Genomic DNA, 70,314 nt, shown 5'->3' with positions numbered 1-70,314 from the left:
TTCTTTTTCTTTTCTCTTTTTTTGAGACAGCGTCTCACTCTGTCACTCAGACTGGAGTGCAGCAGCACAATTTTGGTTCAGTGCGACCTCCATCTCCCAGGATCTAATGATCCTCTCACCTCAGCTTCCCAAGGAGCTGGGACTACAGGCATATACCACCACAACAAGCTAATTTTTTAAAATTTTTGGTAGAGATGGAGTTCCATCATGTTGCCCAGCCAGGGTGGTCTTGAACTCCTGAGCTCAAGCAATCCATCCACCTCAGCCTCCCACAGTGCTGGGATTACAGGCATGAGTCACCACGCCCTGCCAGGGCTTCTTTTTCTTGATTTGAGGGTTTGTCTAGGTGGGGGTGAGGTTGCAACTGGAGCCTGGAGCTGGGAGCCTCATTCTGAGATGACTTGTGGGGAGAAAGGAAACAACAAAAGGGAGGGTGTAGGGTTGAGGTGAGGTTTAAGATGCATCCAGAATGTAGTTCTGCCCAGGTCGGGCACGGTGGCTCATGCCTGTATTTCCAGCACTTTGGGAGGCCAAGGCAGGCAGATTGCTTTGAGCTCAGGAGTTTGAGACCAGACTGGGCAACTTGGTGAAACCCTATCTCTACAAAAAAAAAAAAAAAGAATTGCCAGGTGTTGGTGGCTCGTGCCTGTAGTCCCAGCTACTCAGGAGGCTGAGGCTGGAGAATTGCTTGAGCCCAAGAGGCAGAGGTTGCAGTGAGCCACTGCACTCCAACCTGTGTGACAGAGTGAGACCCTGTCTCAAAAACAAAAACAAAACAAACAGAAAGAATGTAGTTCTGCCCAGTGCTGCCTTTGCATTTTCCTAAAGAGGCTGCAACTTGACTGCTGATGGGTTTGAGGTTCATGAAAATGTTTTGGAATTAGTGGTGAAGGTTGCACAACTTTTTCAATATACTGGAAGCTACTGAATTGTGCACTTTGAAATGGTGATTTTTTTATGGTGTGCAAATTATATTTCAATTTTTTTTTTTAGACAGAGTTTCACTCTTGTCACCCAGGCTGGAGTGCAATGGAGCAATCTTGGCTCACTGCAACCTCAGCCTCCCAGATTCAAGTGATTCTCCTGCCTCAGCCTCCCCAGTAGCTGGGACTACAGGCATGTGTCACTATGCCTGGCTCATTTTTTTGTATTTTTAGTAGAGAAAGGGTTTCACCATGTTGGCCAGGCTGGTCTCAAACTCCTGACCTCAGGTGATCTACCCGCCTCAGCCTCCCAAAATGCTGGGATTACTGTGTAAGGCACCACGCCTGGCCTCAATTTTTTAAAAAGAGAAAAAGCAGCAGCCCAGCCACCTGCCTCCTACAGTCTCCCCTCTGCCCTTCATTCTCAGGTGTCTAGGAGCCATTCTCAGGCTCCCTGAGTGTGTTTCAGGGATGGAGGGGCACAGCCCCACCAGCCATGCCACACAGGAGCACTTCCTAAAGTCTCTGCTGGGAGGGGCTGGTGGAAGCCTTGCCTGGGGACACTGGGACTCACTCTTTCACCTGAGGGGATGGTTATCTCCTAAGGCCTGGTCCTCACTGGCCAAATAGCCTCAGGTTGGGGTGGGAGTAGGGGGTGGGGGCAAAGTGATGCTGTGGTGGGGTGGGGGGAGCATGAGTTCTGTGATCAGAAAGAACAAGTTCACATCCTGGCTCCCCGCTGCTGAGCTGTGACTTTGGGAAAGTTATCTAGATCTCTCTGTGGCCGTTTCTTATCTGGCAAATGGGTATACTAATTCCACCCTTGGCAGGGTTAAATGGCATAGTTTACCCAAAAAGCTCAGGGCATCTAGTAGATAACACAGGCTGACTTCCTAAGACCTGTTATTATCATGAGACCAAACATAATGGCAGAATCCCAACCAGGCTGTCTTAGTGATTGAGGGCTGTTGGTGACGAGATGTTCCCAGCTCTCTTGCTTTTCTCAGACTGCCCAAAAGCCTTCCTCCCCTCATCCTCATCACCCACCCCTACCTTGGCCTACCATAGCCTCCCCACCCCCACACCCAGCCTTTTGCTATGCACATCAGCAGGTGTGGTAATGTGGGAAATCATATTTCCTTTCTTTATTTTGAGATGAGGTCTCGCTCTGTCGCCCAGGCTACAGTTCAATGGGACAAACACGGCTTACTGCAGCCTCGACCTCCCGGGCTCAAGCAATCCTCCCACTTCAGCCTCCTGAGTGGCTGAGACCACAGACATGCACCACCGCACCTGCCTAACTTTTTATTATTTTTAGAGATGGTGTCTTCTTCCTACACTGTCCAGGCTGATCTCCAACTCTTGGGCTCAGGAGATCCTCCCCTCTCAAAGGGCTGGGATTACAGGCATGAGCCACCACACCTGGCCAGAAATCATATTTCTGAATCCCAAATCAGAGTACATGGCATAACCAAAATATTTATTCTTTTACTTTATTTTCTTTTTTCTCCAGAATTTAAGAAAATCTGAAATGAAAATCTGAAATGTAGTTTGGTCAAAGGTTGGACTTTTGGGAGCATTTTGATGGCTAGTGGTGACACTTCTCACGGCTAGAGAGGGCCACGGGTGTTCTAGAAGGTGAGGCATGGGTTAAACCACTTTGAATCACACATGGAGAAAGCTCATTTATTCACACCCCCGTTCCATTCTCCTTCACTCCTTCTGAGTATCCTCAAAGAAAAAGTCTGGTTGGTCCTAATACGACTTCAGCACCTCTCCAACACTTGCTAAGATCCTTTTCTAATAAAGAGAGAAAGTCACACATTCAGAGCCTTTGCAGGGCCATAGTGTCTGGTTAGAATGAAACCTCATTGTTGAAAATGAGTAAATCTAAAGTCTTCTTTTCAGTTGACGTTATTAAGAACAATGCAAATCAATGTAAAGAAAAGTGTTCAAAAAATAGCAGAACAGGTACGCATGCAGCTATAGAGTGGGGGTAGCATGGAAATGCCTGGAGTCTGGAAAACACCGGAACATGGGACAACAGAGCTGAGGGCTTGCAGTCAGGGTGCGCTGTAAGTGCCTGACCATACAGTCTGTGTGGTCAGGGCATCTTGGTTGGCCAGAGACCCTGTGGGTGAGCGAGGCTAGAGCTGGCAGAACCCCAGAATTGCACCCGGAAGCCACCTGGCTATGAGCTGAGATTACCCCCAGCATCTGCTCTGCCTCAAGGTACCAGATAGGTGATCTGGGGTGGCCCATCCAGCCTTAAGAGTGGGTTGGATGACAGAGGAGGCCAGCACTAGGCCCCTGTGACTCGGATACTCACGTTGGAGGGAGAGGTGGAGGACGAAGCGTAACTGTCTTCCAGTTGTCCAGAAAGGCTGGGCAAGGTCCTGGGTCACCTTCTCTGTTCTAGGCCCATCAGAGGCTTTCTTCAGGGTCTAGGAGAAGAGGGGGAGGGCCCCAGAGTGGCGGGGTCAGGTTCAGACACCCCTGAGCACTGCTCTGGAGGCAGGCAGGTCAGGCCCAAAAGGTGCGTGGGCCTCAGGGAGCCACTTGTTCCCCTCCGGGTCCCCTCCAGTGAAGAGCCACAGAGGAGGGGACTGGGAAACCAGGGTTCCAGCTTCAGCTTTCTCCTGACTGGCTGTGTGTCCCCGGACAAGGCACTCACCCCCTCTGGGCCTCAGTGTCCCTGCAGGTTGAAACTGCCAAATGAAGAGTTCTTTGGGTCCTGTATGCATTGAGTGGATGCTCTGCTTCCCGGTGATCCCTGAGGCCAACACCCTTTGTGTTCCTGTGCCCTTTCAGGGCAGACCAGGACACTGTGCCAGAGTGGCTGCAGGCCTCTGGCTAGAGCTACCCCAGCCTTCAGCAGAGGCTTGTCCTCCTAGGTGAAGGGTTGTCCATGCCCAGCCTCGTGAGGCCTGCGTGGTTTTGGGTAGTGCCCAGTGGCACTATTGGCAGGCTCCAGGCACTAAAGGAAGAGACCGAGACCCTGAAAGGTGGGGGAGGAAGACAGAGAAGGAAGAGGTGCCTGCAGAGGGGGTGCTGGTGGCTGCCCCTCACAAACGTGCCAAAGGTTGCCAACTTGAGTTTAAGCCTTGGTTCCAGAACACAAAGCCCCCTCTCTGGGGGCCTTGACCCCTCGGAGCCCCCACCCCTGGGCCGGCTGAGCTGCCCGGAGGGAACTAGCCCCAGAAGGGCCCGGTTGTTGGCTGCGAAGTGGCTGGGAGGGAAGTTTTAATGATACACAACACAAGACACAGGGGGGAAAAGAGAGAGGGGGGTGGTGGAGGAGAGAAGGGAGGTTGGGGGGAGAAAGAAAGACCTCCTGCCAGGCCTGTTGCCAGGAAACGGCCAGGCAGCCAGAATCAGCCCTGCTCTTTTCACAGTTGGCTTTAAGCACCGAGAGAAAGCCCGGGCCATAAAGGGGGACATGTGTTGCTGGGTGTGTAAGGCTAGCCTCTGCAGTTAGGGGAGCCCCTGCCCCCGCCCCTGCCACTGCACCGAGAGCCCCTTGAGCCCCCAGCCCTGCCTCCACGCCTGGGGATTATGGATGAACGATCGAGCTGCCAAGCAATGGAAAAGGCAGGGGTGGCCCTGGCCTTCCAATGTCGCAGCCACTTTGGGGGTGAAACTCACCAGTTGGGGCCCCCAGGAAGCTGGCAGGGGCTGGCAGGGCAGGGAGGTCTGGAATTCCAACATGGCACGTCCACAGAAAAGTATTCCTATTGGCTCTGCGTGGTCCATCCAGGTTGGGGGGGTGAGGTGTCTGGACTTCTAGGAATCCTCAACAGGGCACTCAGAGGGAGCTGACAAGTCCCAGAAACCTGCATTCTGGCTCCTGGTTCTTGTCATGGATGCCATGGTGGGAACAGGCCCCTTTAGGCTGTGCCTTGGCACTTGGGGACTGTCCCTGCAGCGCAGTGACTGCTGTGTCCCTGAAGAGTCCACCACACAGCCAGGAAAGAGCAAAAAGAGGGGGAGGGTTGTTGACAAAACAACAGCTCATGGCCCTGGCTGCCAATCCAGAGTGATGTCAGCTGAGGAGTGACATGGTGCTGAAGCACAGAGGACGTCAGCAAACCGGGAAGCAGCATGTGCATGGAAGCTGGGCCTGAGCCCTGACGCTTCAGCTGAGCTCCCTGGGTGATGGCTCCTTCCACAAGTTCTAACGTCCCACTGAAAGCAAGCTGCAATTTCTGTTGCTTCTTGTATCAATTGCATGAAAGGACGGGCAGTTTCTTTTGATTCTCTGGCATGCCAAGGCCTGAATGCCAGTCCTGGGAGCCTTACCAGCCCTCTAAGAAGAATCAGAAGGCGAGTGTTAGGGAGGAAGGGACGGCCAACCCACCCCGACTCCCCATCTGGTCACCTCACTGCCTGACTTCTCTCTGAGCTTTCCGAGACACTGCTGGAGGCCGACCTGAGCTCAAACTCAAACCCCAGTCTCCTGCTCAGTGTGGTGGGCAGCCCTGCTTCCCTGGCTCATGGAGTGAGTGAGGGTGTGTGTGAGTCAGTTCTAACAAAATCAAGAAATCACTGTATCTTCCAAGAAAGCTTTGACTCTGTGCATGTGTGCACTGAGCTGTTTCCCACGTGAGTGAGCGTCCTGGAAAACAGGCCTGCCCGGGGAAGAAGTGAGCCAGTCTGCCTGCTAGAAACTGCTGGGGGCTCCTGATCGGGAGGCTTGCTTTTCCTTCAACTTCCTTCGCCTCTTTTTCTGGCTGGAGTGTGTGGTTCTGCTAGTTCTGGAGTCTTTCCTGTCCCCATTCTGGACCATGTCCCATCCCAGGTATCAAGAATGGCTCATACCTGTAATCCCAGCATCTTGGGAGGCTGAGGCAGGAGGATCACTTGAGGCCAAGAGTTTGAGACCAACCTGGGCAACATAGTGAGACCCTGTCTCTGCAAAAATTTAAAACTAAGTCAGGTGTGGTGGCATGTGTTTGCAGTCTCAGCTACTCGGGAGGCTGAGGGGAGAGGATTGCTTGAGCCCAGGCATTTGAGGTTGCAGTGAGCTAGGATGGCACCACTACACTCCAGCCTGGTCGATGGAGTGAGACCCTGTTTCAAAAAATAAAAAAAGAAAATGTCTTACTTCCAGAGGGGCCGAATCTCCATGAGGTGGTAACCAAAACGACAGATTTGCCAACTCTCAGGGGGAAGTGGTGTCCTGGGCAGTGGCTGGAGAAGCAGGTGGTGCCTGGGTCTGATCGCAGGAGGGAGGCCTTCTGGGTTCTGCCTCTGGGAGAGGGCAGGCTGCTGGGGAGGGCGCGCATTAGGAGATGGAGAGTTAGGCCACCAAGGAGCCCACTAGGGCACCTGGCAAGTTCTGCTAGGCCTGCCGAGGCATGGCTGGGCTTTACAACAGGGGGTACGGAGCTCCTTGAGTGGAAAGCTCCTCTCGCTGGCTTGCCCCTGATTTCATCTCAAGAACGGTCAACTCTAGCAAGCAAATATACCTCCTGGGCTGTAGGTAGGGGCTCAGCCCTGTCCCTGAGGCTGGGCACAGGCTTGGTCCTTCTCGCCTGCCTCCTCCCCTTCCCTGTCCTCTGTCACACCCCTCCCCCATGCAGAGGAGCCAGTTTTAACCTGGAAGGTTCCCTCTGCCCTCTCACAACTCAGCACCCCTGTTATTCCTTCAGAACCCCTGGCCAGCTCCTCAAGGGCTTCCCCCACGCTAATATACTCTTAGAGTCTGTGGCTTCTGTTTCTCTAGCTTGTTCAGGGAAGAGTATCTGGAGGCCCACCTTACCCCCAGAAGCATTCCAAAAAATGGCCATTGAGCTCACCTGTCGGTGTTCCTCCCCCAGGCAGCATCAAACTCCCTAGATTGGCCCTCAGTCTCTCTTCTTCTTCTCCTTCTCCTTCTCCTTATTCTTCTTTCTGGAGACAGGATCTCGCTCTGTTGTCCAGGTTGCAGTGCAGTAGTGCGATCAGCGCTCACTGTAGCCTCCATCTCCTGGGGTCAAGTGATCCTCCCACCTCAGCCTCCTGAGTAGCTGGCACTACAGGAACACACCACCACACCTGGCTAATTTTTTTTTTATTTTTAGTAGACAGATGAGGTCTTGCCATGTTGTCCCTTATTCTTTTTTTTTTTTTTTTTGAGACAGAGTCTCACTCTGTTGCCTAGGTTTCAGTGCAGTGGCACAATCCTGGCTCACTGCAAACTCCGCCTCCCGGGTTCACGCCATTCTCCTGCCTCAGCCTCCCGAGTAGCTGGGACTACAGGTACCCGCCACCACGCCCAGCTAATTTTTAATATTTTTATTAGAGACAGGGTTTCACCGTGTTAGCCAGGATGGTATCGATCTCCTGACCTCGTGATCCACCCACCTCGGCCTCTCAAAGTGCTGGGATTACAGGCATGAGCCACCACGCCCAGCCCAGTCTCCCTTATTCTTAATGAGGGGACCATGAGTTAATCTCTTAGGTCCACCCTCACCTCCTCCAGGAAGCCTCCCTGACTTACCCCTCCTCCTTTGTGCCTTCTAGCTTCTCATCAGTGTAGTCATTCCTGACCTACAGTGGCCCTCAGCAGTTGCCAAGATTTGTCCCCAAAGCTCAGGGCTGGTGGTCAGGTGGGTTAGGGATGAGTTGTTAAGGGTTGGGAGAATACACCTCCTAATGCAATGAGGAACAGATCCAGCTGGGTTGGAGGGAAGGGAGGAGGGCCTGCGCCCCCTCAGCCCCCTTCACTCCCCATCTCTGCACCACTGCCTAGCTTCTTAACCAGGAAGTTGAGCTACCTTCACTAAAGAAGAGTGGAGACAGGAGATGGGGCCCTTCTCTCTGGGACAGGACTCTCCTGGTGGGGCTCCTCAGAGGTGAGATCCTGCCTCTGGGCCCCTGGGAGACCCTGGACCTTAAAGGTATTGTGCCCACACATTCTGGGGCCTGCGAGGATGGTCAGGGTCATAGTGCCACCTGCTGGGGCTCCCAGGAACAGCAGCTGGAGAGACGCTGACATACGTGTGTGTGTGTGTGTGTGTGTGTGTGTGTGTGTGTGTGTGTGTGTGTGTGTCTCGGTTGTGGTGGTGGCGGGGCAATTAATAACACCTCACCACAGATCTTAAAATTCTCCTGATATTGAACCCTTACCCCCTTTCCAAGGAAGCAGCCAAAAGAGTGCGGAGGAAGTGATATTGGAATTCATCTGGGGCTCCCAGGGAAATCCAGGGCTGCAGGGACATGATTGCATTCCTTGGAACTGCTGTTTTTTGAACTTCATTCATGAAGCCTGGTTTCTAGGGATGCTTTCTCTTTTCATGGACCCAGAAGGAAAGTGGAGATGGTTCTTCATGCTTCTATGTGAAATGGGGTTTCAAGGGCAAAAAAGAAGTAAGCACTTTGAATATCTTTGTGTTTTTTTACACTGATAAGAGGAAGAAAAGTATGTTACATTGTAAATGTCGATGATTAGAAACAGTCCAAGGTGATCATTGTAATGTCAATTTCTGAAGCAGTTGGGAGAAATAAGTAGGATAATGAAATGAATCAGCACAGTGCCTCTCACTTGCTAAATATGCCGCATGTTGGGAAATTCATTGATAAAATGAAACCCACTGTGGAGAAAGTGACTGGCCTTCCTGGCAAGCCAGGCTGGAGGTGAGCAGGGTTGGCCAGGGTCATGGGGTGATGTCTTGGTTGGAAGCCACCAGGTGATCTGTGTCCTGTTGACACACAAGTATGCTGCTTAGTAACTCCCTGGAATTATTTTTAAAAAGCTAGATGTGTGAATAAAGAATTTGGGGGATTACAATTTTGGTTTGTAAATGAACCCTTTGCTTTAGGAAGAACTCAGCATAGGACCCTTGCAAGTATTTCTTTTTCTTTTTTTCTTTTTTTTGAGACAGAGTCTCGCTCTGTCGCCCAGGCTGTAGTGCAGTGGCGCGATCTCGGCTCACTGCAACCTCCACCTCCCAGGTTCAAGCAATTCTCCTGCCTCAGCCTCCCAAGTAGCTAGGACTACAGGCACTCGCCACCATGCTAGGCTAATTTTTGTATTTTTAGTAGAGATGGGGTTTCACCATGTTGGCCAGGCTGGTCTTGATCTCTTGACCTCGTGATCTGCCCGCCGCGGCCTCCCAAAGTGCTGGGATTACAGGCGTGAGCCACCGTGCCTGGCTGAACCTTGCAAGTATTTCACATGATATTTGTTTTGCCCCCTTCATCCCTTTACTTATGTAACCAAACTCCACCTGCAGTGACAAGGCTGGCCTGATAACCTACTCATGGAGCCAAATGCAGATGCTTCTTAGGCAGAATTTGGAGTATAAATGGGAGAATATTTGGGGGATTGGAGGGTGGGACTGATGTTGGGGAATCAGCAAGCACCAGGCCACCATCTTGCTGTATGACATTTGTTTCCCCATCGAATCCTCACTAGAACCCCATGCAAGAGCTGCCGCTGCCACCCTCATTTTACAAATAAGGGACTTGTGGCCCAGGGAGGCTGTGTGACCTGTCTGAGGTCATAGTCCTAATAAACGCTAGAGGTGGGATGTGAACCCAGAGAGTCTGGGGTGACTCCAAAGGGCTGAGGCTGGGAACACAGGAAGGTGGTGATGCCCCTGCTGGGAATGTGCCTGGGGGAAGGTTTGGAGGGATGGCTCATGGTCAGTGGGATTTAGTTTCCCACTCACCAGGCAGAGGACTGACCTGGTATATGCCTTCAGGGCTGATATGCACAATTGTGCATGTTGTGCACTGCAAAAGGTTACACCACATATGAGGACACTGTGCACATCACAGCCATATTTGCAGTGATTGTTTTCTGACAGTTGGAAAAAAAGTGCCTGGAGGAGGAGGGACCTCTTTCTAAATCACTCAGAGGGGCTTCATGGGTGGGTGGCGTTTTCCACGTGTACATCACCATCTTTCTCCACCCAAGGGAGTGAGCAGGTACTGGGACAACTTTAGGCCATTGCTGCAACCCCTGTGTTGAGGGGGTGGAGGAACCTTTTGCATTTTCTGCCCCCTCTTCACTTCTCCCAGAAGTCATGGCAGGGGCAACAGACAGCAAAAGCCTTCTCTGTGTCACTGGCCCTACTGTTTTCTCTCTGAGACATCTGGCTGAAAATTCAGGCTCTTGCCATCCCCGTGGAAACAGGATCACATAATTGGTGGTAAGGTGGGGAGGGAAGGAAGGAGAAGTGAGGAACAGCCGAGTGGGTCAGTGGATCAGAAGAGATAGAACGGGGCCTGCCTTAAAAAAAAAAAAAAATCACAGGCCAGGTGTGGTGGCTTATGCTTGTAATCCCAACTCTTTGGAAGGCCAAGGCAGGAGGATCACCTGAACCCAGGAGTTCAAGACCAGCCTGGGAAACATACTGAGACCCCATTTCTACAAAAAATGAAAAAATTAGCTGGGCATGGTGGTGTTCGCCCATAATCCTAGCTTCTCAGGAGGCTAAGGCAGGAGGATCGCTTGAGCCTGGGAGGTCAAGGCTGCAGTGAGCCATGATGGCACCACTGCACTCCAGCCTGGGCGACAGAGCGAGACCCTGTCTCAAAATAAATTAATTAATTTTAAAAATTAAAAATAAAATTTAAAAAGTACATATACACACACATCCACATATATGTAAAATGTCATAGATAATTTGGGTTGTTTTAACAAGCATATATCAGCCTTCAAGCAGATGCAGTCCATAAAAATCCGGGTTTACAAAAACAGATAATTTGGCATAGAGGCCTGTGCACAGAGAGGGGATTACTCACCATATAAAATGGTTTCCAGGGGCTTGTTTTCTTTTCTAAAGAATTTTGTTTTGTTTTCTGAGACGGAGTCGCACTCTGTCGCCCAGGCTGGAGTGAAGTGGAGTGATCTTGGCTCACTGCAACCTCTTCCTCCCGGGTTCAAGCCATTCTCCTGCCTCAGCCTCCTGAATAGCTGGGATTACAGGCGCCCGCCACCATGCCCAGCTAATTTTTGTATTTTTAGTAGAGACAGCCTTTCACCATGTTGGCCAAGCTGGTCTCGAACTCCTGACCTCAGGAGTTCCGCCTGCCTCGGCCTCCCAAAGTACTGGGATTACAGGCATGAGCCACCGCACCTGGCCTCTAAAGAATTTTAAGTGAATTTCCAAGAGTTTCAAAGATGATTGTTATGTTTATGGAATGCTTATTCTATTAGCTCTGAACTCATGCTAATATGTTTGTGGCCATGCGACCCAGCATACACTCTGTCCTTGTGGCCACTGCCAATGGGACCAGCTGTGGGTACCTGACCCTTGGCACTCTTAGCCCCTGGCGGGTCCAGGCAGCACTGGCGTGGTGTCCACTTTTTTCTCAGACACTTGCATCAGGATGTATGGTAGCTGCCACTGGGCCCCAAAGCTGTATGGCTGTGGCACAACGCAGGCGTCGAGGCAGCCATGACTGCCATGCACAGGCTGTAAATTCTTTATATATATATATATATATTTTTTTTTTTTATTATACTTTAAGTTCTAGGGTACATGTGCACAATGTGCAGGTTTGTTACATAGGTATACATGTGCCATGTTGATGTGCTGCACCCATCAACTCATCATTTACACTAGGCATTTCTCCCAATGCTCTCCCTCCCCCAGTCCCCCCCGCCAAGAGGCCCCAGTGTGTGATGTTCCCTGCCCTGTGTCCATGTGTTCTGATTGTTCAGTTCCCACCTATGAGAACATGCAGTGTTTGGTTTTCTATCCTTGCGATAGTTTGCTGAGAATGATGGTTTCCAGCTTCATCCGTGTCCCTGCAAAGGACATGAACTCATCCTTTTTCATGGCTGCATAGTAGTCCATGGTGTATATGTGCCACATTTTCTCTTTTCTTTCTTTTTTTCTTTCTTTCTTTCTTTCTTTCTTTCTTTCTTTCTTTCTTTCTTTCTTTCTCTCTCTTTCCTTTCTTTCCTTCCTTCCTTCCTTTTTTCTTTCTTTCTTTTTGAGACGGAGTCTCACTCTGTCTTTCAGGCTGGAGTGCAGTGGCGTGATCTCGGCTCACTGCAAGCTCCGCCTCCTGGATTCATGCCATTCTCCTGCCTTAGCCTCCCGAGTAGCTGGTACTACAGGTGCCCGACACCACGCCCAGCTAATTTTTTATATTTTTAGTAGAGACGGGGTTTCACCGTGTTAGCCAGGATGGTCTCGATCTCCTGACCTCATGATCCACCCGCCTCGGCCTCCCAAAGTGCTGGGATTATAGGCGCAAGCCACGGTGCCCAGCCCATTTTCTTAATCCAGTCTATCATTGATGGACATCTGGGTTGGTTCCAAGTCTTTGCTATTGTGAATAGCACCACAATAAACATATGTGTGCATGTGTCTTTATAGTAGCATGATTTATAATCCTTTGTGTACATACCCAGTAATGGGATCCCTGGGTCAAATGATATTGCTAGTTCTAGATCCTTGAGGAATCGCCATACTGTCTTCCACAGTGTGGAATTGAACTAATTTACACTCCCACCAACAGTGTAAAAGTGTTCCTGTTTCTCCACATCCTTTCCTGCATCTGTTGTTTCCTGACTTTTTAATGGTTGCCATTCTAACTGGCGTGAGATGGTATCTCATTGTGGTTTTGATTTGCATTTCTCTGATGACCAGTGATGATGAGCATTTTTTCATGTGTCTGTTGGCTGCATAAATGTCTTCTTTTGAGAAGTGTCTGTTCATATCCTTTGCCCATTTTTTGATGGGGTTGTTTTTTCTTGTAAATTTGTTTAAGTTCTTTGTAGATTCTGGATATTAGCCCTTTGCAGGCTGTAAATTCTAAGCAGCAGGAAGTAGGTGTGAGTAGAAGTGGAGGCAGAAAGCAGCCGGTTCTGTTTCCAACTGCATTCTCCTTTCCTGTGCCCCTGTGTCATCACCATGGAACGCCTTTCCCGATGCTACTTCCAACAGGAGGCAGAGGGTGGGAGAATTCAGGTTGGAAGGCTTATCCCTAGGAAAGAGGGTGCCGACAGACAAGGCTCCTTGGAAGCCTGACAAATCAAATTTACCATTTATTGAGCACCTACTACGTGACAGGAACATGACACGCATGATTTCATTTAATCTTCACAACCAGCCCAAAGAGCAGCTTTCTCCCTATTTACAGTCGGAGAAACGGAGGCTCTGAGAGATTGTAAGGGACTTGCCCACGGTCACCCAGCTAGGAAGGAAAGCCAGAAGGCCAGCCTAGGTATCCTGGCGGTCCAGGATCAGAGACACTGCTGTGAGGCTTCCCGGTGGGAAGAAGGAAAGTCATGCATCAATATTCATCACCGAGTGAGAGTGAGAGTTCAGCCCTGTCCCAGGCACCTCTGGGCGGGAGGGTGGAGAATCCGAAAGAAAGAGGCCCGTCCCTGGTCCTCAAGGTCGTGCGAACAGGCCAACTAAGCCATGTCCCAAATTGAGAGCGGGTTAAGGTGGGGGCGTGGGGACGCCCTGAGGCAACAGGGCTTCGGAGAAGGGAGCGCTGGGGGCTGCAATGCCAGAGGATTCCTTGAGGAGACGGGGCTGGTGGGGCGGGTAGGGGCTGGCCGGGAGCAGGACCGGGAGGAACGGACCCTCTGGACTGGGGAGTGCGGAGTAGATGAAGGCAGAGGAGATGGAGGTTCTGCAGTGTGAGGCAGGCGGACAGGGAAGCCTGCATCCAGCTGAGAGACGTTGAGCAACCACGTCCTCCTCTGAGCTCCGCGTTTGCCGTGTGCAAAGTGAAGGGGTAGACCAACCCCGCAGGGCCCTTCTTGCGCTCCTCTGCGGTGTGTGGGGGGTTCTCTGGTCCGCGAGAGGACAGCCCCTGCCGCGCCGAGCGTCCTCCAGCGTCCGCGGCCGCCGCGAGCAGCGCTGACCGGCAGGGGGCGCTCCTGCAGAAGGCTGGCCGCGGTGGCGCCCTCGGCGGGGCCTGGGCTGGCCTGGGGACCCGGGAGGCCTCCCCCTCCATCCCTCCAGGTCCTCTCCCACCACTTGCCTTCTCACACCGCCCCTTCCCACTCTATGCTCTGGGATTAAAGGCTTGGGAAGTTGCTGGTATTTAGGTCCTTGGGCAGGCCACTTCTCCTCTCTGTGCCTCAGTTTCTTCAGGCACAAACTGGGTTGTGTGAGGAAGAGATGAGTTATTGGTCAGGAGAGCCTTCCAGCCACAGGTGAGGTAGATATGCCGCTGCTGCACACCCCAATATCATTCCTAGGGCAGGGGCTGCTGCTCTACAACCTCAGGGTTACAGTTAGCTTTAAATCTTTATTTATTTGTTTGTTTTTTCAGACAGGGTCTCCCTCTGTCGCCCAGGCTGGAGTGCAGTGGCGCGATCACGGCTCACTGCAGCCTCAAACTCCTGGGTTCAAACCATCCTCCTGCCTCAGCCTCCCGAGTAGCTCGAACCACAGGTGCATACCACCATGCCCAGCTATTAATTTTTTTTGTAGAGATGGGGTCTTGCTTTGGTGCCCGGAGCTGGTCTCGAACTCCTGGGCTCAAGTGATCCTCCCATCTCAGTCTCCCAAAGTGCTGGGATTACAGGCATGAGCCACCGTACCCTGCTTTAAACTTTTATTCAAAGTCCTTTTGTGCAAAGATAGAAATAATTCCTGGATCCTACAGAGTGCCTGGCATGATGAGTGATGCTCAAAACGTAGCTGTGGAATGATTAGTTTTTTGAAACCATCCAGACAGAAGCTATGAGAAAATCAGACAGTGCACCTCTTCTGAATCACACTGGAAGATGTCCACATTCATCTTCACATTTCTCACCACTGTTCTGTGAGGAAGGTGGACAGGGAGTGTTGTATCCATTTTATGGATGAAGAAACCGAGGTCGCAGAGGAAGCCAGAGACAAGATTTTAAGTTAGGACCCAGGGTTCTCTCCATGCAACCTCAGGTAAATTATCCTGTTGTTGCTAGTGACTCCTATTGGAGACGTGGTATTGCAACCAGGCCACATTAGACACTGAAGGCACCTCATGAGGAAGAAGGTGGGCACATCCTGGGTGCCAAGCCCAGAGAGGGAGAAACTAGGGTAGATATTAATATCGGAGCTGGGGGAATGAAAATGATATTTCAGAATCAACAACAGATTGGAAAGGCTTAACTATTTAAAAAACATTCCCTATTCTTAAGTCCCCAACACTTTTTCAACCTCCTCTCACTCCAAAGTAGAACTTAATGTAGCAAAGGTATGCTTTGTAGGGTGAACCCTTATAATTATAATGACAACCAGTGGGAAAACTTGGTTTCCTTTCAAACGTTTGTGTGACTAATTAGGAGGGACTATTCCATTCGTTAAAGTGAAGAAAGAAGGACTGAAAAAAAAAATCACTCTGCAAAATCCAGCTCAAACATTGCTGCATCTCAGTTGCCATTGTCTTAGCTACCTCTTCCCTGGAACAATGAATTGATTGTCTTCTTTCCTGGGTTCCTGCCTTATTTGGTACTTTCTTCTCTTTACTGCTGCATAGTCGTTAAATATGTGTCTTTGGTGCCAGCTCCCTGGGTTCTAATCCCGGTTCTAAGCTTACTAGCTGGCCAGTTACTTGACTTCTCTGTGCCCATTTCCTCATTTGTAAAATGTTGTGAGCATTAAATGGGTTAACAGTTTTATAGGACTTAGAACAATACCTGGTGTAATGTAAGTGCTCAATAACTAGTTTACACTTATATAGATATGTCAGAATGCTCTCTGTATTTATTTATGTGTCTTTCCCAACAAACTGTGTGCTCCTCAAGGACAAGAACTGACTTCATCATCTCCTATTCCAGGGTTTAGCACCAGATGCTTATTCAAAGTATGTTAAACTGAATATTATGTATTCATACTTTATTATTATTTTTTCTAAGACAAGGTTCTTGCTCTGTTGCACAGGCTGGAGTGCAGTGGTGGCATCATGGCTCATTGCAATTGCAACTTCCCATGCTCAAGAAATCCTCCCATCTCAGCCTCCAGGGTAGCTGGGACTACAGGCATGTGCCACAATGCCTGGCTAATTTTTTTTTTCTTTTTTGTATTAGCAGGGTCTCACTGTGTTGCTGAGGCTGGTCTTGAACTCCTGGCCTCAAGCAATCCTCCTGCCTCAGTCTCCCAGAATGCTAGGATTATAGGCATGAGCCACTGCATCCAGCCTATACTTTATATAAAATAGAAAATATGCAGTGAGGTGGAGTTAGCCACCTTTTTTTTTTTTTTTTTTTTTTTTTTTGACAAGTTAAGCCTCAGCTTACTGCTTCCCAGAGATAAACCAAGGTTCGAGTCTCTCCTTTGTTTAAAGAAAAACATCTGGCTGGGCCACTGCAGTCCTACCATGAGTTCAGGAAAACATGCTGTGGTCCAACTGTCTACCAGTCAGGACACAGTTAATGAGCACTTCCTGTAAACTTATTTGTACCTGCAGTTCTGATAATATGACCTGGAGGAAATGGTGTGGTGGTGGCCGATTCCTAAAACTAACTGCAAAGGATTGCATTCCTCTAGGCACCTATGAACTTCAAGATGGGACCCCTTTCCTCTCGTCCTTCTTTTTAGAGAGTTTAGAGAGCAAGAACTTACTCAGATGAAAACAAACTAAAAGATGTTGAGAATGCCTCTGTGCAGACCCAAATCTATAGGATGTTATTTATAGTAAATTATGGCATATTTTTAAACTTCTAGTCCCTAAAAAAGTTGTTTTCTTGCCTCCCTCCTTCCCTTCCTTCCTTCCTTCCTCTTTCTTCTTTCTTTCTTTTTTTTTTTTTTTTTGGAGATGGAGTTTTGCTCTTGTTGCCCCAGGGCTGGAGTGCAATGGTGGGATCTCTGCTCACTGCAACCTCCGCCTCCCAGGTGCAAGCAACTCTCCTGCCTCAGCCTTCTAAGTAGCTGGGACTACCGGCATGCACCACCACACCTGGCTAATTTTTTGTATTTTCAGTAGAGAGGGGGTTTCACCATGTTGACCAGTCTGGTCTGGAACTCCTGACCTCAGGTGATCCACTCGCCTCGGCCTCCCAAAGTGCTTGGATTACAGGCGTAAGCCACAGTGCCTGGTCTCCTTCCTCCTTCTTTTGAGCAGTATCCATAGCTATGTCCTGTGTGGAATGCCTTTCTGTTGTAAAACACCCCAACGTAGAGTCTTTCACTAGTGCTTTGCCCATAGGGGACTTCACGGTGGTTGAAGACAGAATGCCCTGCTGCTCCGTGCCACCTGCCCAGCCATCTCCTAGTCTCCAGGTCAGCTCACTGTATTCTATGCTCCTGGAAGTGGCAACCAGGGCTGGGGTGGGGGTTATATTCACAGTGAGCCCAGTGCCCAAACAGAGCTTGGACATATATGTCACCTGACATACATGAGTCGACTTACAGGGACAATGGAGTGAGTTATCTGAATTTTTTTTTTTTTTTTTTTTGAGACAGAGTCTTGCTCTGTCACCCTGGCTAGAGTGCAGTGGCACAATCTCGGCTCACTGCAACCTCTGCCTCCTGGGTTCAAACGATTTTCCTGCCTTAGCCTCCCGAGTAGCTGGGGACTACAGGTGCCCGCCACCACACCCGGCTAACTTTTGTATTTTTAGTAGAGATGGGTTTCACCATCTTGGCCAGGCTGCTCTCAAACTCCTGACCTCGTGATCCAACCACCTCGGCCTCCCAAAATGCAGGGATTACATGCATGAGCCACTGTGCTGGCTTTTTTTTTTTTTTAAGATCAAATCTCGCTCTGTCCTCCAGGCTAGAGTGCAGTGGTGTGGTCTCCTTTCACTGCAAACTCCGCCTCCTGAGTTCAGGCGATTCTCCTGCTTCAGCCCTCTGAGTAGCTGGGATTACAGGCACCTGCCACCAGGCCCAGCTAATTTTTGTATTTTCAGCAGAGATGGGGTTTTGCCATGTTGGCCAGGGTGGTCTTGAACTCCTGATCTCAGGTGCTCCACCCACTTCAGCCTCCCAAAGTTCTGGGATTATAGGCGTGAACCACCGCGCCCGGCCATGTTATCTGAAATTGAGAGTTCTCCTCCAGGTCACTACTTACTTACTTACCTATAACTACTAGACAGAACTGGACTGCTCAAAGCACTCCTGCTAGTTTCAACCGTTTCAGTACAGATGGCTCATCCTGTCTCTCATGAACATTATAAAATCAGAGGCAGGGTTTGTAGCCATCAATAAGTCAGGTCTGACCTTCCACAGTCCAATGTTTATTCATTCAGTTATTCATTCATTAATTCAGTTATTTAACAATGTTTTTACTGTGGGCTGAAACTCAGTACCACTATGGGAGGAAGTCTGGGATAGAAAAGAAACAGGGGACAGGGTCTGAGATCTTGAGGTGTCTGCAGTCTACACATAGCAGGGATGCCTAATCTCCCAAACTCAAGGACAGTGTATATCAACATAGGCACTGGCACAAAGTACAGTTGTGCCAATAAAGGTTGTAGAACCAATGTGGTGAGTGAGCAGAGGCAGGAATTGTCAGTCAAGGTGGGGTTCCAGCTGCCCTTGGCCACAGAAGCATGGCTGGGTGGGGGGCCACCAAAGGGCTGCTTCTCTGCATTCAGCCTGCCTTGGCTGAACTCAAAGATGCTGCTGGATAAAGGGCTGGAGAATGGCCTTGAATAGGCAAGGGGCAAGAGAAGGTGGGTCCCACACCGTCCTCACAACACAATTCAAAGTGTTCTGTGAGGAAGAAGAGGGAGGGAGGGAGGAACAGAAGTGAGAAGGCCTCGAACTGGAAGTGCCATGGGGAGTGGTGAGCTCTGCCAGCTCTGGAGTGAGCTTCCCAAGATAGGACAGGGGCCCTTCCCGCAGAAGGACAGATGAGTGAAGGTCACAGAGGACTCCAGTCCAGAAATACTGCCCTGCCCCTCCCAAATACCTTTCCTGCAAATGCTTAAAGTTCCACCATTGGAGATGTATTGTTATGTATTTTTCTCCTCCCCACTTTCAGTAATTTTTTTCATTATAAATGTCAAACATTCTTGTCATAGAAAACTAGGAAAATGCAAGGAAGATAAAAACATTTCTTACCCCACACTCCCAACCTCCAAGGCAGCCCCTATTAACATTTTGGTGTCCTTCTCTGCCCCCTTTTTTGTCATTTTCAGGCATGGCTGTGAGTTCCCTGGAGGGGATTCTGAAGCCCACTTTCCCCACTTAGCTTCAGTCCTATTTCAGTCTGGTGTTCCAGAAAAATCAAGTCTTCCATCCCCGAGAGCCAGTGAGTTCTATGACCTTGAGGAAGTCATTCATCTTTCTGGACTTTAGTGCCCTCATCTGTATAATGGGGACAATCATGGCCCACATGCTACCTCACAGTGCTCCAGAGTCAATGCTAGTGCAATGTTGCAAGGGCATTGCCAATACAGTTCAAGTATGTGGGGCTAGGACTGATGGGAGTGGTCAGGACTCAGCCAGTCATCATAAGGCTATGACAAGAAGGCCAGGTCACCTGGAGGATGGGGAAGGACAGGGAGAGGGACAGGTGAGCCCACACCCACACCAGTCCTGTCCAGGCTCCCCAGGACCAGCCCTCCTGGGCAGCTGTGTGTCAGGTCAGCATGGGCACCTTCCCTCGGAGCTGCTGGGGCATCATCTGTTCCACTTCCTGTTGGGTCCAGAGTTCATTTCCAGTGCAGTTTGAGGGAGATTAGAGGAGAGAGCCAGCCTGGGAAGCCGCATTTCCACTTGGGAGGCACAGGAGATATGGAGCCAACCAAAGGCGGATGGTTCCTGAGGGTTTGCTTCAGGCAGGGTGGGCTGGCCTAGGGGCAGGTGCCGGGAAGAGGAAGGAGAGGTCTGCAGACATCCTGGAGCTAGATTTGATGTGGCCATAGCAAAGCTTTCAGCCTCACCATGTTTGTGATTTCCAAAGTGTGTGTGTGTGTGCATGTGCGTGTGTGCACAAGAGGAGGAGAGGGCTCCAGCCCTGAGCGCTGGCTGCCTTGGGCTGGTTAATGGAGACAGGTAGCTGCATGTGGATATCTAAGAATGCTTCTCTTGCATACCTGTGTGAACGTGTGGACCCAGGACCAGCTGTGGGGCTGCCCAGGAATGTAGACACCCATGGGGGAGCAGTGGGGGTCTGTGAGTCACCAAATGCCTGGACTTGGGCTGTAGTGTGTGTGCCCCATGGAGCCCGTGTCCGAGCCCAGGAAGGAGTGCTTCCGTCACCACACATGTGTTTGTATGATACTTTACACGTTTACTGCCATAAAAAGGCCACAAACCAGGGTTATAAGCTGAAAACAACACTTGTTTCCTGAGTACCTACTATGTGCTGGGACCTGTGCCAGGCTCTGGAGACACAGAGAGAAGTGAAACTCAGGCCGGCCCTTCAGGAGCCCACAGGGCAGAGGGAAGGTGGCAGAGCAACAAATCATTTATGGCACAGGCTGTAGGTCCCAAGGGCTGCTCTTCATGTCCTTCCTCAGGGATCCTATAATATCACAATTGCAGGGATGATCTGTTTTCACTGCCGTCTCCCCCTCCAGGCTATAAGCCCCTTGGGGATGGACACTTAGGAGGTACACGATGCTCTGTAAGGATGTATAATGCAAAGGTGTCTGTGAGTCAGGCTGTGCCTGGGCAGTTCTGAGCCAGCCACGGCCAATCATGAGCCACAGCCAGTACTGACAGTACCGCTGGGCTAGGGCTGGGCTCAATTCCTGCCTCCACTACAGCTGGCCCACCTACACCTGCTACGTCAGCTCTCCCAGCCTCTGTTTTTTCATCTGTGCAATGGAGTTATGATTGTCCCAGCCTCCCAGAGGGCTTGAGGCTTTAGTGAGATTGTGAGCCAGGCCCGGCACATGTGTGCACGTGCACACACACACACACACAGAGCTTGGTACACAGGAGCTGCTGTGGAATTATTATTATTAGCAAGAAGGAGCTATTATCTGGGCAGTTCTATGCAGCCTTATTGGCCAAAAAGACAGAAGCAGAACTCTGAAGCCTCCATGGGCAAGCTGGAAGGCACCCCAGCAGACAGAAACCTGGTACAGTTCTAACATCAGGAGGAGGGAACCCAAGGGTGGGGCCACGCCATTGGCTGGCAAGGATTCAAGAGCATCCATCTAAATATTTTCCTCGTGTTTCTCACTCTCCAGCCACTGATGTCTCCATCGAGTCTTGGGTGCTTCTTCCAGTCTTTGATTCATAGGCTTACCCATCAGACATCAACATGTAACTTTCAGGAAATTTTGAAAAGGTGTCACTTTGGGAGAATGTGCCCTGCCTTCTCCATGCACAAGCATGCTTATGTGTGCTTAGGGGCATGAGAACAGGAGGAGCAGCTGGGCAGCCTGAGCTGAACCCACTCCATCCTCACCTGCCTAGGGGGTGTGGCTGGGGCCTGGTGGGGTCTGTCTGCCACCCCAGTCCATGGCTCTTCCTTCTCTCTGACTCACACTGGTCCAGCTCGGGCCCCTCATCCTCTAGCTTCTGTGATCGTGGTTCAAAATCTTACCAGTGATATGCTGGAGCTGGGTCCAGCTGGCCTGCAGGGCTAGCTGTGCACATCTCTTCCTAACTCCAGTGATCAGAAACGATGCCACATTGGTGGCATGAAGTCAGCCATGATGGGAATATTTAAGGCACGGAGATCAACAGATGATACAAATCAGACCACCATCAACCCTCCTTGAGAACCAGTTGTAAACACCATCACACCCCAGTCCTGCCTGCAGGTATAACGATCACTGATATTAGGTGCCGGCACCTGCTAGGCATTTAACATCTTTTTTTTTTTTTTTTTTGAGATGGAGTCCCGTTCTATTGCCCAGGCCAGAGTGCAATGGCGTGATTTCGGCTCACTGCAACCTCCACCTCCCAGGTTCAAGCGATTCTCTTGTCTCAGCCTCCTGAGTAGCTGGGATTACAGGCATGCACTGCCACGCCCGGCTAATGTCTTTGTATTTTTAGGAGAGGCAGGGTTTTGCCATGTTGGCCAGGCTGGTCTCGAATTCCTGACCTCAGGTGATCCTCTCACCTAGGCCTCCCAAAGTGCTGGGATTACAGGCATGAGCCAACGTGCCTGGCCAGCATTTAACATCTTACCTGCACAAAAATCCTGTTAGATATTTCTCATCATCCATATTTCATATGGGGCTCATAACTTACATGATTTGACTCCAGGTCTCTGCACATTACATTGGGCCATGTGGCCTCAATAAGTAGAACCATGGGATTTGATAGGGCTGGCAGAGCTGTTAGGAATCATCAGATCATCTAATCACTGCGCTCATTTGACAGAGAAACTGAGCTCAAAGAGGCTCAAAGAGGTGGGGGCTTCCTCTGTTAATGCCACCTAACACGGTAGCCACCATCTTCCCAACATCTCTCTCAACACCTCTCTCAGCCCCCTACCATGCTGGTGTCCACTGAAAAGCCAAGGTCGCGGTCACTTGATGTTCCCTATGCATGGCTGATTTTTTGGAAACTTTACATGCAGATCTTGACATTCATTGCAAGTTATATTTTGTTTTGCTTGATTTGACCCAGTGTTCGAGACTCTCAAAAACATTTTAAATCTCACTTGGGTCACTGGTTGTATGTCTCCTTTCTAGACAGGTACCACCCGCCGCTTTGATCTCTGCACCTTCGCAGCAGAAATTGGGGTTAAACTTTAAAAAATAATAAGCAAAACAGAACTTTGGGGCCCAACACTTGAAGTTCCCACCCTATCTACCAGAGATTCTGGCATCTACACACCTTGGAAAGTGGGTCCCTCCTCCCGCAGGGCTCTGTCTGCCCCACTGTCCACTTTGGATTTCTGCGCTGGGGAACATCAGCAGCATTTTGTCAAAAGCCCACGGAGGCCCACGCTGCGCGCCTCGCCGGTGACAGTCACTCTCCCGTTTAAAAACAGGGCGCCCTTTCCTCTCTCCCCTCTGCCCAAGACTCTTTGCCTGGCAACAGGGTCCCCTGAGCCATTGGACATGCATTTCCCCCGCTTCCAGAGAGCGGTTCTGCACCAGGACCCGGCCCTGCCCTGAGTCTGCGGGCTGCGGCGAAGAGACCGCACTTGCCCGGCAGGAGGGCGGACAATGACCCGGGTTTTCCACCGACTCCAGATGCGTCCCTCCTCCTACCCCTCCACCTTCTCTACCTCGGAGAAGCCATTGCGCTTGCCTCCGCCCCATCCCGGAGAGGCAGAATCTCCTCCGTCCCCGCCTCGTACCCTCCTCCCCGCCTCTCCAGGCCCGGGGGGCTTCACGTTCAGCCACCGCGACCTCGGGCGGGCGCGGCGCCAGGTGAGCGCTCACCTGGGGCCGGAGGGCGGGGCAATGGGGGCGGGGCGGGGGCGGGCCAGGGGCGGCTGCCCCACCCGCGACGGGGCGGGGCGAGAGCGGCGGGGCCAATGGGGCGGGGGGCTCGCCGCCCGGGGCTGGGGAGCCTCCCAATCTCCTCCTTTCCCAGCACCGCCTGCCCCGCCCCACCCGGGTTTAAAGTCCCGCGGGCGGGTGGTGGCGGAGCTGCGAGCTTGAGCGGCGCGAGGAAATGCTAGAGGGCGCCGCGCCGCCAGCACCATGCGCCCCCCGCCCGCGCTGGCCCTGGCCGGGCTCTGCCTGCTGGCGCTGCCCGCCGCCGCCGCCTCCTACTTCGGGTCAGTGCCCGCCGCGCCCCCCGCCCGCTCCCCGGCCTGCCTGCCTCTCCCTCCTTCGCTACAGCTGGGCCAATTTTTCCCTCCCGCTGTTCTTGGCCCCGCCGAGGTCTCGAACTCAGACCCTAGCCCGGCGCGACCCAACCCACTTCGCAGTCGGAGTTCGCGCCCTGAGTTCGGTCTCCAGCTTCCCCGGCTCCGAATCCATCGCCCTGTTCAGTGTCCGAATCTCTGGTCCCCCCAGCCGCCGCTCTCCTCATCCCGCCGGGTCTCGGACTCTGCGCACGCCTCGGACCCTGGCCCCGTCCGCCCCGGCCCCGCCCGTTCAGGCGTCAGTCCCGCTCTCTGATGCCCTCTCGGGATCCTCACGCCGGTGCCCTGTCTGCCGCCATCCTGGCCTCCGGCGAGCCGTCCTTGCCTCGGACTCCTTCCCCACCCTCCGCCTTCGCCCTGCGGAGCGGAGACCGAGAGGGCTGGGTGGATGGGTGGGACGGGCTGTTCCCGGTCTCGGGGCAGAGGATCGTGCGCGTCCAGGGAGAATGGGGGAAACCTCGGACGGTGAGAGCGCCAGCTGGAGACGCAGGAAGGAACCGTGCGCTGGGGAAATGCGACCACATCTCAGACCTGGCATGGGGTGATTTCTCAGGAGAACACTGGAAAGAGTGAGAGGGCCCTGTGTGTGTGTGTGTGTGTGTGTGTGTGTGTGTGTGTGTACATGGTTGGAAAAGGAGGATCACAGTGGGGGGTGACACCTGGGGGACAGTGGGGTAGGTGACACTGGGGAGAGAGCCGGACAGGAACTATGTGGGGAACGTTTGGAGCAAAAGTTATAGGGCAATTGTTTCCAAGTCCCTTCTTCTCTGACCCTGAATTGCAGGGATTTGGTGAGGGATGGGGGCGGGTATCATGGGTAGGAAGGCACCTTCCCACCATCCACCCAAAGCCAACTCCAATATGTACAGCCTGTTACTTTAAGCCTTGCCTCCTTTTAAAATCTTCACCCCAAATCAATAGGAGGCTTACAGTCTGAGTATATACAGCAAAGGCAAGAAAACACCAAGCAAGTGACCTGCTAGAGGCTGCTTTGAAGAAGTAGCCAGGGAGAGGTATGTAAAGGTCTGAGAAGTTCTGCACAGGTTGGAGTAAGGGCTGTGGGCTAATTTCCAGGTCATGACCCCTGGTGAAAACATGTCTGGGCTGTGGAGGAGGGTATCATCCCAGACCCTAGCTCTGGGCTTAGCTTGCTAATGACATGGGAAGACCACTCAGTCTCTGGGCCTCGCTTTCTCCTTTTGTACAAAGAAGGGGTTGAACTTGATATGACTGATCCTTTTGCGATCCACCCCAACAGCAGTGCACAACTTGTTTGTTTCTGAAGATTTTAGGCTTGAAGGAATGGTTGTTCCCTTGGCAGGCAGGATGTCATCATCACTAGGGCACAGACTCTGGGGTCAGTCTTGCCACTTGCTATGTATGCTCTTGGCCAAGTCACTTAACTTAACCTCTCTGTCTCTCAGTCTCTCAATCTGTAAAATGAAGATTATACTGCCTATTTTATAAGAAGATTGAGCTAGTACATGTAAAGCACTTAGGACAGTGTCTAGCATGCAGTAAGTGCTCAACTAATGCTAGTGACTTTTTTTTTTTTTTTTTTTTTTTTTTTTAAGACGGAGTCTCCCTCTGTCACCCAGGCTGGAGTGCAGTGATGTGATCTTGGGTCACTGCAACCTCCATCTCCTGGGTTCAAGCGATTCTCCTGCCTCAGCCTCCTGAATAGCTGGGACTATAGGCGCGTGCCACCATGCCCAGCTAATTTTTGTATTTTTAGTAGAGACAGTGTTTCACCATGTTGGCCAGGCTGGTCTCGAACTCCTGATCTCAATCTGCCCAACTCAGCCTCCCAAAGTGCTGGGATTACAGGCATGAGCCACCAGGCCTGGCTAGTTTTTTTCATTAAGGAAACCAGTTATAGAATCTTGATGTCCTGGCCCTAACAGTTTTCTGAGCTGGAATGGAAAGGGATGGGACAAATGGTACCTATATCCTCTTACACACTGGCTCATTTCCACGATTCATTTGTTTGCTTGGTTTTTATGGTTAGAGATGGGGCAAGAGTCAGGTGAGATGAGAGGAGAGGGGTTCCAGGAGGACCACCCTAGCTGCTGTATTGGAAGGGAAAGGTGTTCGCAGCAGTGCATGGGGTTAGAATTTTGAGGGAACTGAGCATGGAGCAGCCTTGAAAATGACATGTGAGATGGTCAAATAGGCCTGGGTTAGGGCTGAGAGGGATGAGTATCGGAGCCACCTCTTCCAGGTCAGGAGCCCAGCTGGAAAGAGCTGACAAAAGACACAAAAGCCACCACCACCCCAATCTGGGGAGCAGGACAGATGCTCAGAGAATCAGCTAAAACTGGGGCCTCGTGATGTTAAGTGTTTGGTCTCAGGGAACAGACAGGATTCAGCCTGAGCTCTCAGTTAAGAAACCCTCTGGTGACTCAGACCAGGTTTCCCAGCTTCCCATCTGCATTCGCTGTCTGGGAGGAATCTGGTATCAGTCATCTACACTGTAGTGGGAAAGTGAGGCAAAGCGCTTCTTCCTCCGCAGTCATTTGCATTTGATTATAACACAAAGTGCTTTGGCATCCTGATAAGAGAATATGCAAACATCAGGAGGGCAGGTGAGGCCGATCTTCTTGGGCTCTTTGAAATCATAGAATCGTAGACTTCAGAGTTGGAAGTGACCCCAGAAGGATCTCTGATCCAAAACTCACTGCTTCAAGCAGCATGTGTTATTATCCCAATTTTTCAGATGAGGCAACCCCCACCCCCAAACCACAGTGAGCCAGCTGTTGGTTCTGCTGCTTTTGAGTGAGCCTAGAGCCTAATTCTGTTAATGGTGATAAAAAAACATAACTAGTATTGCAGTTTACAAATCACTTTTTTTCTTTTTTTGAGATGGAGTCTTGCTGTGTCACCCAGGCTGGGTGCAGTGTCATGATCTCGGCTCACTGCAACTGCCACCTCCTGGGCTCAAGCAATTTTCCTGCCTCAGCTTTCCGAGAGCTAGGATTACTGGTGCCCCCCATCACACCCCACTAATTTTTGTATTTTTAATAGAGATGGGGTTTCACCATGTTGGGCAGGCTGGTCTTGAACTCCTGACCTCAGGTGATCCACTTGCCTGGGCCTCCTAAAGTGCTGGGATTACAGGCATGAGCTACCATGCCCAGCCCATCACTTTCTCATACAGCCGTCTCTCTCATCTGATCCTCAGAGCCATTTCTCCAGAGCCATGTAGGATGGGTGTAAATAGTTCCCACAAGGAATCTGAAGGTCAGAAAGGTTCAGTCAGTCACCCAGTGTCACACAGTGAATCGGTGGGGGAGGTTGAATAGAAACCCTGCTTCCAGTCTGGGCCCTTCAACCTACAGGAACAGCCTCCAGTGCTAAGACAGTATGATTCCCCCAGGGCAGCAGTGGCTGCAGAGAGGCCGAAGGGGGTGAGGGTGGAGGGAGCCTCCCTTCCCTGCTTAATTGACTCTTTTAGACTCTCTTGGCTGTAGTGAGATGGATAAGGCCGCACATTCTTTTCTGTCCTCAGTAGTGAGACGGGATGCACTGACCCCTGCTTGACTGTCAGTTTGGCTCACAGAACAGCATGATGGCAGTGGGACAGGAGGCGGACCAGAGGTGAGGGTCCAAGCTAGTCCTGGCTCTGGGACACTCTCTGTGTTGTCCCTGATCAAGTCACTCATCTCCGAGGTCAGTAGCACCTGGAGGTGCTAAGGTTCCCTAATGCTAACAGGGCTGGTCCTGGCTCTGGAAGTCTAGGATTGCTGAAGAGTTTTTATTTTGGCTTTGAATGCCTAGGAATTCCACAAATGTTAACTTCTGTGATGTTGTATAAATGAAAATGCACTGCATTATGTGATGAGCTGGGCACAAGACAGGCCCAGTTACCCAATCCAGTCTATTTATTTATTTATTTATTTAGAGACGGAGTCTCGCTCTGTCACCCAGGCTGGAGAGCAATGGTGTGATCTCAGCTCATTGCAACCTCCACCTCCCAAGTTCAACAGATTCTCCTGCCTCAGCTTCCCCAGTAGCTGAGATTGCAGGCATGTGCCACCATGCCTGGCTAATTTTTGTATTTTTAGTAGAGACCATGTTGGTCAGGCTGGTCTGGAACTCCTGACCTCAAATGATCCACCCACCTCGGCCTCCCAAAGTGCTGGGCTTATAGGTGTGAGCCACCATGCCCGGCCCCCAGTCCAGTCTGTAAGTTATCCGAATGGCTTTGTAACTAGAAATAGTTTCTGTGGATGCAAGTTTTTAAATCATAATTAACTTTGGTGATGTTTCTTCAGTGTGTGACCTCTGCACTGGTTGAGTTTCTTTCCTCTCTAGGGATAGTACAGAGAAGTTTATGAAAGCCCAAGACAGTGAATCCCAGCTTTGTCTGTTGCTAACTGTGTGACTTCAGACAAATGTCTTAACTTTGCTGAGCTTTGGGTTATGAGAATACCCATCTGAGAGGTGAGGGTGAGGCTTAATTGAAACAATGAATGAAAGGGCTGGATAGGGTGTCTGGCACATACGTGCTAAGCGCTCAGTCCAGGCTCACTCTCAGTGGATGCTAGGGTTCTAAACATCATCCCAGGTGGTGGAAGTGTCATTACTATAATTCCATTGGAGAAACAAAACATAATCTTTATTTTCCCCCCAAATCGTTGTTATATACAATGAAATGCATGCTTTTTCTTTCTTTTTTTTTTTTTTTGAGATGGAGTCTCACTATGTCGCCCAGGGTGGAATGCAGTGGTGCAATCTCGGCTCACTGCAGCCTCCGCCTCCCGGTTCAAGTGATTCTCCTGCCTCAGCCTCTCAAGTAGATGGGATGACAAGTGTGCACCACCATGCCCAGCTAATTTTTGTATTTTTAGTGAAGACACGGTTTCACCATGTTGGCCAAGCAGGTCTCAAACTCCTGACCTCAGGTGATCCACCCACCTCAGCCTCCCAAAGTGCTAGAATTATGGGCGTGCACCACCACGGCCAGCCAATGCATGCATTTTAAATTGCACAGTTTGGGTTTTAACAAATTATACACCTGTGTAACACATTTGTGGTGACTCCAATGACTACATAGAACATTTCTACCATCCTAAAGGATCCTTTGTTCCTCTTTGCAATCAACCCTCTCCTACCAGCCCACGGCTACTCTACTTCTCCGCTTTCAGTCACTATGTGTTAGTTTTGCCTATTCTGGAAGTTTATATCATGAAATCATGAGTATATAGCCTCTTTTGCTTGGATTATTTTGCTCAGCATAAAGCTTTTGAGATTCATCCATGTCATTGAATATAGCAATAGCGAATTCCTTTTTATGGCTGAGTATTCCTTTGTGTGGCTATACCACAAATTATTTATCCATTCCCCACTTGATAGATATTTGGGTTATTTTGGCTGGGCGTGGTGGCTCATGCCTGTAATCCCAGCACTTTGGGAGGCCGAGACGGGCAGATCACTTGAGGTCTGGAGTTCGAGACCAGCCTGGCCAATGTGGTGAAAACCCATCTCTACTAAAATTACAAGAATCAGCTGGGTGTGATGGTGGTGGTGCATGCCTCTAATCCCAGCTACTCAGGAGGCTGAGGCAGGAGAATCACTTGAACCCAGGAGGCAGAGGTTGCAGTGAGCCAAGGCTGTGCCACTGCTCTCCGGCCTGGGCAACAGAGCAAGACTCTGTCTCAAAAAAAAAAAAAAAAAAGATATTTGGGTTATTTGCAGTTTTGGACTATTCCAAATAAAGCTGGTATAAACATCCGTGTACATCTCTTTTTGTGGGTGTATGTTTTCATTTCTCTTGGATAACTGTCTAGGAGTGGATTGTTGGATCAGATGGTTGATATATGCATAACTTATAGAATTGGCATTTTTCAGAGTGGTTTTACCATTTTACACAGTAATGTATGAGAGTTCCAGTTGCTCCATATTCTATGGTCAGCTATCATCAGTTTTAACTTGTGGCTATTTTCATAAGTATGTAGTAGTATCTCATTGTGGTTTTAATTTGTATTTCCCCATTGATGAATGGTGTGTTGAACATTTTCCCGTGTGTATACTGGTCATTTGAATATCATTTCATTGGGTTATTTGTCTTCTTATTGAATTGTAACAGTTCTTTATGTATTTTGTTGTTGTTGTTGTTGTTGCTGTTGTTTGAGATGGAGTCTCACTCTGTATCCCAGGCTGGAGTACAATGGCATGATCTTGGCTAACTGCAACCTCCACCTCCTGGATTCAAGCAATTCTTGTGGCTCAGCCTCCCAAGTAGCTGGGACTACAGGCATGCGCCACCATGCTCGGCTAATTTTTGTATTTGTAGTAGAGATAAGGTTTCATCATGTTGGCCTGGCTGGTCTTGAACTCCTGACCTCAGGTGATCCGCCCACCTCGGCCTCCCAAAGTGCTGGGATTACAGGCGTGAGCCACTTGGCCTAAGAGTTCTTTACATATTTTGGATACAAGTCTTTGTCACAAGTACTGGTAATATTTTATTCCTGCCCGTGACTTGCCGTTTCATTTTCTTATTGGTGTCTTATGAAGAACAGATGTTTTTAATTTTGATGAAGTCCAGTGTATCAACCTTTTCTTGTATGGTTTGTGCTTTGTTGGTGTTCTACCCAAGAAATCTCTGCCTACCCAAAAGTTGCAAAGATTTCTTCCTAAGTTTCTCCTTTTTATTTTATTTTATTTTATTTTTTTTGGAGAAATGATATATTTCAGTCCTCCAGGCTAGAGTTGCTTCTGCTGCTTTTGAGTAAGCCTGGAGCCTAATTCTGTTGGTGGTGATAAAAACATAATAACTAGTATTGCAGTTTCCAAATCACTTTCTCATACAGCCCCTTCTCTCACCTGATCCTCAGGGCCATTCCTCCAGAGCCATGTAGGATGGGTGTAAATAGTTCTCACAAGGAAACTAAATGTGTTACACAATCACAGCTCACTACAGCCTCGACCTTCTGGACTCAAGTGATCCTCCTGCCTCAGCCTCCTGAGTAGCTGGGGCCACAGGCATGCGTCATCACGCCCAGCTAATTTTTTATTTTTTTGTAGAGATGGGGTTTTGCTATGTTGCTCAGGCTGGTCTCAAACTCCTGGGCTCAAGCAATTCTCCTGCCTCGGCCTCTCAAACTGCTGGGATTATTGGCATGAGCCACAGCTAGAAACTTATAATTTTAGCTTTTTTTTTTTTTTTTGACAGAATTTCACTCTTGTTACCCAGGCTGGAGTGCAGTGGCATGATCTCGGCTCACTGCAACCTCCACCTCCTGGGTTCAAGTGATTCTCCTGACTCAGCCTCCTGAGTAGCTGGAAGTACAGATGCCCACCACTGTGCCTAGCTAATTTTGTATTTTTAGTGGAGATGGGGTTTCACCATGTTGCCCAGGCTGGTCTTGAACTCCTGACCTCAGGTGATCCACCTGCCTCGGCCTCCCAAAGTGCTGGGATTACAGGCGTGAGCCACCACACTCAGCCAATCTTAGCTTTTACCCTTAAGTCTATGGTTCATTTTGAGTTAACTAGTGTGTACAGCATGGAGTAAGGGGCAAGCTTATTATTTTGCATATGAATGTCCACGTGTTTCAGTGCCATTTGTTGAAATGATGATGTTTTCTCCACTGTCATCTTTGTTGCTCATCAATTGATTCAATATGTGTGGGCCTATTTCTGGACACTCTACTCTGTTTCATTTATCTATATGCCTATCCTTATGCCAATACTATACAGCCTTGATTACAGTAGCTTTAAAAAAAATTTTTCCCCAATAAGCCTTTTATATTCCTAGATTACTATAGCTTTATGTTAAGTCTTGAAACTAAGTACTATAAGTTCTCTAACTGTGCACTATTTTTTCGAAATTGCATGGGCTATTCAGGGTCACTGTATTTCGGCATAGATTTTAGTAGTATCTCGTCAATATCCACATGAAAGCCTCCTAGGATTTTGACTGGGATTGCATTGAATCTATACATCAGTTCATGGAAGATTGACGTTCTAACAATATTGAGTCTGCTGATTTGCACACAGGCCATATCTTTCTATTTAGAGCTTTTGTAATTTTTCTCAGCAGTGTTTTCTAGTTTTCAGTGTGCAGGCATTGAAAATTTAAAAAAAGAAATTCTTCCAATGTGCTCTATGTATTTAGATAGTATTGTTTTTATTTTTAATAAAAACACATTTTTAGAAATTGAATTGGAGCCTGAGAAAAATATAGTTGGAGGGAAGAAAAGGTAAAAGAAATTTTACTGCTTTGGGGGTGGTAGACTGAAAGCCAAACATCGCTGATAAGAATCATTGTGTTTTGGGAAGGAATTTAGGCCAGCTTGTCTCTGGCTGAGCTGTGACCCCTGAGAAGCTGGGCTCCAGAGTTGGGCTGAGAGTCATCCTAGCCTCTTCAGTGGATGATGGTGGACTTTCTGTGGCTGAGGACGGGAAGGAGGAGAGGAGGGAAGCGGGGCCGGCAGACTCCCGGGCTGGAATCTCCTAAGGAAGAGAGGTCCTGGTGCCTTTGGGATTATGTGCTCAGGTGGAAGTTGGGCTCAGGAGGAGGTGGGCCAGGTGCTGTGAGGGTGACTCCCATCCTGGCATCAGCATGAGTAGGATGGGACATGGCCCAAGGCCCTGTTATAGTGTAAGGGGCACTGGGCTTGGGGTCACACAGATCAGAGTTCAAATCTCCATCTACCACTTACTGACTGACCCAGGGCAAGTCAGATAACCATTCTGACCCCAGTTTTCTCATCTGTAAAATGGGCTAATCTTGATCTCTTAGGCTTGTTGTAAGAGTTAAATGAATGTATATATAAGTATTCAAATGCTATCTCTATATAAGGATTCCAAGAAATCTAGTGATCTGCCTTACAGCGTCCCAAGTTAAGAAGAGTCTTTGGTGGTGACATCTGTTCCTTCTTCTCTGTGCCTGTATCCCAGCCACTGTACAATTCAGAACAAACCCAGCCTTTTCTGTGCTCAGCACTTTATGTGCATTACTTCACCTCACATTGTGGCAACCCAGGAGGTAGGTGCTGATATAATTCTCATTTATTTTAAAATTTCACTTATTTTTTTTATTTTTAGAGAGATAGGTTCCTGCTCTGTCACCCAGACTGGAGTGCAATGGCTTGATCATAGCTCATGGCAGCCTTGAACTCCTGACCTCAAGCAGTCCTCCTGCCTCTGCCTTCTGAGTAGCTGGGATTACAGGCCCAAGGCATCATACCTGGCCAGTTATCCTCATTTATAGGTGTGCGTGTTGGGGGGAAACTGTCAGAATCCAAGCCAACCTCTTCATCTCTGCCATATGCTGGCAGTGGAACCCCAACTGGAGGCCTGTCCCCTTAGGGCAGCTCTGTCCCTCTGAACCCCGACCCTGTGGCCCAGGCCCTGCACTTGGCGCATGTCCTGGGCATCTGTTGTCCTGTGTGTCTCAAACTCTTGGCTCATTAGCTAATTTTTCAGGTGCTCAGGTCTTCAATTCACTTGTAGTTTCCTTTAGTAGAGACCTCGGGGCCCTGCTGTTGGCTGAGTCCCACAGTCTCTAGCATTGCTCCCTGGTCTGCAGTGAATATCTTGGTGGGCAGTGCCCTCTCCCTTTCACTGGCCCTTCCTTTCCCCTGGAATCTCCCTCTGTGCCCTGTCCCATTCACTCCTTCATCTTCTGCCTCCATGGGCTCTCTGGGGCACATACTACCTCACCTAGACCTGGCCAACTGGGAGCCATGGCCTGGCTTCTGTCAGGATAGGAACTGGACACAAAGCAGAGAGCAGAGACTTATCCCCATCGGACTCCAGAAATCAGCCACACCCACCACCTCATGGCATGCTGGTAGCAGCAGACATGAGCTGGGGGCATAGGGTGGCCTCTTCTACACCCAAGCCCCTCATTGGAGAGATGAAGGCTGAAGAGGAGGGTGAAGAGTCTTAGAGCCAGAAAGACCAACTACCAAGCTCTGGTCAGTCCTGGAAACTTCCAAGAGGCTGGTTTTAGGGCAAGACCAAAGGGTTTGTTTTTCCTGGTGTTACAATCCCTTTGAGGCCAGATGCTGTCAGAATTCAACATTTCTCTTTGAATTTTAGAAAAGTAGGCCGGGTGCAGTGGCTCATGCCTGTAATCCCAGCACTTTGGGAGGCTGAGGCAGGTGGATCACCTGAGGTCAGGAGTTTGAGAACAGCCTGGCCAACATGGTGAAACCCCATCTCTACTAAAAATACAAAAATAGCTGGGCGTGGTGACAGCCGCTTGTAATCCCAGCTACTTGGGAGGCTGAGGCAAGAGAATTGCTTGAACCTGGGAGGCGGAGTTTGCAGTGAGCCGAGATCGTGCCATTGCACTGAAGCCCGGGCAACAAGAGTGAAACTCCGTCTCAAAAAAAAAAAAGAAAAAGAAAAAGAAAAGGGAAAGAAAATTAATATAGGAGGTAGGGGAGGCAAAAAAATAAACTTAAAAAATAAAAATTAAAAAATTAAAAGTACAGAAAGGTAACGTATCGTATATTCCATGGCTAACAGCACCTCTAGCAAGATCTGGGGCAGCACCTGTAATCAGACTCTATTAATTTTGCAGGTAGACATCTACAGGTTGGGATAAACAAAGCCCATAATATTCTCCCTGGTTTGGGTCAGGGCTTGCCACCGTATGAGTTCACCACAATTGTTAAAAAAACTTGTAGTTTTCTGAGTTTCCTGGAATTTGGAATTGTGGATAAGGGTTTGTGAATCTGTGGCAAACTCTGAGCCCAAGTCACTGCGAGAGGTTGTGCAAGCTGAGTTTTTTTTGTTTGTTTTGTTTTGTTTTTTTGAGACGGAGTCTTGCTCTGTCGCCCAGGCTGGAGTGCAGTGGCAGGATCTTAGCTCACTACAACCTCTGCCTCCCAGGTTCAAGGGATTCTCCTGCCTCAGCCTCCTGAGTAGCTAGGACAACAGGCGTCTACCACCACACCTGGCTAATTTTTTGTGTTTTTAGTAGAGATGGGGTTTTACCATGTTGGCCAGGCTGGTCTCAAACTCCTGATCTCAAGTGATCCGCCCGCCTCGGCCTCCCAGAGTGCTGGGATTACAAGCGTGAGCCACTGTGTACCAGGCCTAAGCTGAGTTTTAAACAAAGACTCAGGCCAGTTGCTTGGCTGGTCCTCGCTGGGTGTCACCAGGCTACCCAAGCACAGATCTTCCCCAGGAACTGAGGTTCAGAGGGAACGGGCCTGGCTCTCAGACCCCAAGGTACAGGGCCCCACAGGGGCTGAGGACCATGGCGGGATGGCCCCGAGATCTGGCACTGGGGAGAGCATACGCCAGCAATCAGTCGTGGGCTAGGGAGGGCGTGGCCACAGGCAGCCTCCTCCAGAGCCACGCCCTCCCAAAGCCCGCCCAGCCCCAGCTTGGGAAGGTTTGGCGGTGGGGTGTTAGGTGGTAGGTAGCCTCTGCAGCCAGAGAGCAAGACCACAGTGAAGCCAGCAGGGTGGGACTGCAGGGAGGCTGAGGGACAGCCCCGAACTGCACTCCTTGCGTGGGGTTAGACACCTAAGGGGCATAATATGCAGCCAGCAGGTGTCTGTAGAGCATCTGCTTGGGAGGAGCAGGCATCTGGACTGGGTGGGAAAGAATGGATCTCAGGGTATGAAAAACCATGGCCTCTGCCAAGAAGCTTACAGGATACAGCTTTGAAGAGGAAGAAAGGAGTGTCTGCCATGCGGAACTGATGGTACTATATATACAAAAGTGGGAGAAGACAAAGAAAGAGGATGGTTAGAGGGGGATGGGGCTGGCAAGTAAGGAGGGCTTCCTGGAGGAGGCAAACAAACATCACAGCATACTAGAGCTGTCTGGGACCTCAGGGTGATCAAATGTTAAAAAAGGACATGGCTATAAAAGGTTCCAGGGGATCCATGAGGGCTTTTGGACTGGGAGAAGGTTACAGCATGGGGGTCAGACCGAGTTAGACATGGCAGAGGACAAGGGAGAGACTAGCCTGGCTGAGGGGAGGGTCCCCTTTCTCCAGCCCTGGCTGGCTCTGGATTTAGGACAGTCCTAGTGGTTCTATTCCCAAGGGAGCCGCTCACAACTACATCCATCCCAGGGGGTGTCCTGGACTACTCTGGGGGTGGATCCTTGATCAGGCAGGGAGGTTCCTGCTGTCCCTACAGCTGGGCGGAGGGTGTGGGCCATCCGTGGGGCCTGCAGGAGAACAAGTGGAATCTGCAGCATGGGACATCTCTGCCTACAGCCTGTGCAAACAATGGCACTGTCCTCATCACTGAGGGGGTCACGCACAAGGCATTCCCCAGAGGCCTGGCCCTTCCAGGGCCCAAGCCCAGCCTGAGCCTGCCTGTGCGTGTGAAGAGGGTGATCGGAGCCCAGGGTGCATTCAAGAACCTGTCAAGGTAGTTAGTTGGTCAATGCGTCATGGTTAAATAACTTGGCTGCAGTCACCCAGCCAGAGTCACCCAGTACCCTGGTTGGGTAGGAACTTGCCACCAGGAGTGCGGTTTCAGCCATGATTTGCCTTTCCCTGAACTTCCCACCCACTGCCTCCACATCCCCACACCAAGCTCCCCCAACTCCTTCTCTTCACATACCAGGCCCTCTCCTTTGAACTTCCCTCTATCTAGCCAAGTATGTTCTCAAGCACTGGTATTGTATCAGACTCTCACACTTTAGTATGAAGAGGTAGGCCACTTCTGTAAGCCTGATTCCTGACTTTTTGCTGAAGAGACTGAGTTTCAGACCAGGGAAAGTAGCCTTTAAACAGAGGGTCTTTCTCTCCCTTCCTGAGGGAGAGAACCATCAGTTCCACCCTTGGGCCACCCAGGGGGTCAGAGGAGTCCTGACCAGGTTTCCTTCCCTTAAAACCTAGCTGTCTTGCATTTCCACCACCTTAGATGCTTGCTGTGGTGATGGCTGATTTGGCTTCCCTGATGTGCTGGGTCTGCAAGCAGAAACTGCCAGGCTTGGTGGAAGCAATCAAGAGACCTGGGCCACAGACCCAGCCCTGCTACCAAGCCAGTGGGTCGCCTTGGACGACCAATCTTGCATGAATTTGTGGGCCAACGGAGACCTGCACACTTGGCACGCCCTTGCCCTCCTGCTTCCCCACACAGCCTCCAGGACACCTTCCAGGAGCCAGCAGAGCAGAACTTCTGGGCTGGGTGACCTTAAAGGGTTTCTCCAGCTCTAACGTATAATGATTTGAATGGTGTACATTTGGACTCAGCCTAGGAACTGGGGTAGATGTTTATAGTCACAGACTCATAGAGGTGATGGATCCTTCTTTGCAGGAATGACTTTGGGGACCCTCCGCAGCCACTGTGACACTTGATGCATACGTGCCAGGGACAAAGGCTTCCTCTCCTTGGCTTCAGCCCGAGCCTGAGTGGAGAGGGAGAGAGACAGGAGGAAGAAGAAAAAGCATTTCCTTCACAGATGTTGAACTAGCCACACTCTAAATGCCGGGGATTGTTGAGATGCAAAGCATGCTTGCTGTGCGAGCTGCTCACTACCCACTTAGCCCCTGAGCACGTCTCCCTGATGCCATCCCCTGCAGGCAGCCCGGTCTGCGGCTGTGAGACAGGAAGTGGGGCTGTGCTTGGAGAGACAAAGCCTACAGCTGGACCCGGCTCTTTCCTCTCTGAGTCAGGGATGGGTGGGGGACGAGGCTGTGGGGTGGGCTCCAGCGGGGAAGTGTGGCCAGATTCAGTCCTCAGGGTGGGTTCATGGGGATGGAGGGTGAGAGCTGGGGAGGGAATGAAGGCTGGATCCAGGAGTAGGGGTGGGGGAGCCAGACAGGAGGAACGAGTGGTTTTGAGGTCTGTGGGTGGACTGGGCAAAAAGCTGATGCTTAGAAAAGTCCTTTTTGGTGTGTGTGACAGGGTCTCACTCTGTCACCCAGGCTGGAGTGCGGTGGCGTGATCATGGCCCACTGCAGCCTTGACCTCCTGGGCTCAAGCGATCCTCCTAGCCTGTAGCTGGAACCACAGGCACGTGCCACCATGCCCAGCTAATTTTTTAATTTTTAATTTTGTAGAGACAACGTCTCACTTACGTTGCCCAGGCTGGTTTTGAACTCCTAGGCTCAAGTGATTCACCTGCCTTGACTTCCCAAAGTGCTGGTACTACAGGTGCGTGCCACAACGCCTGACCAAAAAAATCCTTTATAATTGTACTTTTGTTTATTGATACTCAGTTAATAGAGGTATAAATGAATGAGCGAGTAAGTGAAAAGAGGGGGTGGAGAGAGTTGGGCATAAAGGTAGGAAGGTGGGAAATAGTAGCTTCCGAATTTGCCTGGCTGCAGGACGTCATGGAGGAGGTGCAAGGTGGCATTGGGTGCTGTAGAAGAGAAAGGCACCTGGAAGGTAGAGGGGAGGGTGTGCTCACAGTAGGGGAAATCTGGGGCCTCCCAGTGTAACAGCAGGAGGGGAGAGAAGCCTGGAGTTGGTGTTGAGCAGCCACCCTCAAAAAAGGGCTGCCCAGAGCCATGGTGCCCTCTCTTACTGGGCCAGGCACTGCCCCTCACTGAACTCCCCGCTACTGGGAAGAGGTTGGGAGCGGAGAGCACAGGAGGGGCTAGGGGTGTGTGAGAGTGTGTGTGTGAGTGTGTATGTACGTGAGAATGTGTGTATGTGTGAGAGTGTGCATGAGTGTATGTGCGAGTATAGGTGTGTATGAATGTGGATGTGTGTGTGAGGGAGTGTGAGTGTGTGTATTTGTGTGTGTAGGGGGATCAGTGAGGGCCAGGAGAGGTAGACTGAGACGTTTGAGATGAAAGCACAAAGGGCGCACTCACCATGCAAATGGCCTTGCAGCGGAAGCCTGTTATCAGGAGCATCTGATGGGGTTTTTCAGGGTGGAAGCCAGCACCCCGGGCAGCACAAGGCTTTCCCGGTTCCCAGGCAGCTGCCTGTAGTTGGCATGGCCCTGGCGTAATGCATTACTCCTGGACCCTCCAGCTAAGAGTCCAGACACACTGGCATTACCTGGCGCCCTAGAAACCACCTGCCTTGTCCTGTGCCACCCACCCACCACATCCTGGGGATAGCCTCTGCTGAAAGCATCAGACCCTCTCAAGCAGAAACTAGGATGGGAGTAGGTGGAAGAACAGGGCTTGGGGTCCTCTTAGGTGATGAGAAAAGCTCTCCACCAACCTGGTCTTCCCCAGCCTGGAGTGCTCCCTGAGAGCTTCCTCTTGCCTCCTCCTCACCCCCAGGCCTCCTACAGGCAGGATGGGACTGGTCAAGATCAAGTTCTCACCTGCATGGTACCAGGAGTTCTGATCTGGGTCCCTAAGCAGCTACTGGTGTTTCCTCAAGGAGGCAGGCCAGTGCAAAGCTTTCTCTTCCTTCCCCTTCTTGGGGCCTTGAGAGAGTCTGGAGGACTCCTGAGTCCAACCAACTTCCTTCCAGACTGTGAGCTTCTTGAGGGCAGGACCGTGTCCCGGCTCAGTACCTGGCACATGGTAGGTGCTCACTAATGACAAATACTTATCTGGAGCTTACTGTGTGCTCACTGCTCTCAGAGCATAGAGAGGTAAAGCACCTTGCCTAAGGTAGCACAACTAGGAAGAGGTGGAGGTGGGATTTGAACCCAGGCAGTCTGGCTCCAGCCATCCCCTCTCATGAGTTAAGGTGTATTTGTTTGATGGAATGAGCTCAGTTGGTGAGGGGACAACCCTGAGGTCACCTCTGAGTGAGTCAGACCTAGGACCAGACTACCTAGGCCAGAACAGCCTTGGGGCATGAGATCCTTGGGCCCCACTCTCCAGGCAGGGGGTGGGTGATTACTGAAGGGTGAGGTCCCTGGGGTCCTGCTGATGGTGGACAGAGCAGTCTCCTGGGAGGCTTTTGCCAAAACCTGGGAGAACCATCTTCTGCTTCCTTCAAGGTCACCCCAGCGGGGCAGCTTTAGCCACAATTGTGGGTGGGGTGTGTGTTGGAGAGTGTGAAAGGAGGTGGGGAAGGAGGTTCCAGGAGGATCAGAAGAGATCTGAGGGTGAGAGTGTGTGAGATGAAGCCCTGAGGGGCACCCTTGACTTCTCCCACTCTAGAGAAAGACAGGCTGGTCTGTCAAGTGGTTGGGGGTGCCCTGGGGTCCAAGCCAGAGGTCATCGCATGTGTGGAGGTGGGGGCTCTGGTTTTATGATGAACCTGACCACCAAGGACCATGGGGTGAAGGTGCAGAGAACAGAAGGGCACAGACTGGGGGCAGCAAGGGGAGGAGGCGGCCGCTGTTCACCTGGGGTCATTGCTTTCTTAATGGGAAAAGAGAGGCTGGAAGTTAGCCTGGGGAGCCTGAGACAGACAGGAATAGTGGAGGTAGCTGGGCCAAAGCAGGTGCAGCCTGATAGAGTGGTGGCCCCAGGAGGCTCAGGAGCACCTGAGTCAGGCAGTAGCCCCCAGCCCAGAAGAGCAATTAGCAAGTTGGCAAACAACCCTTCCTCTGCCCTTTAGTTCAGAACCCTGGTTACTTGTTTAACTGATCTGATAGCATCTGATTGGCCATAAGGCAGCATCTTCATTAAGACCCCCATATTTGGCTGGGCGTGGTGGCTCATGCCTGTAATCCCAGCACTTTGGGAGGCCAAGGTGGGCGGATCACATGAGGTCAGGAGTTCAAGACCAGCCTAGCCAACATGGCGAAACCCCCATCTCTAAAATACACAAAAATACACAAAAAAACTAGCTGGGCGTGGTGGCACATCTACTAAAAATACACAAAAAAACTAGCTGGGTGTGGTGGCACGTGCCCATAATCCCAGCTACTCGGGAGGCTGAGGTAGGAGAATTGCTTGAACCCGGGAGGCAGAGGTTGCAGTGAGCCGAAATCTCACCACTGCACTCCAGCCTGGGTGATGGAGTGAGACTCGATTAAAAAACAAAACAAAACAAAAACACCAAAATAAACACATTTTTCTGGGTTCATAAGACTAAGGAAGCCCACTTGAATTTCTCCAGTTGTCCATCTTACCCCCTTGGCACTCAGCTAACTGTGGGTAATTGAGATTTCACAGAGGGACCCAGTGAGTGGTGTCTGCAGGGCTGGGATGCCAAACAGTATGACTTCTTCCAGGGGATGACGTTGTTCCTGCTGACCTCTGAGCAGGCTGAAGCCTGCCACACCCAGAATTATTCTGGGGTCTAGGAAGATACCTTCCCAGCAGAAGCCATGGGCTGAGCATGTGTCGGATAATTCACTGTTTAGGAAAATAGATGGTCATTTTCTAAATATGATGTCATGGTACTATTTCTTCAAAGGAAATGTGATCCCAAACTGCAACACAGAAAAAAAACAGAGGGAAACTGGGTTTTTGAGGCCTCCCAGGCTGTCTTCATGGGCCCTGTGGGGTTCCCGAGGCAGTGCCAGGGAGCCTTCTTTGAGAGCAGCCCTGGGCAGACCAGGGCCCAGTGTGGCCTGAGGCCTCTGTGCGGTTGGCTGCCTTTCCTGGTCATTAATCGCTACTAAGTGTCATTACCACTAATAAAATTAACCGACTTGATACTGGACTCTCTGAGCCATCAATCTCAGGGTCCATTAGATGAAATTTAAAAAACAGATGCCTCTGGGGTGGGGCCTGAGGATTTGCATTCCACAGAGCTCCAAGGCAACGCTTGCCATGCAGAGCTGGGCACCGTTTGAGACCCATTGCTCCCTCCAGGGTCTCTTCCCCTGGGCATCGCGGACATTGTGGTTGGAGTGGAGCCGTTCTGGGCACTGCAGGGTGCTGGGCAGCGTCCCTGGTCTCCACCCACTCCATGCCAGAAGCACCAAAAACGAAAACAAAAATGAACAAACCAACAAAAACCAGATGCCTGTTGAATGAGTGGAGGGGTTTGCTGGGTCTGGCTCCCAAGTGCAGCCTAGGGAATTCTGGCACTCTTCACATGTCAGAGGTCATAATCAAGGATGATGCATTTAGTTAGACAAACCAACTTTGAGCCTTCGCTCCACACTACATGGGAGTCCCAGACAAGAACACAGCTTGGTCAGGGTGCAGTGGCTCACGTCTGTAATTCCAGCACTCTGGGAGGCTGAGGCGGGCAGGTCACTTGAAGTCAGGAGTTCGAAACCAGCCTGGCTAACATGGTGAAACCCCGTCTCTACTAAAAATATGAAAATTAGCCAGGGATGGTGGCGCATACCTGTAGTCCCAGCTACTCGGGAGGCTGAGGCAGGAGAATTGCTTGAACCCGGGAAGTGGAGGTTACAGTGAGCTGAGATCACGCCACTGCACTCCAGCCTGGACCACATAGCAAGACTGTCTCAAAAAAAAAATATGTTATATATCATGTCATATCATATGACATATACTGTAGCTATAATGATATAATAATCATAGCTATTATTCTTAAAATGGCATTTGAGGCAGGTCTTGAAGGATATGCAGCTTCATTGGCCAAAATTTCCATCACTTCCTGCTTGCTCTCCCCTCTGTCAATCAGTTGCTATCAGGGAGGTCCAGTTTCTGAAACACAGGAATTGTGTGAGCAGAAGTCGCCACTCACACCAGCCCTCGGTGTGAGAAGGAGGACATTTGAGGGCAAGGTAGCTGCAGCCCCAAGCTGCCCTCCACACTGGAAGCCAGTCAAGGCGTGGCCTCCTCAGCTGGAGTTGACATCCAGTTCTGCTCTGGACCTGCCAAGGGTCAAACTCTGAGGATTTCCTGCCAGGCTACAGGGAGGGGTTTGGGTGTAGACCTGGTGGACTGGAAAATTACCCATTTGCCCCCAGATTAATGATTAACGGGTCCCTGCCCTCACCCTGTCTGGGAGAGGAGCCCAGGGCCAGGCTAGGCCAACAGGAGCCCGATAGCATCTGTCTCTGCTCGGAGGTTTCGGAGATATGCTCCATGATGGGTTGACTGCACCTGAAGGGTGTGGAATCTACAGGTGATTTCTGAGGGCACCTGGGGCCTGGCCAGGCTGCATACCCTCTGGTGAGGCTTCCAACTTCTGGGGCATACAGAGAGGGCATGGCCTCCAGCCAGATGTCCTGGCTAATGCAGGTGGCTCCAAAGAGGAGAGCTGTGCCCTTGGCTCAGAGGAACATGGGCTTCTCTGACCACTCCTGGCTTGACCACAGGACTTACCTTGGCCAGTGGCACATGAGCAACAGTGGCAAGTGCCACATCCAAGCAGGAGCTCTAAGAGCCATTGCCTGCTTCCACCTTTGCTTTTTTTTTTTTTTGAGATAGGGTCTTGCTCTGTTTCCCAGGCTGGAGTGCAGTGATGCGATCTCAGCTCACTGCAGCCTCCACCTCCCGAGCTCAAGCTATCCTTCCACCTCAGCCTCCCAAGTAGCTGGGACTACAGGTGTGTGCCACCATGCCCACATAATTTTTCTATTTTTAGTAGAGACAGGGTTTTGCTGTCATACAGGCCGCTCTCAAACTCCTGGACTCAAGCGATCCACCTGCTCAGCCTCCCAAAGTGTGGAATTACAGGTGTGAGCCACTTAGCCCAGCCCACCTTTGATCTTTTACCCTGGCTATGAGGCCAGGATATCCCAGAACAGGGTTACTTCTCTTGGGCTGGGTCCTGGAATGATGTATATTCCACCCACACTGGGGGCACCAGGGTATAGGACAGCAAACATTTTGAACCAGCAGAGCCATCTCACAGAGAGCTTCTGGGAAGAGGGAAGACGAACTCTAATTCCAATTCCCACCCTGCTGCTGATCTGTTGTATGACCAGTCCAGTCACTGCCTCTTTGTAAATCCTTTGTTTCCTCATCTGGACAAAGGGGAGACTCTGTTTAGCTGGAGAGTAAAGCATCTTGCAAAACGAGGGAAGTTTGGGAAGCTCCAGCTAGCAGGAAGGTAGGCCTGCATGTCCCAGGCACTGTGGTTAGTCCATTTCATATAATCCTCCCACCAACCCTAGGAGGTAGAGAAGATCACTCTGCCCAGTTTCCAGAAGGGAAAAAACCAAGGTGTCAAGATTGCATAGCTAGAACATCAGCCTTAGAATTTGGTAGCTTGGCTCCAGAATCGATGAACTTTCAATCTAGGAGAACAAGAAGTCTCGGATTGATGGCCTGATGGGAATTCAGCTCCTTCACCTTCATCTAACCATGCATCAGTCCTTCCTTCCTTCCCTTCTCTTTCCTTCCATCCCCTTCTCTCCCCAGGCATCTATTTGTACCAGGCACCAGGTGGTCAGATGGTTGAAGGTCTATCTGGGAATTATGGAAACATGTTAGATTGGTACAGGATTACTTGGGCAGCAGCATAATGTAAGGGAGAGAGGGATGTCAGGGGACCTTGGCTGGGTGTCCGCTCAATGTCCACATCCCCTCTGCCTGCCCCCTCTCAGGAATGTGGCTCTCTTGGCCAGGCAGCCACCAATACTCTGTGCATTATTTCCCAAACTTCCCGGATCACAAAAGCTGCCTAGGGACTGTGGTAAATGTACAGATTCCCAGGCCCAATTCCAAACCAATAGACCCAGAATTGCCCAGCATGGATCCTGGGAAAGCATATTTTTAATAAGCACCCCAGATGATTTTTCTAACTGGGCCAATAGGGAAATAGGAAAATAGGGTGGATAAGAAGAGCAGAGACCGGAATCTGGAAAACAGGTTTAAGGTCCTGCAGCAACCTTTGTTACATGAACCTTGGTTTCCTAATCTGTAAAATGGGGACGGGACCTCCAGGGGGTCAGCCTACCGCCCAGAAGGGCAGTAAATGAAGCCCCTGAGGAGGCCCCTTCCCTTCATTTGCCCCTCACTACCATCCCCAAGGCTCACCCGTCTCCCTCCTCTCGCTCTCTCTAGCCTGACCGGGCGGGAAGTCCTGACGCCCTTCCCAGGATTGGGCACTGCGGCGGCCCCGGCACAGGGCGGGGCCCACCTGAAGCAGTGTGACCTGCTGAAGCTGTCCCGGCGGCAGAAGCAGCTCTGCCGGAGGGAGCCCGGCCTGGCTGAGACCCTGAGGGATGCTGCGCACCTTGGCCTGCTTGAGTGCCAGTTTCAGTTCCGGCATGAGCGCTGGAACTGTAGCCTGGAGGGCAGGACAGGCCTGCTCAAGAGAGGTGGGGAGGAGGGCTAGGGGAGGAGGAGGGCTGGGGGAAGAAGCCTTCAGGGAGGAGGAGGCTGGGAGAGGCTGCCCTTTCCTTTTTCCTGGTTCCCGTGCCCAGGCCACACTGCCCTTCCTGCCCTAGCACGGTCCCAAATGAGAAGAGTCCCAAGAGTTAATGAGGGGCAGTTGAAGGCCAGCTGTGGCCCAGCCCCAGGTTTGGGGGAGCAGAGGAGCAAGGAAGATCCAAGAGAGGAGGAGACACAAGCCTATTCCTAGAGGAGCTCACAGATAAGATGGGGTCCCCCAGTTGTCTCCCTCTGCCTCTTCACACACACACACACACACACACACACACACACACACACGAAACAAGGCACATGAAGATGTGAGGATGGGCGGCAGCTGGTTCCAGGCCTGATGACATGAGCCAGGCGATGCATTTGTTCACTCCTTTATCTGTCCCTTTGTTTGTCACATCCATCGATCCATCAGTCCCTCCTTCCCTTCCACTCCCATTCTACCTCCCTCCCCGCTCCACCCACCCAGTAAGCATCCATGGAGGCCCATAGTGAGCCAGGCAGTGTGCCAGATCCTGGAGGTTCAGAGCTGAACAAGACCCAGCTACCCTCGGGAAGCATGCAGTCTGGAAGGGAGAACACAGGTCACCATGTGACTCCCTTGCCAAGGGGAAAGGGCTTTTGACAGGGAAGGATGAGGGTCTGTGGCTTGAGGACACAGCTCCAGGTGGATCTCCCTGTCAATTGCCCCTTAAACTCTGACTCAAGTTGCCATTTAAATGGAACTTCTAGCCTGGGCGCAGATGACTTGTGCCTCTAATCCCAGCACTTTGGGAGGCCAAGGTCAGGAGTTTGTAACCAGCCTGGTCAAAATGGTGAAACCCCATCTCTACTAAAAATACAAAAATTAGCTGGCATGGTGGCAGGAGCCTGTAATCCCAGCTACTTGGGAGGCTGAGGCAGGAGAATTGCTTGAACCCGGGAGGTGGAGGTTGCAGTGAGCCAAGATTGTGTCACTGCACTCCAGCCTGGGAGACAGAACGAGACTCTGTCTCAAAAAAAAAAAAAAAAAAATACAGTGATGCTGTACAGGGCAGCCAGGCCCCTCCTAGGCCAGCTGCTCTCCACGGTCTGCAGCCAAGCTAATGGCCTCTCTCTGTGTCTCTCTCGGGACATCACCAGCACCCAGATGCACTGGAGGGCAGGCAGGAAGTAGTGAGCTGGTGGGAGGCCAGGTTTGGGCCACACCCAGCGGAGAGGAGTATCGGTGGTTCTGGAGTGGGTGGGATGGTCCGTCTGAGGCAAGTCAGCCAGGAGACTCAAGGTCACTGTATCATTGGGTCTATTCCACAGTGGGTAGCAGAGAATGACATTTGAGAACCATCATGTGTCATAGGAAGCCCATGGGGCTTATCTCAGGGGCCTCAGAAATGGGCCCATCCAAATGGTCATACACCGACCTGGAGTCAAAATGGCAGGTTTAGCCCCAACTGTGCCTACGCCAGGTGTCTGAGTAGCTTCTCTTTGCATCTCAGTGTTCTTCTGTGAGAGGTGAAGGCCGTAGCCCCTGGCCTGCTGCCCTCTGGGAATCTGGGAACATACTCCATAGTGAATTTGTAAATTCCATTTATTTATTTATTTATAAATTTAAAAAATTCTTTTGAAACAGGGTCTCCCTCTGTCACCCAGGCTGGAGTGAAATGGCACAATCTCAGCTCACTGCAGCCTCCACCTTCCGGGTTCAAGTGATTCTCCTGCCTCAGCCTCCTGAGTAGCTGGGAATATTGGCATGTACAACCATGCCCGGCTAATTTTTGTATTTTTAGTAGAGACAGGGTTTCACCATATTGGCCAGACTGGTCTTGAACTCCTGACCTCAAATGATCCACCCGCCTTGGCCTCCTAAAGTGCTGGGATTAGAGGCACGAGCCACTGTGCCCAGCCTGGAAGTTCCATTTAAATGGTAACTTGCAGTCAGAATTTAAGGGGCAGTTGACAGGGAGACCCACCCGGAGCTGTGTCCTCAAGCCACATTCCCTTGTCCTGCCCATCACAGCGCTGCCACCACCGCCTCTGGCCCTCAGAGGGCGGCAGGCAACCTCTAAGCTTCCTCCTTTCCTCTCTTCCCCCTTTCCTCCCTCCCTATGCCCCTGGGTGCCCGATCCAGGCTTCAAAGAGACAGCTTTCCTGTACGCGGTGTCCTCTGCTGCCCTCACCCACACCCTGGCCCGGGCCTGCAGCGCTGGGCGCATGGAGCGCTGCACCTGTGATGACTCTCCGGGGCTGGAGAGCCGGCAGGCCTGGCAGTGGGGCGTGTGCGGTGACAACCTCAAGTACAGCACCAAGTTTCTGAGCAACTTCCTGGGGTCCAAGAGAGGAAACAAGGACCTGCGGGCACGGGCAGACGCCCACAATACCCACGTGGGCATCAAGGTGAGCATGTCCCTGGCTGCCCGCAGCGCCTTCCCACCAGGGTACACAGCTGGGGAGCATGGCTTGAAGGAGGCCAGCACCCCACTCCCCAAAATACATGAAGAGCCGTGAACTTCATAAAGGCAGGATGAACTTCACGTCTTCAACCAGCATTCCCTTGGCATCTACTCTGGGCCGTGACTGGGTGCCAGGAACACAGCGGAAGCATGGAAGGGTCATGAGTGTCATTGGTGGAAGCAGTGGTCACCAGTGGGAGCCAGGCTTAGGACTAGGTCTGGTGAAGCAGGGACATGTTTGGAGAGGGGTCTCCATTCCAAGGACCAGGCCTTCCTGGAGGTCCTGGAAGCCAACATTGTTTGAAAACCTCCATCTAGAGCAACTGCCCACTTCTCCATTTTATGGGTGGGAAGATGGAAGTGGCCCAGAGAAGGGAAGGGGCTGAGGTTACACAGTAGTGGGAGGTTTGGAGGGTGAAAAGTATCTTGGTCTATTGAGGGGAGGAGGCTGGGAGACGCCAGTGCTCTAGCTGTTTATGAGATTAAGTTCTGAGTTGTCATCACTGAGTTGTGAACCGGGGCTGCTGTGTTCAATCATTGAGTTGGTGTGAACCGGGGCTGCTGTGTTCAGTCACTCAGTTGGTGTGAACTGGGACTGCTGTGTTCAGTCGCGTAAGTTGTCTATTCCACAAGAACTCCAGGCCAAGGGGAGGAGCTGGGGCTGAGACCCTGGGTCTCTTTCCCATTCTCCTGCCTCTGCCCTGCTGGGGTTGGTGCTCTGGGGGCAGGCTCTGGCTGCTGGGCCCAGGCCTCTGACCACGCCTCTGTTCTGCCTCCCCCACAGGCTGTGAAGAGTGGCCTCAGGACCACGTGTAAGTGCCATGGCGTATCAGGCTCCTGTGCCGTGCGCACCTGCTGGAAGCAGCTCTCCCCGTTCCGTGAGACGGGCCAGGTGCTGAAACTGCGCTATGACTCGGCTGTCAAGGTGTCCAGTGCCACCAATGAGGCCTTGGGCCGCCTAGAGCTGTGGGCCCCTGCCAGGCAGGGCAGCCTCACCAAAGGCCTGGCCCCAAGGTCTGGGGACCTGGTCTACATGGAGGACTCACCCAGCTTCTGCCGGCCCAGCAAGTACTCACCTGGCACAGCAGGTAGGGTGTGCTCCCGGGAGGCCAGCTGCAGCAGCCTGTGCTGCGGGCGGGGCTATGACACCCAGAGCCGCCTGGTGGCCTTCTCCTGCCACTGCCAGGTGCAGTGGTGCTGCTACGTGGAGTGCCAGCAATGTGTGCAGGAGGAGCTTGTGTACACCTGCAAGCACTAGGCCTACTGCCCAGCAAGCCAGTCTGGTACTGCCAGGACCTCCTGTGGCACCCTTCAAGCTGCCCAGCTGGCCCTCTGGGCAGACAGTCATCACATGCATGCATAAACCAGCATGTGTGCCAATGCACACGAGTGTGCCACTCACCACCATTCCTTGGCCAGCCTTTTGCCTCCCTCGATACTCAACAAAGAGAAGCAAAGCCTCCTCCCTTAACCCAAGCATCCCCAACCTTGTTGAGGAGGGCAGAGTGAGAAAGACATGGAGGGAAATAAGGGAGACCAAGAGCACAGCAGGACTGAAATTTTGGACGGGAGAGAGGGGCTATTCCATCTTGCTTCCTGGGATGAATGGCTTGGAGCCAGCATGTTCTTGGGAGGTGAACTGCTGGGCTAGGAATGCCAAGGCAGGCAGTGCCAGCTGGAAGTGAAGGCGGGAGCCTGGCTGAGATGGGTCAGTTGGGTCCTGTGGCCCTGCTCAGGTGCAGTGGGCTCCAGGTGTCACACACCTCCACCACTCCCCTGGTTTTGCTGTGCCAGAGATGGGGAGAAAGCCGAGGTGGTAGAAGCCATCCGTTCAGAGAAAGGAGAACTTTCTGTGCTTGAGTGGACCCGAGTGAGATCTCTGCCCTGGAGCCCTGTGTCCTTGATTTGGCTTTTCAAATATGCCTCCGCTGAGGCCTCATTCTTGTCTCGAGAGCTGGGTTATGCACACTCACCCAGCCGTGCTCAAAACTACCACCAGTGCAGGTAAGACAGGTGGGAGAACTAGCCACCAAGGCGGGACTCAGTGCACCTGAGGTTGAACAGGGAGACAATGGCCCCTCCCTGTGTTCCCTGCTGGCCAAAGGAATCTTCACTCCCAGCCCAGAGGAGGAGGGCAACAGCTTCCTGGTGCCTGGCAGTGACGTGGCGAGCTCAGTTTCTCAGCTGGCTCTTGAGTGAGCTTTGGTGACTTCCTGTGGCTGGGGCCTGCCTGGTCTGTGACACCCCCATACCAGCTGAGTTCACAATACTGAAGAACAGCTGGCTCACGAGCTATGACTTGAAGTTACATTTCTATTCTTGTGGCTGCTCATCTAGTTAAGGCTTTTGCCCTGGCTGGGGTTACAGGTGCTTGAGTCCTTCTAAGCCTGGCTCCTGGGTAGCCTCCTTCAGTTCCTAATGGCCTCTCACTTGGCCCTCACTTTGGCTCTTACTTGAGGAGGAGACGTGACTTTGATAATTTCCTCAGATCCTGTGGACATTTTCAGCAGCACCTGCCAAGGCCCTCTGTGAAAGGAGGAGAGACTGGCACCTCCACACAGGCACACATGGATGCACAGCCCCTGGACCAGGCTGGGGGTTCCTGTTGCTCATGCCTCTCTTGTTCAGGATGAAGACCTTGCAGGGTCCCCTTGCTGGAGGCATTGTACTTCCCCAGAGTGGGGCCCGATGCCACCCAGGAGGAAGTGACTTCTTTCGGGAAGCCCTTGGCCACTTTGCTGGCCCTGCCACGCCCATCTGTCAGCTTCCTTTCTCCCTAAACGTAGAGTTGCTGACCCTTCACCAACACAGGAAATTTCAGAATCAGCTGAATGCTCAGAAACCTCGCCTGTGCCAGCTCCAGGACAAAGGCCCGCTGACTGTGCCCTGGCCAACTCCCTGAGACCTCCAAGAGCGAGGAGTAGCTGCCCAGTCTCCAGTGGATCAGGGCAGTCTGCTGGATGCTGGAAGGATTTTTGACTGCAGAGGCTCGGCTGAGAAGCCAAACTGACCTGAGCCCCTCTCGTTAAAATGACATTGCTGACCCAAGCACCTGGCCCACACCTTGGCAGCAGGAGAAAAATGGGGAGAGGGCTGGTTTTCTCCTTTCTTCCACTTCCCCACAGCATGGAGACTTTCTCTGCCTTCCCAATCCATCTTGCTCCTCCGAGACCCCAACTCTGCCTCCACCCAGGCTCAGTGCTGGGCGTAAGGCAGCAGGGACCTCACTGGCAGAGCAGGGGGCCTGGGAGCAACTTGGAGGCCAGAGCACCCTGATCCACCAACATGCCACCTGCATTCTGACTTCATGGCTGGCAGTGCCAGGGTCGTGGGAGGGCAAAGGGCAGGCTCTAAGGCATCTAGGCAGTGGCTGGCTGCTAACATGGACACCCCAAGTCAATGGCACAGTGTAGGTTCTGAGGGCTCCTTGGCTTGTGGGGTCTTCTCTGTCTGTCTCTCTCCCTCTCTTCTCCTTCCTTGCTCTCATCCCTTTCTTTTCCAGTTACCCCTGAAGACCCACCTCGGCCCTCTTGGGGCCCCTGGGGACTAGAGTGACCACTGACCCCTCATTCTACAGCTTTAAGGGAAATGCTCACAGGGTATTTTTGTCTACCTCAAATATATAGTTTTTAGAGCAAAGGAGAATAATTTATATAGCTAAGATATATGAGAAAGTATTTATATTATTTATATAGTTGCTATATTTCACAGACAGCACGGGTGGGGTTTGTGTATTTTCCCGGAAACCCTCTGTCTGGGGAGATACAGCCTGACCTGACCGGGTCCCCCACTGAGCAGGAGGCCGGGTCACTGGGAAGGAGGACAAACCTGTATTCCATGACTGGGTCTGTCTCGGAGCTGGTAAGCACATGTCCCCTCTGTGATGAGCCCTGGTGGGCTCCATCCAGACCCTCCTTGTGATGTTTTTGTAGATTTTCTGCCCTTCTGGGTCCAGGCCCCTTCTTCTGCTCTGGCAAAAGTGTCTTGCTCGTAATAATAATGACAACGAGAATTCCCACACCTGGCATTTGTAAAGCACTTTGCTATTTAGAAACAAAAACTTTTACCCCTTTCATCTCACTTGATTTCTCCGTTATCTCTGTGAGGTAGGTGGGGTCACATTACTGTGGCCATTTTATAGATGAGGCCCAGAGATGGAGAGCTGTGCTCAAAGTCACACCTAAGAGACTTGCTCAATGAATATTTACTGAACATCTCCATAGACCAGGCACTACGGGCTGACCTGCTCTGAGCCCAGGAGCCCCAAAGCCTGGATACCACTGTGAGCCCAAGAACTCAGGGAAGCAGTTCCTTCCCAGGCTGTGATCCCAGCCTTTTGGATCTGGATGGCATGTTGGCACTTCCCCCAAGTGGAGTCCCATGTCTCAGGGGCTGAGGCTACCTGAGAAGGCTGGAGAGACCAGGAACCCACGGAGGCCACTCCAAGGGGTCCTTCTGCCCACATTGCCCAAGAAGCTTGGGCTACACCACCGGGCCCCTCCCAACCTACAGATGAATTTTGATTGCTCTCATTTGTGTTTTGCTTGTAAAAATAAATTGTTTTCCACTGGATTTCTGGCTGCTTTTGCAAAAGTCAGCTGTGCTGGCAGACTGGGCCTGCATGTCCTCCTGCAGGCAGCTAGAGTGAGGGAGTCTAATGGACAGGATGCCCCAAGTGCCCCCGTTGCTCATGGATGCTCCTGCCTGCCTCTCATGAGCACATAGTCCTGTCCCCCGGTCTAGATAAGCCCAGCTTTCCTGGTACCCTTCATCACCTGGCAGACAGACAGCCCCATGCCAACCCTGGACATTACTTGCTTTTGAACCTTTCCTTTCTCAACAACCATGAACTTCAAATGCTTTCTGTCTCAGGACACTTTAGAATAACAATGGAAGCCATCACTTATTGAGCGCCCCTTATGTCCATTTATTCAACCAATGATTATTCAGGGATCTCTTATTGAGCACCAGGCAGCATCCTGGGTGCTTGGTACAGCAAGGAACAGGACCAAGTCTCTGCCTCATGGGGCTGACATCCTAGTGGGTGAGAAAGACAATAAACCAATAAATGACATGCCAGTTATTTGCATTTACTTTGTCTCAATTTATTGCAATAACTTTGCACATTGGACATGGTCCCCGTAATGGATAAGGAAATGGAGGTTGTGAGATGAGAAGCCTCCTCATTGCAACTGGCAGGCAGTGGGGTCAGGATTGGAACACAGATCTCCTGGCCTCCGAAGTATGGGATTTTTTTCCTCTGTACACTAGTATAGGTCGGGCAGGGATGGATCACCCCATTTTATGGATTCTGGGTAAACTAAGGCCTAGAGGAAGGAAATAATCCATCCTGGATTACACACCAATTCAGACAGGCCAGAGCCTGCATCCTTCCTGGAGGTGATAAGCATTTCTGGAGCCCTCATGCTATGGCAAGCAGCATGGCTCAGGGTGGGGCGGGATGAAGCCAACCAGGGGCCTTCAGGGACCTACAGTCTAATAGGAGAAATGAGAAGCACAGCCATGCAGTGGTTTGGGTCATTTACACACGAACCCTGTGTCCCTTTTCTGGCCACAGTTCCTTCCCAACATGCTTTGGGAGGCCTCGCCCACCAGGATCCTCCTGGGGGTCTGATGGGAGAGGAGGCCTCTTTCTGAGCCAAGCACAGCAGAGAGTGCCTGTCTCCTGGCTCAGGCCTGCCCTGTCCCAGTTCTTCAGCCCTGCTGGGGTCCACATTGCCTTAACTGGGCTCCCCAGGGCGGGAGGCAGAGGTGGGCCCACAGTCCAGCCCTGCAGGGGCCTACATTTCCACCAGCATCCCTGTCGTAACATGCTCCTTCTACCCAGTGTTCCTGGGCCCGGAGACCAGCTGGCTCTGAGTAATGACAGACACGTCCACATGCAGCAGCAGGCTCCAGTTTATCAAGGGATTTCTCATCTATTTTCTCTCTTGAACCTCACAAGGTGGACACCCTTCTTTTTTTTTACAGATAGGGGAATTGAGACACGAAATGGTTAAGTGACTTACCAAAGGCTATATCGCTAGCAAGCGGATCCAGGCCTTTTGCCTCCAAACCCCATATTCTCTCTACCATACACCATCCTCACCTCCTCCTGCCCTCATCTGAGCCTTACCTTGTTCCTGCTCATAATCTAGTTCCCAAACAGGCCCGCAGACCCCTCCACCTCCAGCTGCTCAATGCCACCATCTTCCAGGAGGACCGGGGCTTGTTGAGATAGTCACTAGGTGGGTACCCTACCCGCAATATCCCTCCTCCTTTAAAAACAACCACATGTGCTTTCTGTCTTTGCATTTGCAATATCTATCTTGTTGAATCATTTGTGAGACCTTTGCAGACACCAAGACACTTACATACTTTATCATGTATCTCCTAAGGACAAGAACATTCTCCAACAGAACCACAAGGCCATCACCACATCTAAGAGATGTAACATTGACAAAAATTATCTACTACATAGTCCATATTCAGACTTCCCCAATTGTCCCTCAAAATGTCCTTTATAACATTATTTTCTGGCCAGGCACAGGTTCACACCCATAATCCCAGCGATTGGAGAGGCCGAGGCAGGAAGATCGCTTGAGCCCAGGAGTTCAAGGATATAGTGAGCTGTGATTGCACCACTGCCTTCCAGCCTGAGCGACAGAGTGAGACCCTGTCTCTAAAAAATTAAAATTAAAAAATTTTTAAAACATGTTTTCCTGGCCCAGGATCCACTCAAGAATTAGGCATTGCACGTTGTTTTCATGTCTCTCCAGCTCCCTGTAATCTAGAACAGTCCCCCTCTTTCTTTGCTTTCATAACAGTGATAGTTTGAAGAGTCCAGGCTGCATGTCTCGTGGAATACCTCTCAACTGAGATTTGCCAGATCGTTTCCTTGTACTTGGATTCAGGTTAAACATTTTGGCAATAAGCTGCTTGGGTGATGTGTATCCTATTCTGTGCATGCTGTAAGGAGCCACAGGATGTTTTGCTCTTGTTGCCCAGGCTGGAGTGCAGTGGTGCGATCTCGGCTCACAGCAATCTCCACCTCCTAGGTTCAAGCGATTCTCCTGCCTCAGCCTCTACAGTAGCTGGGATTACAGGCTCACCCATGATGGGGATGGGGACATTCTGGAGGGAGAGGCACTGGCGGGAAGCATCCTATGCCTGCCCCCACCCTTCCCATTTCTTTCCCATTCTTGACTTCGCCCCATCTCTCACCTGGAGTTCCTTCTTGCAACCGATCATGCAGCAAACACGGATTGGTGGCCTATGGTGCACGAGGCACGTGACAGGGTCCTAGATGCCATGGTAATGAGACTAGGTCCAGCCTTCAGGGAGGTCCCAGACAAGGGGAGAGACAAGCAAAGAGATGGCTGGCATGCACGGTGTCCAGCACTCCAATAGGTGGCTCTGTGCAGGCTCCACCCCACACAGGCACTCCTGTGCAGGCCATTTCCTTATACTCCCCTCTGGGCAACCCCAGGGGTCCATACAACCATGATCCCCATTTTTTTTTTTTTTTTGAGACAGAGTCTCCCTCTGTCTCCCAGGCTGGAGTGCAGTGGCATGATCTCTGCTCACTGCAAGCTCCGCCTCCCAGGTTCATGCCATTCTCCTGCCTCAGCCTCCCGAGTAGCTGGGACTACAGGTGCCCGCCACCACGCCCGGCTAATTTTGTTTTTGTATTTTTAGTAGAGACGGGGTTTCACCATGTTAGCCAGGATGGTCTTGATCTCCTGACCTCGTGATCCGCCCGCCTCAGCCTCCCAAAGTGCTGGGATTACAGATGTGAGCCACCGCGCCCTGCCTTTTTTTTTTTTTTCTTTGTGAGATGGAGTCTCACTTTTGTCACCCAGGCTGGAGTGCAATGGCGCAATCTTGGCTCACTACAACCTCCGCCTCCCGGGTTCAAGTGAGTCTCCTGCCTCAGCCTATAGAGTAGCTGGGATTACAGGCGCCTACCCCACGCCCAGCCTTATTTTTGTATTTTTAGTAGAGACGGGGTTTCACCATGTTGGCCAGGCTGGTCTTGAACTCCTGACCTCAGGTGATCCACCCATCTTGGCCTTCCAAAGTGCTGGGATTACGGCGTGAGCCACTGTGCCTGGCCTATGATCCCCATTTTGTAGATGAGGAAACTAAAGCTCAGAGAGGTTCCCTTGCTACACAATAAGTAGCAGGGCTGGAAATGAAACAGCTTCTTCACTGCCTCTGCCCGGGGAGTGCTGGGCACGGCCTGGGGACAGAGAGACGGGGTATGAGGGAGTTGCAAGGATTCAGGGCGACTGGTGGCATCTTCCAATCCTGCCACTTGGTCCTCCTTGTCTTCTCCTCTCTCTCTTTCTCCCCACCCTGCATACCGCAAAGAGGAGGCTAATGCCTCTTGCGCGTCTTATCCCCCCACTCCCATCCCTCCTCAAGTCCCCAGGGGCTGTGGGGCCCATATTCCTCCCTGGCTCTCTTGGGCCCATTAGTGTGTTTACTCTGGAGCCGTCTCAGGGGAGCTGAGCCCCTACCCCTGCCCCACCGTCCTCCCGCCATGGAGAGTGGGCAGTGGAGTGGTGGAGGCCGGGCAGAGGCACGGGAGAACCTGACCCAGCGTCCGAATTCCTGCCCCCACGTCTCAACAAGTCCAGGGTGGCCAGAAGCCTGGAGAGCAACGGTAGCCCCCCGGGACCCCCACCTCTTCCCACACAGCCCCACCAGAGCCTGACAGGCTCTAATCTCAGCTGTCTTCATGCAGCCAGCCCTCCGAGCCCGGGGTCACCTGACGCCGACACATTTTAATTCAGAAGCTGATTTCTGCTTGTTGGCAACATGTCATTTCTGAAATTGCTTTCTCTGCCCAGAGGCGGGAGATGTCAGAGCTGCGCAGGTGTTGCAGTGGTGCCGCCCCCGCCCCACACCCAGCCCCCTCCCCAAGTTCAGGAAGGATTAAGGGGCGTGAGGGGGCACACAGGAGATCCTCAAGCTCTGCTTCTCATGTTTCCCCAAGTGCTGGGGGCCAGGGATGGGGGACTCCTGGAATGGCCTCTGCTTTCCTTTCCAGCCTGATGACAGAGGCCCAGGGTTTGGTAAATGAAGTTGCTGCTCTGCCAGTGCTGACAACAGCCACAGTAGTTGTTTTGCACAGGCTTCATACAGGTACCAAGTGCTCTGCAGAGTGCCTCTCACGTGCATTGTTGTATTTGAATCTTATGACAACCCTCCAAGTTGGTGTCATCCCTCCTTTGCAGCTGAGAAAACCGGGGCTCAGAGAGGTTAGACCACTTGCCTGAGGTCACACAGCAATTATGAGGCAGGGCCAGCTTTCAGACCCAGTGAGGGCAACAGCTGGACTGGGATTGGGAGGTCTGGGAAGGGAGAGGCCGTGGAGCTGGGGAGGACTATGGCCTGGCTTCTCCTATATTTGCTTCCTGACTTGGTTCAAATATCTCCAGTGAAATTTGTGAACTCCCCCAACTTCCCCACTCCTGCAACCCATCAAATAGTTATTTGCTCCCTCTTTTATATTTCCTTAGCTTTTTTTTTTAGACGAAGTCTTGTTCTTGTTGTGCAGGCTGGAGTGCAGTGGCAAGATCTCGGCTCATCACAACCTCCACCTCCCGGATTCAAGCGATTCTCCCATCTCAGCTGCCTGAGTAACTGGGATTACAGGCATGCACCACCACGCCTGGCTAATTTTGTATTTTTGGCTAATTTTGTATTTTTAGTAGAGATGGGGTTTCTCCATGTTGGTCAGGCTGGTCTCGAACTCCCGACCTCAGGTGATCCACCCGCCTCGGCCTCCCAAAGTGCTGGGATTACCGGTGTGAGCCACTGTGCCTGGCCAGCATTTTTTTTTTTTTTTTTTTTTTTTTTTTTTTTTTGAGACAGAGTCTCGCTCTGTCACCCAGGCTGGAGTGCACTGGCATGATCTCTGCTCACTGCAACCTCCACCTCCCAGGTTCAAGTGACTCTCTTGGCTCAGCCTCCCAAGTAGCTGGGACTACAGGCGTGCACCACCACGCTAAGCTAATTTTTGTATTTTCAGTAGAGATGGACTTTTATCATGTTGGCCAGGCTGGTCTCGAACTCCTGGTCTCAAGTGATCTGCCAGCCTCAGTCTCCCAGGGTGCTGGGATTACAGGTATGAGCCACTATGCCCGGCCGCCTTAGCATTTTGTGTATGTTTTGAGTGACAGCCATCTGTCAATATTGGCATCCTTTGTTTTATTGGATGAATGAATGAACAAATGAATTTATAAATCTTGTTCTCCATACTGTTTACCCATCCTCATTTCCCTCACTGGCAGTGTCTTGCCATAGCAGGCTTCCTGGTGTAGCTGGCACCACATCCCTCCCTGACACACAGCCTCCTTATTGCCCCTGCTACTTGCCTTTTTCTCTCCTCCCTTTCCTTCCCTTCATTCCCCCTGGCTTCCCCTTCCCAACTCTCAGAATCCCTGGCTGCCTCAACCACAAGAACAAAGCTGTACAGAAGGCTGAACCTGGAGCTTCTGCAAGATGAGTTGGGGAATGAGCTAACCCAGCTGGAAAGCAGCCTGCTGATCCCTGGGAGAGACGGCGCTTGGGCCAACCCACCCTCCCCAAGGTGGTCCCCCCGCCTCAGCTCCACCCGCTTCCCCAGATGAACTTCTTTCTCTCCCTCCAGCGCTTGAGGATGCACAGCTGTGTGTACTTGACCCTGAGCCTGGGCTAGTGCTGGGGACATAGCCAGTCTGGCTGATACCCATATCAGTACAGAAAGCTGTCCTCACCCACTTCATGCACTAGTTGCATTGGTATCAAGCATTAGCTTTATAACTATCCCATTTACTGCAGGCATAAACCTATATCAATTGGTGGGGATGGAGGTTAAACGAGAGAAGACATCAAAGATGCATAGAACTATTGGGCCCCTTTCAATTAATAAATAAAATTTGTAGGAGGCCATTAGTTTGTACTGTGCTCCTGTAATGGACCCAACAGACCAAACAAATATGGAGTCACTCATGCTAAATGCAATTAACTTGGGAGTATACTCCTAAGTTGCAAAAAGTGGTAACAAATAGCTGAGTTTTGGGGCAGTTACAGCAGCTGAGCATCTGTCAATGTAGGTGGCCAGGTGATTCAATTAAGGATGCTATAACCAATTAAGCTGTATCTACACCTCACTTCTGTTTTCTATCTACAAATACTGCGTGATCATGTTGCTGGTTGGAGTTCTTTGAATATGCTGTGGTTCGGAGGGATGCCCAATTCTAGAATCATGAATAAAAGCCTATTAAGATCTTTAAACAAAATTTATTGTCATTTTGTCTTTTGACATTTTACAGATGGGCAAAGTGAGGCCAGGTGAGCAATAGCATCTGTTTTGTTTGTTTGTTTGTTTGTTTTTTGAGACTAAGTCTCACTCTGTCACCCAGGCTGGAGTGCAGTCGTGCGATATCAGCTCACTGCAAACTCCACCTCCTAGGTTCAAGCAATTCTCCTGCCTCAGCCTCCCGAGTAGCTGGGATTACAGGCGTGCACCACTATACCTGGCTAATTTTTGTGTTTTTAGTAGAGACGGGGTTTCACCATGTTGCCCAAGCTGGTCTCGAACTCCTGGGCTCAAGCAATCCACCTGCCTTGGCCTCCCAAAGTGCCGGGATTACAGGCATGAGCCACTGTGCCCGGCCAGCAAGAACATCCTTAACACAAAGTTGGAGTCATGGTAAAATGAGGTCAGGATTGGGCAGGCACCAACAGGACTTTGGAAGTATAGCATTGCTCTATCTCCTGATAATTAATGAGGGATACTGTTTATGTTCCCATTTAAAAATTAAGCCTAAAAAATTGAAATTGGGATCCATTTCACAGAGGATGGTCAAATGTCCAAGAAGAAGGGACAGGTGGTCATTAAAATTCAGATAAACAGAGTTCCCAGTGAGCACTGTCTTGGGAGTAGAACTAAGCAAGCAAAGTCACCTTTCTTCTCTGAGCCTCATTCATTAAAAAAAAATCTCTATATAGATATCTTTCTATAGAAATCTCTCAGAGAGGGCCAGGCGTGGTGGCTCAAGCCTGTAATCCCAGCATTTTGGAAGGCTGAGGTGGGTGGATCATCTGAGGTCAGGAGTTTGAGACCAGCTTGGCCAATATGGTGAAACCCCATCTCTACTAAATACAAGAAATTAGCCGGGCATGGTAGCATATGCCCGTAACACCAGACACTTGGGAGGCTGAGGCAGGAGAATCGCTTGAACCCAGGAGGTGAAGGTTTCAGTGAGCCAAGATCACTCCACTGCACTCCAGCCTGGGCGACATAGCGAGACTCCCTGTCCAAAAAGAAAGAAAGAAAGAAAGAAAGAAATCTCTGAGAGAGATAGATAACACATGTAGCACTCCTACTATGTGCCAGCCACTGTGCTGGACCCCAGGGATGAAGCAATTAGTGAGACAGGCGGAGTCCCTGCTCTTAAAACACAGAAGACAGACAAACAAGTCATCACTATTCAATGTGATGAAACTGACAACCCTACTCACCCTGGGCAGCCAAACTCAGTGGCTGGGAGCTAGAGATAGGGAGAGCAGGGAGACTTTTTACTCCATTTCTTGTTGCTTTTGAATTCTGAACCATGTGAATGTATTCCTGATCCAAAATAAATAAAAATAAAATGTGATGAGTTTTCACAAGCGGGAGTGTGCTTATGGGAACATCAGCAGGGAGAAGGGATACCGACCTGGCCTAGAGGATGTCAGAGAAAGCTTCCCAGAGAAGTGAGAGCCCAGCTACAGCCTGAAGCTTAGGGAGGTGTGGGTCAGGTGGGGAGTTGGAGGGAGAGGGATGCAGGTGTCAATGGAAGTTTATGGTGCTGGGTGATAAACACCAACCTTGCAGGGTCACTGGGAGGATTAAAAGTGTCCCCAGAAAGTGCCTGGCACACAGGATGTGCTTACTGTATGGTAGCTATTATTATTCCTCAATTATGGTTGTTGTCATTGGCAGAGGCTAGGGAGAGGGGACCCTAAGGCTGCCACTGACTCTACTGATATATTCCTGGGCCTCTGAAAGGCCTTGGTGACAGGAACTCATAACACTGCTGTGGCATTTTACAGTTTACACTAATCCAATCCTGGGTACAGGAGGGCAGAAAGAAGTTTGAAGCTCAGGGTGGCCCACTAAGGGGGGTTCTTGGCTCTTCTAGAATCAGCTGTCTGTCAAGCACAGGACCAAAACAACCCCACACTGTCTGGTTGCTCATCTTATGTCACAGACCAAGAAATTTCCCCATGCTAGGAAGGGACAGAACTCTCTCCCTGCCCCAGACCCAAGGCAGCAGCATACCGTTCATAGCAGTGAAAACCAGTGTTTCTGAGCACCACCAATGCACCTGGTGCTGTGCAAAATGCTTTACTTGGATTTGATTAAATCCTTGACCTCACAACCACCCTACCAGGAGCAAGCTACTGTAATCACTACCCCCATTTTACAGATGAAGAAACTGAGGCATGCAAAGGTTAAGTAACCTGCATGAGTTCACATTGTCAAGCTTTGACTCCAGGTGCCTCTTAGCCCTTTACTGACCCTAAAGCAGAGCTCTCATGTCTAAAATTTCCTCTGCTTGCCTGCTCAGCTCTTCCCTGCAGCAGGAAGAGAACCATTTCTTCTGACTCTGCAGAGCCTACTAAGTGCAACTCAACCTTTATTCGTATCCTAGACTTAGAACCCATGGTGGCATGAATAAGATTTTGAAAATCTGATTTCCAGGGGGCCCAGATGGTCAGGAGTTGACTATATCTAGATGCAGGATGGGGAGGCAATGAACCACTCACTCAGAGATGTCCCCTTCAGAATCAGGACCTCTGGGTATGACTGCCTTAGCCAGGCAGGAAGTGCCTCCCTGGGCATGGCGGGGGTGGCTCAGCATGTCTGACCCCCGGAGAGCTGTGGGGCCAGCTAGCCACAGGGAAGCAGAGCTGGAGACCAAGTCCCCTCTGTCCTTTCTTGGAAGGACATGGAAGTCACGTCTTAACCCATAGCTTCATCACGGCCTTAGTGGAGACCAGCCAACTGTCAGGGGTCATGGCCATCAGCCCCCAGTTGGCTAAATGGACCTCTGAGTCCTAAAAGGCTAATTAAGACCTCTGACTTCTGTGTTCTTGGTCCCCTGTCATCCATACCTGTGCTGTGATTATTAGAGCATGCCTTTTCTTCCCTCCCAACCCTGGATGGAGGGGGTCCACATAGCCCTCCCTCACCCTCCTTGCCACAGACACCAAGCCCTTGTTTATTCTGAAAGTGTCAGTTGCATTTCATGAACTCCTATGCGGGACCTTGGACTTCTGACTCCTAGAAAACAGAAGGCAGCTTCTACTAGCAACCAGACCCCAGCTTTGCACTCAGGGCTGACATTCTTTATCGATGGACCTCTCTGTGACTTTATTTCTACATCATCTGTAAAATGAGGATCCAGATACTAACACACCTACATCGCAAGGATCATGTTCGTTAAAACAAATGCTTAGAATAATGCCTGGCATATTGTCAGCTCTAAACAAGCATTCTCTGCAATTACTATTATTACCGTAAGTATCATCCTGAGCAGCTCCTCCCATGACACCATTTCAGCCCGGCCTGCATCTCCACCCCTGAGGCCCTGCCTCATTCTTGGGTCTGCTCTATGTCTTTTTGTCCCTCGTCCCTCCTCCTCCTCGCTCCTCTTCCCTCCCTGTCAGTCCCCCGCTGCTCCTGCAGTCTTGTGCCGACTAATCATGCTGCTGTCAGTTCAGATTAGAGCCCATTACGTTCCTTCATCTCAGCTTAAAATTTTTGTGGTTTCCCAACTCTGCCTAAAGTGCTCCACGAGGGACAAGGGCCATCCAGCTGGAGGGTGCTTCAGGAGGAAGAATTCGGGTCTGTGAGTCCCCTGGTGGGCTTTCCTCCTTCCTGCCAATTCGATAAGAGGCTGGATGGTGGGGAGTGGGCAAAGGAGAGCAGTCCCTCCTGGACTGCCATCAGGAGCTCAGGCCCCGAGACCAGGGAGTGGGAGGTCTTGGCATCCCAGCATCACTGCCTCGAGGTAGACTCATACTGGTGTCGTGTGACAGCACTGCTCTGGGACCACATTTGGTCACTCCATTTGAGAATTCCCAGGGCTGTGAAATTTTGCAACTGAGAGACTCCTGGAAAAACCACTGTGCTCAGCCCCTGAACTGGGGTCTATCTCCTTCAGCCACAGGCATGGCCTGTCTTTGTGATGGCGTTGTCCATAGTAACCCTTGGACCTTGTCACAAGCCTGCCTTCCAACAGCCCAAGCTCCAAGGATCTCACCAGCCATGGGGTCCCTCAGGAGCCCTGGGCAAAGCTCTCAGGAAGAGACAAAAGCAGAAGCAAGAGGCACGGGCGGGGGTTGGATGCAAGGAAGGAAGGAAGCCAAGAACCACCCGTTTTAATGCTCTTGTTCAGTGGCCCTGGTATTGAGCCAGGACTTTGCCTGCCTCATCCTATTTAATTTCCATTAACAGCCCCTGAGGTAGGTGCACCTATCACCACTTGACAGTTGAGGAAACTGAGGCACAGAGAAATGAAAAGCCCTTGCCTGAGGCTGGAGAGGGGAAGAGCAGGATTTTGAATTTAGGTTGCAAAGCACCTGATGGGGAGACCGGGGAGCGCGACCCCTGGCAGCCTCAGGGCTGTCTGGCTAGTCTCAGCCTCTAGAAAAGTTGGGTCCAGACCCTGAAATTCTGTGTCTGGGTCTTCCTTGTCCTGTGACTTGGGTATTACGTGTTAATAATCATATTTAACCTTTGTGTAGCGCATTCCTGTTTACAAAGTGTCTTCCATGGCCTTTCTTTTTGAGCCTCGCCATAGCCCACAGGGCAGGCAGGGGTGCCTTATCATCCCTTTTTGCAGATAAGGAAACTGAGGCTCAGAGAGATGAAGCCTCTTGCCAAGGTCACAGATGGAAGATGACCCAACCAGAACCCAAAGCAAGGTCGCCAGGGCCCAGCTGTGCAGTGAGGACACCGCACTCTGACCTCTTTGATGGATGGTCGGCATTCACCCCACCATCTGCAACGTCCTCAGTTGGGCCAAGAGCTGAGAGGCTTCCAAGGGGTACCCAGCCAGGGGCTCTCATCTGGGCCCCTCAAACCTTCTCCCTCCCAAAGCTATCAGTTCAGTTGGGAGGATGTCAGTTTGTCTGTACGGAACACCAGGGAGAAAATTATCACCGCCATGAAATGCTTCCCGTTCCACACGACCTGACAGCCTTCCAGCCAGAAATGTCCTTGCATGTGGCCCAGTCTCATCCTCTCACTAGGCCTGGTCCTTCTTTATCCCTTGACCAGAGGACTCCCCTCTGCAGGGGCTTCAGGAACCCCAGAGCTTTCTTGGCTCCAAACTAAATGGTCTCTGTTTCTAGTGAAGGTTAATGGCAGTCCTTAGAGTTTCCAAGTTCCTCCTTTTACTCTTTTTTTCTTTTCTTTCCTTTTTCTTTTTTTTTTTGAGATGGAGTCTTGCTCTGTCACCCAGCCTGGAGTGCAGTGGTGTGATCTCAGCTCAGTGCAACCTCCACCTCATGGGTTCAAGTGATTCTCCTGCCTCAGCTCTGGAGTAGCTGGGATTACAGGTGTCCACCACCATGTCCAGCTAATTTTTGTATTTTTAGTAGAGATGGGGTTTCACCACGTTGGCCAGACTGGTCTCGAACTCCTGATCTCAAGTGATCCACCTGCCTCGGCCTCCCAAAGTGCTGGGATTACAGGTGTGAGCCACTGCACAGGCCCCCTCCCTTTATGCTTGGTGGCTGGAAATGTCACACCCCTGCCTAAAAACCCCAGGTAAGTCCCTCAGCTCTTCCCCACCATCCAGCTCACCTTCCCAGACCCATACCTCCAATGCCCCTCAAGGTACACCACAGCCCCATCCCCTGAGCCAAATCACCTGTCTCTGAATGCTGACCACGTGTTCCCAGCTCTGTGCCTTTGTATGTGCCAGTCCTACTGACAATGACTTTCCTGCCTTTGTCCATCCAACTCACTCCGCTCAGCCTTAAAGACTCAGCCGTAGAAAGCACTTCCTCTTCTGAGCTTCCATCAGACTGTTTTTCCCTTTATGCCTGCACTAGCATTGTAGGTGTCTGTCCATCTGTCCATCTCTCTTCCCACACTGGACTGTGAGCTTCTATGAGCAAGAACTGGCTCTCAAGCCACCTCGATTCCTGAAAAAATTCTTCACCTTCTTTCTTTCCTCCCTCCTCTCCTCTCTCCTTCAATAAATATTTAAACAGTCCTGTGATGTGCCAGGCCAGGTACTAGGGGCTCAGGGATGGACAAAAAAAGACATGTTCCTAGTTTTCATGGTTGTTCAATCTAGTGGCTGATGTAGATCATCAAATATACATACAATTGATCACAAGATTCATCACCACTGTGTAAGTGTCTGTTGAAGAACTGCAGAGTGCTGGCTTATGCAGTCCGGGACTACCTGACCTTTCTTTTTCTTTTCTTTTTTTTTGAGATGGAGTCTTGCTCTGTTGCCCAGGCTGGAGTGCAGTGGCGCGATCTTGGCACACTGCAACCTCTGCCTCCTGGTTCAAGAATTCTCATGGCTCAGCCTCCTGGGTAGCCGGGATTACAGAAGCATACCACCATGCCTGGCTAATTTTTGTATTGTTAGTAGAGTTGGGTTTTCACCATGTTGGCGGGACTGGTCTCAAACTTCTGACATCAAGTGATCCACCTGCCTCGGCCTCCCAAAGTGCTAGGATTACAGGCATGAGCCACCGCGCTTGGCTACCTGAACTTTCTTAAGAAGTACCTGGTGCTGAGGAGTAGGTTCCTGTATTCAAATATTTCATAGCAATCCAGCATCATGTTGGCTGCCTTCTTGGACAGTGGCCACTGTAGTTTCAGCTTGGGGTCCTTTATGGACCTCAGACCCTTTTTATCTGTCTTTGCCCAGACTCTTTCATTCTCCTCACCAGGCATTTATGGGTCTCTCCTAGGGTAGTCTAGCCCATATCATCTTGGGTGGAGGGTATCTGCCTGTGGGACAGTGTATATGAGCAGAGTAGGGGAGGGCAGGACCCCCTTGACTTGGGTAGCTACATGTCACCTGTAGAATCTCCTCACTATGGGGAGATGTAAGAACAGCCATCGAGTTCCAAGCTGAGGTTGGAATCCTGAAAAAAACAAACTGGAAGGCTCTGGCTTCTAGAGGAGTCTAGAAAGATTGCTGTAACTGTCGGCAAAAGAAAGAAGCAAAGAGCCCAATTCATTCTCCTGAGCTAGGGCAGAGCCTGGAAAAAGCCAAGGTGACCAGGGGCTGAGGGTCCCTGGTGGGGCCAGAGCGTGGATGTCATGCTTCAAGTGGGCGTGGAGGTGTCTTGGTGGACATTTTCATCAAGACACAAACAATGATGCTGAGCACGGCAGGGTTAGCACAGCTGGCTCACCCATGGCTTGGTTTGTAACTCCAGACCAGGATACTCATCCTCTATTTACAGCCAGTGAATTCGCCCCCAAGATTTGGAGAATGCTTACTGTGACCACTTAGGTGCCGCCCCTGATTGCAGCCAACAAACACCTGTGAAACACCTCGAACATACAAAACACTGTTGGGTTGCGATGGTATAACAAATTCACCCTGGCTTTGTTCTGAGCTAGTCGCCCTGTTCCTTTAATCTCAATACCTTAGGTATAAAGTGCTGAAGATGCAGCCACGTCCTCAATGGACTTGCAACCTCATGGGACTAACTTCACAGCGGGCAATGTGATTGACTGAGTCCCTTTCCTTCTCTGGGCCTTGGGCTCTTGCTCTGTAATAACAAGGGGGGTCAGCCTACCCGACCTTGGGTTTTGCCAGGCCTCATAAGATTCCAATGTAGGTTTACACAGAAGGTCACTGGCTGAAGTGCAGGGGTCATTAAGCCCCCCTAAGACAGGTGCCAGGAAACCTACCAATTGGATAATTAGGCTTGCCCCGACCCTACAGCCCTTGAGGGAGCAGACCTGGACTTCAGCTGCCCTCCCCATGGGGCGGAAGTGCCGGCACTGCGGGGGTCCCCTGGTGGAATGTGGCTGTGGTGGGTGCTGGGACAGAGGGCTTGGCCGACAGATCTAAGGCTGCCGCCTGCCACCAGGTCTCCGTGGGGCCGCCTGCCGGCCCCCCTCCTGTGGAATGACGAGCTCACTCCCCCCACCTGGCGTTTAATCTTTAATGCAGTCCCAGCTGCCCTCGGGCAGGACCCATCAACCCACCCGCTCTGATAAAAGCGATAATTAGCTCTTTTTCAACTTTTCACTTCTCCCCCCTCCACTCTGATGTGTGAGCATTGGGAGGATTCCAGCTAATGGGCCTGCCCACAGCCAATTCCCGGGCCATGCAGGCCGGAATGCATGGGGTCATTAGCGGGGCCTCCCGGGCAGGGGCCTGTGCTGGGGACGGGACGTGCTCGCCTGCCCACTCTGGGGCATCCCAGCCACTGGAGAGCCGGCCGGATCTCGGCAGAGCAGACCTGCCCAGACAGGCCGGATCCCACCTTCCTTGGTGGTGGCCCCTGCCCGCACCACAGCAGAGACCACAGGAAGGTGGCCTTAGGCCCTCCCAGCGCCCGGCTGAGAGGACACGGGGCCATCAGTCCCCAGGCATCGCCCTGCTCCCAGGGCAGACAGCCCAGCCTGGGTTCAGCCACCGGTCAGTGCGGAGGCTGCTAGCTGGGATCCCCCACCCTAGCCCCACAAGTGACTTATAATAACTAACTTGTACACGGAGCCTTATGAAGTGCTTCCAGTTCTGAGGTAGCCGCAGCCCAAGGCTTAACCATGCAGGCTCAGGAGCTGGGCTGTACGAGTCAAATCCTAACTTCCCCATTTGTGTTATGAGGATGGAACCTCTCTGTGCCACAGCTCTCACCCGTGAGGTGGGGTCAGTGGCCGTGGTGCCTACCATGGAGGCTGATGTGAAGATTGAGATGATGCAGTGAAGTGCTTGACATGGTGCCTGGCCTGTCTGAGCATTCTGTCCCCGCCATTGTCACTATTTGGTTCTCTCAATAGGCCTCTAGATAATTGCTGTTACCTTGCCATGCAGAGGTTCAGAAAGGTTGTGCCTGGGAATTTCCCAAGTTTTATTTTCTTAATGATAATTGATTTAACCAGTCCTCACAGCAATGTTGCATGGCAGGTCCTGTTACTCCCATTTTGCAGAGAAGCAGCTTCCCCACGGCTCTGTGCTGGTACATGGTGGGTGCAGAAATATTTTCTGCTACTCCAAGAATCTTGCCTTGTTTGGAATCATCTGCTGCTGGGCAAGCCCCTGGTCCTACTGCAGGTGTCTGAGGATCCAGGAGATAAGTGGGAGCAGGGCCTGATCTGAGCTTGAGGGGTGGGAGCCTGGTGCTGGGCAGGGTCTTGAAGGGGAAGCTGGTGGGGGCAGAGGGGGTTCCATCTGGGGATTAAGAAAGACCAAGGCCAGGCTGGGCGCGGTGGCTCACGCCTGTAATCCCAGCACTTTGGGAGGCCAAGGCGGGCAGATCATGAGGTCAGGAGATCGAGACCATCCTGGCTAACATGGTGAAACCCCGTGTCTACTAAAAAAACCAAAAAGAAAAAACAAAAAAAATTAGCTGGGCCTGGTGGCAGATGCCTGTAATCCCAGCTACTCGGGAGGCTGAGGCAGCAGAATCACTTGAACCCGGGAGACGGAGGTTGCGGTGAGCCAAGATCACACCATTGCACCGCAGCCTGGGCAACAGAGTGAGACTCTCTCTCAAAAAAAGAAAAAGAAAGAAAGAAAGAAAGAGAGAGAGAGAGAGAGAAAGAAAGAAAAAGAAAGAGAGAGAGAGAAAGAAAGAAAGAAAGAAAGAAAGAAAGAAAGAAAGAAAGAAAGACCAAGGCCAGGTACTGTGTCAGCTCATGCCTGTAATCCCAGAACTTTGGGAGGCTGAGACAGGATGATTGCTTGAGCCCAGGAGTTTGAGATCAGCCTAGGTGACAGAGTGAGACCCTGTTTCAAACAAACACATTAAAAAAAGACCAAGGTTAGCGCACAGGTCATGAACTGGTCAAGCTCCATCATGGTCACTCTCAAGGCAAAGCGACAGCTTGGCCCTGCCTATTTCCCTCCATCTGCAGACTATGTGCTGCTTTCTATGATGTCCGTCCCACCACAAGGCAGTCCTTGCCACTCACTGTCCCCTATTCCTCCTGGATTCCAGCGCCCAAGCAGGAGGGGAGTGTGTGGGGAGAAAGTCACACAGCATGGGCCTGGGACCCTGAGGGCATCTAGGGCTGGACACCCCCCACCAGAGTCCAGGCCAAAAGAAGTCCCCAAATCAACACTATTGGGTCTTACTAGGGCTTTCCAGCTTCAAGTCAAATGCTACAGACCGTGACTCTCCCACGTTCCTGAGGGGACTACAGAAGACCCACAAGCTAATGGGTGTGCCCCTGGAGGAGGTCGCTAGATAAACAGAAAGAGAAGAACTTCAGAAGAGAAAGAATCTGCTGCGACCGCTCGAGTACCAAGAACGCTGGAGCAGCAGCTCAGCAGCACCAGGCAGACTCTGGCTTGGCTCCTCTTCCTTTGTTTCTGACCAGCTGCGGCCAATGCCTACAGGCTTGAGACCTAGTTCCAGAAGGCGGCCAGCACCTGGAACTGTGGAGCCGCCATCAGTAATGCCCAGGATCACCAGCACCCAGATTTCCCAGGGCTACCAAAGTCTAGGGCCACTGTCTCCAATAGTCATTAGCAGGACCACTGATGCCTAGAATCCGAGGCTACCATTAGCCAAGGTCACCTTCCCCTGGGGTTGTTGACATCTGGAACCACTTGGACCACAGGACATAGGACCTAGAACCCTGGAGGAGTCCACCCAGAGCTGCCATAAACTAGAACTCTAGGTTACCTTGAGCCAGTATTGGGGGCCACAGAGTCACTGATGTGGAGTCCATCCTTGGACTCACACTGGATTGAGAAGCTTCCTGGGGTGATGGTGCTTGGTGAATGGCTTTTCTTGTGCAGGCTCTGGGTGTACCTTTTTTTATTTTATTTTTTGTTTTTTATTTTTTATTTTTGTAGAGATGGGGTCTCACCGTCATGTTGCCTAGGCTGCTCTCGAATTCCGGGGCTCAAGCAATCCTCCTACGCCAGCTTCCCCAAGTGCTGGGATTGCAGGTGTGAGCCACCACGCTGGCTACCTTTCTTTATTGACTCTGCTCCATAGCAAAATATCATGGAGACTCCTGAACCCCTTGCTTCTCTCCTACCTGGGTCCTGGGTTCTGGCTGTGAACTTTCCAAAGAGGAAACAAGAGGTGTCATGTGGGTGGGTCCTGCACACCCAGGACCCAGGTGAGGACTGCTCAAGGAGGGAGGGGGTACATGGCCTCTAATGTGATCTCCTCTTTTTCCAGAAAATACACTGGGAAGTAGGCCAAAGGGTGTCCTGGAGGAGGTTGTATGAATGTTCCGGAGACAGAGCAGAGCATTACTGGCGATGGATCACGGGGCCTGGGCCATCCTAATTGCATCCCCTCCATCCCATTCACCCAAGGGCCAACCTTTCTCCACATGTTTCAGCGTTAGGCACTACCGTGACCTTGCTGAGATACCCCAAGGAAAATGTGGGAAAGAACTTTTCTCTTTCCACCTCCCACCCTCCCCCAGCCAACAAATAGATGGCCTCAGAGCCTCAAAAACATGCACAGAAAAAGTTCCAAACTGTTAACAACTGAAATCTTAGTAGTATCAACAAATAAATGTTGTACATGTAAAATGATTCCCATGGGATGCCTTGGCCTGCTACCCCAAGGGTTTCCATTGCCAAGTTCAAGGTTGCCCCAGGAAGGGGGCTGCTCAGCTGTTCTCTGCCCACCCTGGCCATGGCCTCTTCTTATGAGACCTGGCCTCATCTCTGGACTGACACTGTATGTGAGGAGGGCACAGGTAAGACCTGGAGAAGGAAACTCAACTTGGGAATGAAGGAGCGTTAGAGACTAGGGCCAGGAGGAAAGATAGGAAGCAGAGGATGAGGAACGACACCTGAACAGAAAATGGTGATTCTTGCCTTGGGAATCCTTGAGTTTCCGGTGGAATCCTTGCCTAATGGAGCCAGATTCAACAGAGAGTCAGACAATTGCATATTTCAACAGTAATAATAACCAGTCATAATAACAGCACCTAGCCTCCCTCATACATTGAAACATTCGTCCATTGCTGGTGGGAATGTAAATTGGTGTAACTTCTCTGGAAAACGGTCTGGCAGTTCCTCAAAATGTTAAACATAGTGTTACCATATGACCCAGC

The 70,314-nt window shown here is 51.2% G+C and overlaps 1 protein-coding gene and 1 long non-coding RNA gene across 3 annotated transcripts; one reads left to right on the top strand and one right to left on the bottom strand.

Annotated features, from left to right (window-relative positions):
* Nucleotides 1-2,374: 2,374 nt before the first annotated feature.
* On the bottom strand, nt 2,375-5,335 carry LOC129394423 (uncharacterized). The gene is made up of 3 exons (XR_008621676.3): nt 4,569-5,335; nt 3,253-3,367; nt 2,375-2,723 (listed from the first exon to the last, which is right to left on the bottom strand). It is a non-coding gene; the product is annotated as an uncharacterized LOC129394423 (long non-coding RNA).
* Nucleotides 5,336-23,323: 17,988 nt separating this feature from the next.
* Nucleotides 23,324-58,321, top strand: WNT9B (Wnt family member 9B). Of its 2 annotated transcripts, XM_057300258.2 has the most exons (5): nt 23,324-23,456; nt 44,281-44,537; nt 46,709-46,974; nt 47,815-48,118; nt 56,596-58,321. In XM_057300258.2, the coding sequence occupies exons 1-5, from the start codon at nt 23,380-23,382 to the stop codon at nt 56,679-56,681; spliced, it is 990 nt and encodes a 329-aa protein (XP_057156241.1). In that variant the 5' UTR covers nt 23,324-23,379; the 3' UTR covers nt 56,682-58,321. The 2 variants fall into 2 exon arrangements, with proteins under 2 accessions (XP_057156241.1, XP_057156240.1); XM_057300257.2 differs by lacking the exon at nt 56,596-58,321 and having other exon boundaries at nt 47,815-51,602.
* The last annotated feature ends 11,993 nt before the right edge of the window (nt 58,322-70,314 follow it).

This window comes from Pan paniscus, chromosome 19, assembly GCF_029289425.2.
Source record: "Pan paniscus chromosome 19, NHGRI_mPanPan1-v2.0_pri, whole genome shotgun sequence".
Taxonomy (NCBI): domain Eukaryota; kingdom Metazoa; phylum Chordata; class Mammalia; order Primates; family Hominidae; genus Pan; species Pan paniscus.
Note: the sequence above shows the minus strand (reverse complement) of the source record. Positions and strands in the feature narration are given on the sequence as shown.

Coding starts and splice junctions, on each gene's coding strand:
- WNT9B (XM_057300257.2), top strand. CDS start 23,380: ATGCGCCCCCCGCCCGCGCTGGCCCTGGCCGGGCTCTGCCTGCTGGCG. Junction 23,457..44,280: donor GCCGCCGCCTCCTACTTCGG/GTCAGTGCCCGC, acceptor CGCTCTCTCTAG/CCTGACCGGGCGGGAAGTCC. Junction 44,538..46,708: donor GACAGGCCTGCTCAAGAGAG/GTGGGGAGGAGG, acceptor TGCCCGATCCAG/GCTTCAAAGAGACAGCTTTC.